We start from the raw sequence: 72,089 nt of genomic DNA, 5'->3' as shown, positions 1-72,089 counted from the left end.
TTTATTATACTACACAATTGCAATAGAGGACAAACAGAACCTTATACAAAGTATCCATTCCAGCAATGAAGGAAGGATGCGAGTGACTGCTGGGTCAGGGTCATGTGACCTTGTGTACCGGGTGGGCTGATGAGAATGTTACGTCATTCATGTTATTTAGGGCTGATCAAGAGTTATTACATATACTCTATATATTCCCACTTTGCGGCTACAAAAATCCGGATCTGTCACCGGAGCGGAAGTATCATAAAGTATACAGCCCTATCAGCCACCGGCCCATCGGGCCAGATAGCCAGTCCTTGCCTGAATGCGATAACAAAACAGATAAACCCCCTGCCAAATATTTTGCGGCTGGTAGCCATTAATTGTCAACTTTAAATTTATTACCATAGATCATGTGCAGGAGAGGACAGGGGACACTTGGGTACTATTTACATTTGCAGAAAAGTATGGAACCCTTTGGAATTACGTGAAGTTCTGTATATATTGGTCACAATATATATATATATATAATCACAATAATACACAAACACAGTTTGATTCAATGAATACAATGCAAATCCACATTTTCCTGTCTTTATTGAACACACCGCGTTAACATGCAGGGCGGAAAAAGTAAGTCAACTCTTGGACTTGTTGACCATCCTTTGGCAGCAATAACCTCTACCAAATGTTTCCTGTAGATGTGGATCAAGAGGAAATCTGGACCATTTCAGCTCCATAATATTCCTGGGATACTAAAGCAGATCACCCTCATGGGGTTACACCACAGTCAGGGGCGCTATGAGACGGGTGACGCAGGTAAACGAGGCACCCAGTGATTGCTTAAGGGGCGGTAGGGATGCAGTGTAGATGCAATTCGCACAGAGAGTGCAAGAGGGAATAGTGTATGTGTATGTGCGTGTGTGTGTGTGGTTTACTGTATTGCTGGAGTCAGTGTGTGCAGAGCCGGCCTTAGGCGTTGTGGCGCCCTGTGCGGACTACTCCTCTGGCGCCCCCCCTCACTACCCCCCCTCTCTGCCCCTTCAAACTACACGCCCTCTCTGCCCCTTTAAACTACCCCCCCTCAAACTACCCCTCCCCTCTACCCCTTCAAACTACCCCTCCCCTCTGCCCCTTCAAACTACCCCCCCCCCACCCCCCCACTTACCTTGTTGCCGGAGTCCTGCGGTAAGAGCGGGAGGCATCCGTCTTCTCGCTCTGCCGGCATTTCATGTTGAGCTCCGGTATAGTCCGGCGCTCAACACGAGATGCTGGCACCGCGACGGAGTCACGGAGAGTAAGGGGCGCCGAGCGGTTGCCGAGAACTTCACGAGCAACCGCTCGGCGCCCCTGACCGGGACTTAGATTAAAGCATCGTTTTTTTGTTGTTGTTTTTTTTTAAACTTTATTTAACATCATTGATGTTAAATAAAGTTTAAAAAAAAACAACAACAAAAAAACGATGCTTTAATCTAAGTCCCGGTCAGGCGCCCCTGCAACCATGGCGCCCTGTGCGGTCGCACAGGTCGCACACCCCTAAGGCCGGCCCTGAGTGTGTGTATGTACAATGTACAGATTTAGAGTGAGTGTGTATTTTATATATGTATATCTATATATATATATAGTTAATGTGTGGATATGTATGTTGTTAGAGTCAGTCAGGAGTCAGTGTATATAAATATATATATATATATATATATATATATATATATATATATATATATATATATATAGTGTTAGTGTGAGTTACATAGTGTGTGCATGTATATAAGAGTATGGTGTGAGCCCAAGAAATACTGCACCTAGGCGCCACAAAACCTAGGCTCCCCCTTGGCCGCAGCGTCTCATTCCTTTTAAGGTCAGGACTGTAACTGGGCCACTCCAGAAGGTGTATTTTCTTCTGTTGATTTACTCCTGTGCGTGTCTGTGTGCTAGTGTGTGTGTGTATCTGTGTGCAGGTGTGTGTGTCTGTGTGTCTGTGTGCAGGTGTGTGTGTGTGTCTGTGTGCTAGTGTGTGTGTCTGTGTGTCTGTGTGCAGGTGTGTGTGTCTGTGTGTCTGTGTGCAGGTGTGTGTGTGTGTCTGTGTGCTAGTGTGTGTGTCTGTGTGTCTGTGTGCAGGTGTGTGTGTCTGTGTGTCTGTGTGCAGGTGTGTGTGTGTGTGTCTGTGTGCAGGTGTGTGTGTGTCTGTGTGCATGTATGCTAGTACGTATATAAGTTAACTGGAGGGTTGGCTGGGGGGTCAAACTACTTTACCTGCTTTCCATACGCCCAATAGCGCCAACCTTCTCCTGCTCTTATAAGAAATATATGTTAATACATTAACAGTGATTTTTTTCCTGGGTGCCGCTCCAAGCAGGATAAACACTATGTATTGATACTGCAAATTGAGGATAAACATTTACGGACTGTTTTTAAGTTAACTATGTCGTGTTTTGCTGTGGGCTAGTAGCTTAACTATCATTGTAGTATAACCGCCATAAAGTCTGAGGTCCTGGTCTGTCTGTGATTCGGAGCGCCGGTTTGTGGAATGCAGAGTCAGGCTAATCATTCTGCCAGACAGGCATCATTTTACACCAAATTGATACCCAGAATACGCTCATATTGGTTTTAAAGGAATTCCTCAGCTTTTAGTGGAATAGATTATTTTTTAAGAGGTTATTTTATAGAAATAAGTGAAATCAATATATGCATTTATTTCCATTTTAGACTTGTTATGAAGAATAAAAACTAAGTCACACTTCAAGAATGTGGATGTGAATAGCAATGTTTTATAATAGTCCATGGCTTTACAACATCCCCCATTCTCGAGAATCAAGAAAAACTGTAATGAAACGGTAATGAAATCTTTAAAACACAGGCCCAGAAAGTTATAGGGGATTCCAACAAATGGGTCCCCATCTGAAGTGCTGACTCAAGCAATGAAAGGGGTAGAGAGTATAGATCAAATCACCTGTTTGATAAGAGGAGGAAGACCAAAACTAAGTATATGGTAGAAGTACCTTTAGTTGTTGATTTTTTCATACATCATGAAATACTGAGGAAAGGTAAACACTGGCCCACGATAAGGATCTGGCCAGAATATTGCCAAAAAACTACATTCATCTACAGAGGTGCCCTCAATTAAGATGTAAGCCTTACGAATAATTGCTTTAGACAGGAGCCACCTGAACACTTTTTAGTGGAGTAAAGGTTTCTTCTGATGTGGGAGATGAGTGCCATGTTTAAATACCCAAAAGTAAAAGTTGTATCGTTTCCCGCCTTTCACATGAAATAAAATCATTAATTACGCGTGACACCAAAAACATAGTGAGATGCGAGATGAATATGGTATAGTAAGATTAATAATAGCGCTCCCAATAACAACATTTACACTGATATATTGCGTAAAACCTTTCTAGGCACGTTATATTTATTTCTGCTTCTGTATAAGTAACTGTGATTGACGTGCACTTTATCTTTCTATTACTGCTGTATATATGTAGATGTTTTGTTTTTATTAATTTTCATTTTAATTTCCGTGTTGTATCTGTGTCTTTATGAGGATGAGATGGACTGCTCACCTCGAAATGAGCAGTCCATCAGTCCATGGGGGGCCTGATTACTTTCAGCATTAGATGTAAGTATTTCTTCAAATTGATATTACTACACAGGCGTGTGTTGGTGTAATTGAACAGTGCAACATTGCTATTATTCACCAGTATTTCTGAACAAAATCAATATTTAAGCACTTTGTCCATATTTTAATATGCATTCTTTAGACTGGCCAGAAAAAAATAAAATGAAGAACGTACCTTGGGAAGAATCTGCAGCTCCAGAGCTGCAGCAGAGCACCTCCTGCTCCATGGTCCAACGTTTCACTCCGCTAATTGGCTGATTCACGCATCCAATCAGTAGCAGGAAAGTGTAATTCACTGAAATCTTATTAGAGCCCTAAAAATGTACACCAAGCCAGTTTTGGAGCTGACTGGCGGTAAGTAGATATCTTTGGCAGAACACATCTCCAGCACCGCAGATAGCTTTGGGACTGGGAAGTGGCAAATGCACACGGAATTACAATGGGGACCACCTGGAAATTAAAGTGGACCACTGAGCTATCATATGCATTACAGTGTATATGATGATCGGAGTGTCACCTTGAGAATCATCAAATGTAAACTTCCTGAATCATCCTGGCTCCATTCAAACACTGGCTAGGAGTTCATGTTCTGAGGTTCTGCAAGAGTTTGATGCTACTAAAATTCTAAAGGTTTTCTGACTTTTTAAAGACTTTCTTGTAATGTGATACAAACGAAAAGTGAATAACCATTTGCAAGATTTTGGTGATGCAAAGATACGAGCAGGGACCAGGCATGAAGTCATCTGTAGAGCTTCTCAGGCATTTAGAGGAGAAGGATTTTCCAAAGGACCTGCCCCCGAGGTTCTGCTGCAGAGCCGGCTCCCCATTCCAACCTGCGCTATTTAACCTGACCATCACTGTGAGCATCTCTGCTTAATAATCATTTTACTTGATCCAACTGCACCAGATTTGGATCTGGTAATTGAAAGTAAAGTTTTAAATGCCCCTCTGAAACTCATTCATTCTTCTTTTTTTGATTTGTTTTTCATGGCAAAATATCACAATGGAAAGCCGAATTGAGATTTAGAATTCTTAGATAATCTTTGCATTTAATTGTGAATGACGCCTAAATATATTGTATGGCGTTAAAGCGTTCTAATTATATACCAGCATTAATATCATGGATGCCTTCATGAAGCTGAACAGGCAAGTTTGGATCTGCAATGAAGTAATTATTAGATAGGATGCAGTATGTCATAACAGGCATTTACAGGGATTTTTGAGTGAAAGAAGCCTTTATACAGTGATATAAATAATTACATATGCATTAAACATCTCATAACTTGCTAAAGACAAGATATTTGTAGTCTTAAGCTCCGGTTAAATGTAAACCTCTTGGGTATGTTGGAAACGGAACAGAATTGTAATTGAAAATGTTAATTGAAAGTCATTTTGTTGTTCTGAAGTAACGCAGTTATTAAAGCGGGAAAGTCATTTCGTTTACTCGCTGCTCACTGAATATATTAAGGAGGCTTTACCACCTGGACGCTAATATAGGTTTATTCACACCGCCTATTTCCAAAGGCCCGTTTTCTTTGTTCTTACCATATATACATTTTTTTACTGCAAGAAATAATGAAATTATTCCTTTAAACCAACATCAAGCTGACGTTTTCTATGCCAGTCATGCAAACATTCTATCGGGCTTTATTTTCAGAAAAACAGAAAGGAAACCAAAGAAGACACAAGGGTTCTTGTGAATAAAGTCTATATATATATATATATATATATATATATATATATATATATATATACACACACACATATGTATATACATATATTCCAATTTCAATATTGTTTCCCCCTTAGGTGATATAACTGTCGTGTGATATTACCCTCCAAAGAAAAGGAAATAACTAAATATAAAGTTCCCAATCAATCCCAAAAATACATATACTTTGACAACCAGATGTGTCGCCATAAGTCTCTATCAGACCCACTTGAATTACCTGTCTCCCCGTTTTTACCATTAAGTAATAATTTACATAAGTAACATAAGTAATTGAATTGTGGCATTTATTTTCTATGTTTACAGTAGTGATTCCGTCATGTTTACAATATTTGTTTTTAAATTATTTAACAAACAGAAATGTATTATTAAATATTATTAAATATTACTAAATATATATCTCATTAGGAATTAAAAGACATATATCATGTACAGCTAACATTTCAAATGATCCACAAGGGAAACTATTGTATTTGTGCCTACAAGATAAATGAGATTTTATTGAATAACGAACTGTTACACATGTTCACAGAAGTTAAGGAAAACACATTAATTTGATTTACGAGAATGAAAAATCATGATGCGTACCACATAAAGTGAGCTTCTAGCGCTTCTAGAAAAGTAGTAGTGAAATAGGCCGGAAGCATCTGCCTTCCAGTGTGTGAAACTCAGGGCATAACATTAAAGGGGAACTCCCACCATTTTTATTACTAGTATCAATTAAAAACACATTTTAATGGGATATTAACCATTTATTTGTGTTCTAAATGTGTCATTTTAGTTCAATCTACAAACAAAAGCATTCTTTTACACTTTTACCCTTTTGTAGCCTCTCTAACTAAATTTACTTTCATGTGCCATAAAACGTGATTCTTTGGGAAAGTGATAAGAGATATCACAAATGAACGTGTTTGTTAACGTACAACAACTTCTAACACAATCCTATATTGTTAATCAAATAAATAAAGTACAAAATGATTTTGACCTCAAAGATAATCCACCCAACAACAATGGTAAATATTTCAGTGCTGTGCGCTAGATCTTTGTCTGAAATATGCTTATTTTGGTGAAGTCATTAGACTAACATTCAGTGTTTTGAGAACATGTAAGCCTTTAACGAATCAATCTTACCCTTATATTTTCTGCTCCAGAAACACAAGCTGCTTAATGGGATGATCTCATGAATTACCCAACTAATCATGGTTTGTACATGTGTAGCGGCCCGACCCTCTGTAATGAATTCTGTGCTCTCAGAGCCAGTTGATATAACCATATAACTAATGCGAAACCCTTAGATATGAGCGATTAAAATATATACAATAATATGATAATTACAGATTTTTCAGAATTCTGATGAGTGTGGAGTCAAAATAAACATAAGCAAAGGTTGGTACCTTCACATATGGTTGGGCTTCCCACTACCCATGCATGGTTGTAACTTGACTTTAGATATTCATCTTCCCTGGTCCCTTGAGTAGAGCTTGCCACTGACAACAGCGCATTATGATCAAAATTTTGTATGTCGTGGGGAATGCTTAAGTTTAAGAAAGTGTTGATCCCCTACAGACTCACCATCCCTGCACCCTGTCTTATTATACAAGCAAAGCTGGGACTGACCACGTTGTTGGGTAGCAAGTTAACCTACAAAGTTAACCCTCACAGTTAAATAACAACATACAGATTTCCTTCATCCAATGTGGTAATTGTGAACCCACAGAGGGGATGTGCAGAGATTCACGCCATCATCGCAGAAACGCAAGAAGAAAAAGGGATCGTGAGCTTGGTTCAAGAATAAGAAGAAAAGGCAGATAGACTCAGTAGAGTGAACAGACAAAGCCCAACGAAGAAGCACGATTGTGCTTGAAACATGTAACCCAGTCTGCTTTTTCCTTTGTCACACCTGCTGTTGTATTGAGTGAACCTCTCAATGATTAAATCAACAATTCATATACAATACAATAGTCACAGTTACACTCCCACTGTGTTATTTATTCCTGAATGGAGAGACCTCTAGAAAATGGTGGGACTCCTGAAGAAAAACAATAATATCCTAATATTTTAAATTATATTGCCATGGTTATTTATTTTTTCTGAACATCAACAAAAATAAAAATGGAATCCCGTGACCTATCAGCAAGTCTGACAAATTTAGTAATATAGCAGTCAAATGGAAGCATCAGGTTCTGCTCACATCAGTGATCTTTCTTTCTCGTAGAAGTGTTTTCCCAAGATGTTTCTTGCACACAAGATTTATCTTACTCATTTAAGAAGATTTCTCCCACACATTTTCAACATTACTTGAAGGAACGAGCTTGTTCTAATATTTCTTATATTCTGCTCGGTGTCTTTTGTTAAGCTTTGGAAATACATTTGATTGCCATGGGTGACAAACATCACTGGCTAAGCACAATAAAATACAAAGTAAAATGATTTGTAGGTGAATCACGGGTTAAATGGGTGAAATATGAGCTGCAACATGCAGAAATGCTAGATTGCGGTCACCAATGGGTGGCTCATCCATAGGAGTGCGTTCTTACCACTAAGCACTCATCTAAATACTGTCTAGACACATGCCATGCTTTCATTGTAAGAAATGTAATTATATCCCTTGTATTTTAATTTATTATTGCATTTTTTATATTTTTTGGCGTATTGTGTGTGCATTCTGCACCCTCTAACAGCTATGCTTAATGTCAAATTCAATAAGTTACTGTTTACTCACCCAAGTGACGTCAAAAGATCTCCCTGTGAGCTCAGGTTATTCTCTCCCACCTCACACGTTTCTGGGATCTCTTTATGTTATAGTGACACATGTGGCTCTTGGTGTAATTATCTAACAATTAGTGTTTTAATGATTGGAACACAACTGAATGGAAAAGCAGAAGACTGTAGACATGGAAGAACTCACATTGATCTCACTAGACAAATATGTACACAATGAGTATACGTCTTGGCAAGACTGCATCCCGTATTCATGACTGCAAACGTGTTTTAGATGGGCTGCCAAATGATGACTAGAAAGACTTGGTGAAAAACGTGAAAAACTAGGGTATCATCATTAAAGTACAAGTTTAGGCAAATTGTTATAAAGTTTATACTTACCATTCAAGCTTCAACCTGTCTGCATGTAAAAATAAATCGTTTTAGTTCTCAATGCATCTAAAAATCTAATGCCTAACAGCTGGCAAGGCCGGAGCATGGGGCTGGTTTATCAGAGGCTGGCCACAGCCCAACCAACAACAAAGTCTTTAAAATGAATACAGTTACACATCTTTTCGGTGTGTGAACACTTTGTCTACGTGATCTGGATGGTTAGTGTCAGACATAATATGATCTTGGTGTTTTAAAAGTAATATTTCGTATAACAATTTCCTTACCAGCCTAGTTATTTCAGGCATCTACACTTTTTTTAATAACAATACTTTTTTAAATTAATTTACAGTACAGGTTACTGCAACCCATCAGCGAACGTGTCTTTGAGATGCATACCCCCATTTCTGGACTGTTATATGGTTGCATACAGTGGTGTATTCTGGGCTAGGCTGACTATGTCCAGGGGAGTTGGTAGCCACTAGTCAATGGGCCAGTTAAAAGGAAAACCACTGATCTCCCCAACCACCCCGTTCACGTTATGTAAATGCTCCACTGCTTGCATATGTGTCAACAACGATGCATCCATCCACGTACGTCAGCTGTGGGTCCTTGTTTGGCTCTGTCAAGTCCCTATTGAAGGCTGACTCGCTTTTCAGTGAGTGCTTGGTTGTTTTAGCCCCCCGTGCTGTTACCTGGAATTTCTGATCACTGTTTGATTCTTGTTGTGATCCTCTAGTCTCTGCACATATTGCCTGTGACCCTGACCCTAGGCTAGTTTAGTGGAATAAGTATATGTTTGCCACCTGCCCTGACTTGGAACTGTATAATGGCAAGAGGATCCCACAAGAGGATTCTGTACTATGTACATAATAATTAATTCCATACTCAACTTGTGAAGATGAATTATTACAATAATATGCGTTGCCAACAATAACACATTGCGTACTTTGATGTAACCATCCAGCACGTTTCCATTGCTTGATCTATCTACCCAGCAGATATTCTTTTTTCTCCCTGTATATTTTGCAATAGTTACCAGTAACCATTATTAAAGTAACATTTCTATTTGTAGGAGCAAAGAATTTATCAAAACCTAGTTCTGGTGGTAGATGGTAATTTTAGAAAACATTTTCTAAATGAATAGCAGCCATGTGGCGTGAAATCCATATTGGAACGCTTGATGGGCACCCAGATTGTCACGGACTGGGTCCAAGCTGGTGACTGGAAGGACCCAGCGCGCCCGATGGTTGTTTGCCGGAGTCACGATGCAGCAGTGGAGTCTGAGGCAGGGCCTGGTTGCAGGGTGACCACACTCGCCCAGGAGTTGAGCACCAAGGGTAGTGCAGCCAAACACCAGCGCCCTGATATGGCAGCAGATGTAGTCCAGAACAAAACGAATCCTGCAGGCACCCTGGAGCAGGCATGAAGCATATCACTGAATCACGTGCAGGATGCTGCAGGCTGGGAGAATGAAAGCTAAGCAAAGGTTAATATAGCAGACACAAAACACAGCAAGGGAAAGGGAGACCAGGCAAGAAACATGATATGAGATATACACGAGAAGTGGCTAGAAACATGACATGAATAGCGTAAAGTATAAACAGGCACAAGACAAGGAATAAACATAACCTGACAAGACATACATGGTACAGGGCACAACAAAGGACAGGGAAGAAGGCAAGGAACACAGGGGAAGGAGTGAGGAGCCGGAACCCTCGGACGCTTCTTCCTTTAAGCAAGGATAGGAAATCTTAACTGGGACATGGGGAGAGGAGAGAGGAACCGGAATCCTCAGATGATTCAAGGAAGAAGGGCAAAGGTACATAAGAGACAGACAAACATGAATACAGAAACTAGCCTAGGACTACAAGATAACTATTGGAGATTTCGTCACATGATATGGCCATAGTATGCTTAGCCCACCACTACGCCAAAGTACTCCAATGACGGTGGGTCCTAACGCTAATCCCTGCTGACAAAGATACAAAACAAACCACACGTATAAACCAAACACACAGCACTGAGACATACCTTAGACTGCAGACTGAGACAAACAGAACACACAGGTGGGGCACACCTAATAAAGGAAGCAGAGCAGAAGCAAAGAGCCGGAGCAGAAGCAAGGAATGGAAAATAGAACAAAGCAAAAGGAAATCCAGGAATGGATCAAAGCAAAGCAGAGAAACTAAAGCAGGACAGATATGCAGCTCCGCAGCCTGGGCAGAACGTGACACAGATAGATATATTTTCTTTCTTCACCCTTTATTGAATTTTCGGTACAAAGTGATATTCAAGATGCTATAGCAGATTAATAGCACATCCAAGGCAAGGAGATCTATGACACCAGAGGTCTAGAGTCCCTGACTACTTTACTCTGGACCACCAGGAGATGTCAAAGCATAGAGTCCGGAACCTGGAATCAGGCATCAGCTTTGGAACCCTATGTTTTTGACTCCATAAATGCATTATATTCATTCTCTACTATTATAATAATAGGATTGGGACTTGGCTATTACTGGGATTAATTGTAGACAAAAAAACTTTAAATATGCAGAGAGGTTCGGGTCAGCTGAGTTCACATTTTGTAAAATAGTTTGTTATGTTACAATACTCAGTAAAAGCCAAATACATGACAGAGCCAAGAATTTCTTCCCAAAGCCAACGGTTTGTTAAGAATTCAGAATCAGAAGAATGCTGTTATCCAGAAGTCAGGGATATGAACAGTGTTTAAAACATTGTGTAAATTGCTACACTCTTGCTTAATGTTGTACTTAAAATGAAAAAGAAACATAGTTATCAAGGCTGGAAAAATATAGGGTGGTTGAAACATTCGTCTAATAGAATAGTCTAATGTATTGGTAAAGAAAAAGTAAATGGTGTAGAAGAAATAAAAATACAAAATGGAATTAAATGTCATTATTTTCATTTCTTCAGATTGTGATGGTCTTCATATCACGAGAATTGTTTCTAATACTGAAAATGTAATTCTCTATAAGCAGCCAATCAGTGGGAGGAAAGTACTCCAACTGATGTTATTGAAAGCTCTGTGCATGCGCATGCAGGGGTCATGTTGGACCCACCTCAGAACCCTCCCAGTCTGCAAGCCAAATGGTTGAGGAGCAGAGAAAGATGCAAATGGATAGGGGGGGGGGGGGGTTCTGCAGAATTCCTCCACGCATTTGCAAGGGGGGCCACTCCTGACACATTGCACTCATAAAGTGTCAAATTCAGGAAAACCTCCCGGAGAATTAGCGTTATCACATTTTGTGGGCAGGATAGCACAGAGACAAGATTTTTAGTTAAAATGTATACACTGAATGCTCAACGAGGTCAGCAGGGACTATGCGTGAGTTAAAAGTCCATCTGTCACTTACATGATTATTTACCTTCAGAAAAGAAATGTTTTTCTTTTTTTTTAATTTTCCAGCAGTGAATTTCTGGAATTCATTTCTGAAGAAACTCACCATGCTTGAGATGTAGCAGTGCTATGTCATTCAGGTACAATCTTGTAAGGCCAGGTGCAGATATATATTTATATATATATATATATATATAAAAAATGAACTGTCCAAGATCAAAAGGCATGCAGAGTTTATATGAAAACCAATAAACCAAATAAGAGAGTTGGCAATCCAGGCCACTAAACAAGCTAAATCACAAGAATTGGAGCGTTTCATGGGGGTTAAATTGAGTAAGAGAAAGTTGGGTTTACAGGTCACTGTAGGGGTCAACAAAAAAGATAGGGGTCCCTTGTGTGTCAGGCTGACCGGAAACCTAGGCATATACAAGATGACCTAGGCGAGGAATGCAACCCTGATATCTTGTCTCCGTTTGTGATTTCTGATGAAAAATCAATGTAATTCCACATTCTCCTGCGGTACGGTGAGCACTTTCTCTGTCTCTGTGCGTCCTTTGCAATTCTTTATATAGTTTGTCATTTTTCATTGTACTAAATCTAAACTATGTTGTTCAGCTAACTAACATGCAGTGCTTCCATATATACTTTTTAATGTAATAAATATTAGACTGGTTCAGCAGCTCTTCTGCTGAGAGTAAATGAATCACGCTTTACACGGTCCCTTTACGAGTCATTTTTTCCAGGACTCGCACTATTAAAACACTCTGAGATACAAACAGAATTACATTAGCACCTGCGTTTTTTTTCCACATTAATGAATTCCCCAAATACTTAACGAGGGATGGTCCTCAAATTCAAACATAGAGACTTGGACAGACCAAGTGAGCTAATTGCTCTAAATCTAAGAAACTTCCCTGAAAATAATAGGAGCGGCACATCCACATGAGCATTTTTTGATTATGCAGTCTTGTTACTGCAACTTTTAGTCTTAATGATGAGTTTTGCACAATATTTTGAAACACTATACTTGAACAACAATTGTATCAACCTGGACACCCACAAACTAAACTTCTCAACTTTGATTTAAATTTCTTATTTTAATCTCATGTTTTAACTTCCCCCTATCCTCTCTAATTTACTATTATTATAGCATTTCTTCCATGTCTTCTTCAGGGAAGTAACATAATATAGCTTGCATTTCTATTGGGGTTGGGTGAATACGGGTAATTTAATCTCCAAGCTCTCCATCATTCTTGCCATCTCGTGGGCCTCTAATGTTGTCAGATTACGAGGTCATATCTCATAGGTGAAAAGGATGGACCATGAGGTCATAAGAGGGGAGGACAGAGAGGTCTTTGCCACCAAGACACATGTGCTCCTAGGCACTGCATAATAAGGTTACAACGCATGCCGGGGCATCACTTTAGTTGCAACTGTATCCCTTGCAGCCCACCTAGTTACACAACTGCTGCTCTGTACCTCCCATGGTAAAACGCATAGAAGTTTGTTCCCTAAGGGTCTATTTGGCCAAAGATCAAAGGTCAGAAACTTGCAAAGGTGTTTTGTACCTCCGACCTTGGCTACTACAATGTTTAACATACTTAAAACTTTCTGGGTTCCACAAAGAATTAGATTTTATTTGTAGTATAATAGCTAAAATAAGTTGACACTCATCCTTGAGCAGAGAAAATGCAGAGTATTTGGTCTGAATGTTGCCCAAATTTAGACATTTTGACAAGATCCCTCCTAAAGAAACATATTATCAGAGGAAAATCAAGACAAAAAACCCAAACAAAGCATGAATACACACTATTAAAAGTGAGGGATGTTTTAAAAGCCCATGGATCTCAACTGATACACGAACAATACTGGTAACTGCTGTGCACCTTGAACATTATGGCTTTTTGTATTTCAAAAACCTTGCAGACGCCAAAGAATTACATATTAATGGTTTTGGATCTGTAATAGAACCATGGAACAATGGGAGGCAAACTCAGAATTCTCTTCTATTTTACTATGTATGCCTTAATGATACAATTAAAATAATGAATTTTCATTTTATTTCTTTAGTAATTATTTAAGGATCTTTAATTAAACACAAAAATACAGTATTGAATTTGTATTATAATTCTAAGCTGACGAGAAAAGAAAAGTTAATCAAAGGTTGCTTTTCCCAAACAGAAGTCGGTTCCCTGGGATATTGTCTTTGTTGTTGCTGAGTAAATGCACATATTGGAAACATTGAATCTGATGTCGGCGGTTCGTTATTCTGAGACACATGCAAAAAATACATTTTATCGGCTTAATATAATGAGAAAAAACGTTCTATATCTCCATGCACGGACACAAGACTCCGTCACGCAGTGATTGACATTATTGTTGTCCTCCCAGTTCCATTACATTTAGCAATGCATTACAATTATTCATTCCAGCACCCATGCCTGTCAACCATCTACCGATTTCTCATTGGGATGGCATGTCATATATCTATGAAAGCTGACACCAGCTTACCCAAGACATCATTGCAGGCTGGATTTTCCATAATGTGGCATCCTTTGTCTACAATCAGTATATTGATGCCATATTACAAGTGGTTCCATTGAGCTGTGAGTTATTCATGAGAATTTCCTTGGAAAATGCTGATTTTTTTTCCTACACAGCACTGTGAAAGTTCAACATGATGCGACCATATTTTCATGCTGTCAATTTATTAACAATACATTTATTATCAACAGGGTGCAGATTTCCATTTACCAGTTCCCTCAATTCAGGATATGCAAGATCCCCATTCTTGTATTGAGAGTTAAGACAATGGCTGTTGATCTTTTTATGTAATTGATACTTGTGAGGGTTCATGTAAAGATCGTGTAGCTTCAAAAGGAATTGCTTTCTTTTTCATCATCTAGAGCCATAGAAATATTGCGAAAGTGGTTTTGAAGAGTACCGGACCTTGCCTTGGTGTCAATGACACACGGTCCCATGGTCAATATTTAAGAGAAATGTATCTGAATCGTTTCAGAAAACGTTTCCACTTTTTTTTCAATGACAGAATAAAAAAGCCTGTTACTGTAAATGGTATGCACTGAAATAGGTCAGAATTGCTGTCTGAATTACATTTATAGATCCACTGATTTATTACTGGTTTGGTTACAAAATACGGAAGCAAAATGGAACACGCTTTACGGACAGACTTCACAAAAACAGTCACTTATGCACTCCTGTGCCAGCAATAATACATCCAGAAACTGCACATTGCCATTCTTTCCCTGATGAGGAGGTAATGGAGGTCTTTATCTTGGCAACTATTCTTCTTCCTTAAGGGTTAGCCAGGTTTGCGTAGCCGTGCAATTTGATAAAATGTTACCAGGTATTAAGTAGAATGAGAGGAAAAAAGCAAAAGGAGAATGTCAAACAGACCAATGGTTTTACAAAAAATAGGTATCAGGGGAGGAAAGAGTGACACAAGGATTTTGGTCCAAGTAGGGTGATCTGACCCTAGTAAAACGGCCCAGGGGCTTCAGACCAATCTCCTTTGGGAGAATACATCATATCTCGAAAAACGTGCCAAACTCTTATCTTGGGTGCCTGGTGGTAAGACCGGCCCTGACGGTAGCTTTACTTACCTCTACACCATATTTGTGTGGTCTTGATGTCTAAACACATTTTGTCATCATACGTGTTGCAGATGTGAAACCTCTTCTTCAATTTAAGCATACTTCCTAAACGCTTAGGGTTTTCTTTACAAACAATAGATGGTTAGTTCTGTTAGACTTAGAAATGAATAGACGATCACTTCAAAAGCAAGTATGTTAAATAGCTTTACTGAATATATTTAAAGGAACACTTTCAGAAAACAAGATTTTCATCCTACAATGAAGACGTATATTTAATACAGAGATTACTACAGTATGCAGTGTGCCAATAAGCTTCTTGGAACTAAGATACTGAATAAATAAAATTTATAGAGTAAAAACGTGAAATAATCCATCCTCTTGAAAATAATTAAAGACAAATTTACCCTGAGATCCAGTGTACCTAAGATAATATGTCATGGGCAGCTGTGGAAGTCCTACCATTGGCCGTGGTGTCCCTTACAGGACATGTGCAGGTCAGGGGCTTTGTAAATGCTTAAGTGCAAGACCTAGGTCAGTGAACACGAGGAAGAGAAACTGGTTTATTTGGCTTTTCATCAGAAGACCGGGTCAATGAGCTGGTGAGACAATTCTAAGGTCAATGTCTGAGATGTCTCTGCAATGTACAGTGCATGGAATGCAAATGTAGTATGGGATAACGGTAAACTCTCTGTGACATATTACATTAAGTATGGCAGGATCAGTGAGGCCATAGTTTCGTTCAGTGCTAGAGGGATGAACATGACATTAGAAAGTCTTGCAACCCCCTCTCCGAATCATTACGTTTAAACATGAATTAAAATGTATGTTTACATGTGCCCACAATCCATATATTATAGAATAAAGTTCATATATGCGACAGGAAGGGGGCTAGCTTGGATGATGAAATCAGTTCAATTCCAGTGTGAAACTTTTTTAAACTAAGGCGATTCCTTTAACTCATAACAACTGGGGCAACACAAATAAATTGCAAAATTAGAATTAGTTTCTGGGATAAAGTATTGAATGTGGAATAACTAACAGTAACATTTTCATGGTGATACTACCAGGTGTAGAACTTTGGCCCAGAACTATTCTTTATAAATACGGCATGTCCAAGTATGTCTGCTACAACCTGTGTATACTTCCAGTGCAAAAATTATATTGCTCATCCATACACAAACAGCAATTTTATATGTTCCTAAAATATATCCCTTTATTACTAATGGTCTACAGTTAGTACATTTGCTGGAACCAGTATATATCTATCTATCTATCTATATATATATATACATATATATATATATTAATTTATAGGCAGAGTAAGTAATGAGATTCATGCAAGGTATTATTTCTGCATCCAGGAATATATCAGATTATTGTGTTAGGATATAGTCATAGATTATTGTATCAGGATATATTAATTATTTTACACGTTTGAATGGACATAGATATGTGACCTATGATGATTTCCGTGAAAGATAATTACATACATATATTAGTGTATAAGTTTCAACGTTGCTGATTCCAAATGTGGCCCTGCCAGCTGTGATCATGCGAGTATATCATTAAAAATCATTTGTATGATCCACTGTTCAAATCCCGAGCTGGATTTACATCCCAGGCACCCCTAAGCAAATATACTTCTGCTCCCTACCGTCATTAGAGGAATTAAGATCATATTGTGCAGAGAGGGATACCAACTGGACCTCATTCACGAAGGGCAAAAACGTACGTCTAGGGTTGTTGGTTCCCTCGTGCAGAGGATATTTGCCTCCCGTATCGGTTTTGGACTCTTGAGCCAGGATCCGATATGTTGATTTATTACTGATGATTCTGACATTGAATATGGAATATTCAGCAGAGTTGAACATTTCAACTTCTTGATATAGCAGAACCCCGTGAGCTTCTCCTGTAAGAAAGGCTTGGCTAACCCTGTATAATGCATAGCTATATCAGTTTTAGGAAATCTAAATGTAATCTAATCTAATGTAATCACGTTACCTATGCATTTTACAGTGTCAATTCTGCACTTCTAGAAAGCCCTGTTTACTGAAGAGGAAAAGTCTATTTGAAAGATACTGGATCCTACCAGGCCTTTCAAACTCTGGTTACCCTACAAGTACCAAGAGGTAGTAGATTATAGCCTCATCTAACAAACAAAAAGCTTAAATTCTGAACAATTTTATGAAAGCATCATAACTGACTGCTTGGTTTTCAGCTGGGGATTGAAGAATAATTTTTTTCCGGGAAGGGGTCCGGAGACAGCAAAACCCGTGCATTTTATCTTAATCCGACACATGTAACACGAACCAGTGCAGCATTTAATAACAACCATACTGTAATTCACATGTTTTCTCAAATACATTGTTCACTTTTTTATTATTTTTTTACACAAGTTACATTTCCTGCAGCCGAACACTAATCAAACTACAGATACCACAAGTGTATGGGAAAACCACACATTTATTACAATAATATATTTAATATATATACTTCTCCGTTAATTCATTCAGTCTGATAACGTACCATCATTTAACAGTAGCATATAGTGCTTCACCCCCGTTATAGACGGTATGACTTGGTAAAACTCAACATTATTCCAAACTGCGGCAATTGTAATCATACATTAGGTGTTCCTGATATATATATATATACAATATGCTCACAAAACCACTATTGCATTCTTTTGTCACAAAAGCTGTGATTTGAGGAAAGATACAGGAAACAGAGGTCCCAAAACACTTAGAAAATGCAATAATGGTTCATTACGTTATGCGCTTTGAAGCCACGGAATATACACTTGGGTGAGTTGCATTAGACCTCTAAGGTTCATGGCCCACCCGATCTTACACCGTACACCACGGGTGGGCAGCCTCAAACAGACTGCTCCTGGACTACAAACATAGTCCAACATCAGCCTATGGGGCACCGTCCACCCAGTCCCAATAACATATATAATTAAGAGTTATGCGCGATCAAGTAGCCAGAACGGTCATTAGAGCTGTTTGCAACTAACCTGCTATCTATTTATTGACAAGATATTTGGTAGTGCTGCTTCTTCAATAAGGAATAACCTGTGGGTGAAATGGAGTATTGCCCCAATGCCTCGGCTATATACAAAGCTGCTGTTTGAAGGTTCATGTATGGTTGAATGTCAGCTCCTATCTTAGGCTGAAATATAAGGTGGAGGAGCTTCTTTAGCTGCTGCACTAGCACTGTCGTCATAGTGGGGTAACAGGACCTGAGGATACAAAGAAAAAAAGGTATGGGGTAATAAACACAACATCTTAAATACAAAACATATATAGTTCATTGGGAGTCTATGAACGCAGAGACTGTTACTCAAAGAAGCAGGGAAACTGGTTCTATTAGGATTATCCTGGCAAGGAGAGGGGAACAGATGGGTTGGGACAAAGCTTGCTATCCCTCTCTGCCCACATTTTTAATTAACAAGTTGTCAGTGAATACATTTGGCTTATGTATTCTTTATACATCTCTTATAAACACCATTTGCTGTTGGCCTCATCATCCGGTAGCCTTGTAAAAATTATACTTTTGTATAAGGTATCCACTAAACCATGATACCGTTTTTGAATAATTTGCTCTAGGATTGTGGAAATTGAAAAGTGTATAGTTCAAAAAATCTCAGATGCTCCTGTGCTCCAAACTTTGGGAACTCTTTTTTTGACTCAACATGTCTGAAGACCTACTTGCAATGTACCATCTTCACCAAATCGCCATGGTTATCTATTTCAGAAGATCTAGACTGCCTACTCAGCTGTATCCTCATTTACTTCAAGGGGAAAAAATGGATTTAAGGTGAACTTGGTGTAAATTCACTTTAATTGTCCTGAGACAAATAAAAGTTTCACTAGATATAATGTAACCCAAAAATAACTAAAACAAAGTTATGAAAATCCATATCCCCCCCCCCAAGGGGAGACTGTGTCCTCACCCAAGGCTCTCAAGGTTAAGTTAATTTAATTAAGGAACCAATTAAGAAAAAAGTAAAAAGTAATTATTATTTTAAGAAAAAAAGACTAAAATTATACTTTGTTTTTTACTTTGTTGACTTTAAAAAAGGATTAACAAAGTCCAGTACCCTGTGTTTTTCTGGTTATCGCACAGCTTATGCCTACTTAAAAAATATAAAACAGGCTTCATTTGTCAGTTACAGAAAGGCAGCATTTTACGTGATTTCAGTCTCTGAAGCCTCTGTAGGAGGGGGTTCACTGTGTGGTATTGTCTGCAGCTGCTAATGTGGTTTTTTATACCCTCTAAAAAGCACATTATGTCCTTGAACGCACTTGGAAGGTACATATCAGCACCGGTAGCTGGAATGCGAGTTCGGAAACGAGACGTAACGTGGCGAGGATAATGTGTAACTCTAGTTTTGCTTTCACAAGAAACCTCTAATGAGGCAAGAAAGTGTGGTGTCGGTAAACTGCCAAATTTCACTATCCAAGATTGACTTGGAATATTCAGTTTATTATTCAGTTTATTATTTACTGTTTCTTTAGGTGATGCCTCTTTATATAACTAATATAAAACAGTATGTCTGAGCGTGACTAGTTCCAATCTAGCTGAATAGTAGCCCGGTATATACGTGTTCTTACCGTAATGCAGCGAGCATCTATTGTGATGAGAGGGAATGTGGTAGCTTTTACGGGGTAATATTTTTGGTTCTCCCTTAGTAATTGGCAATTTGTTCTCATCACTTTCTCTATTTTCTGTTTGGTCTCCCTTTTATCTGCTTAAATGCTTTACTGTTTTACTTGCAGGCGGAACCTAGCTTTCTCTCTGTATTTTCTGCTATTTTTAGAATCTATCTATCTATATATATATATATATATTTAATTATTTATTTAATGAAATGGTTAGGAATTAAAGTGGGTAAATACAAACACGAATATATTATAAGAATGGCAGGAAATGCCCTGCTGAATCTTTCGCGGAAGAAACGGCAATTCCGTCTATAGTTTACGTGGCCAGTTACATCATGATATTTACATGAAGTTCACATAACATGTCATCATATGCACTGTGATGTCAGCGAGCCGATATTCACAGTTTCCACATTATTGCCAGATGTCTGTGTTCCTACATTTCTAGGAGCTGCGTTAATTACACCGTTTGAATGCATCTATAACTCACTGCTTCACCTTATTTATCATTTATGAATGACAGTAGTAATATTGCATGCGAGTCTATGTTGGTTTTTCCCCAGTCAGATATGAAAATTAGAAAAAAAAAAAAAACATCAATTACTTTTGAGACAATCATTTGCCAACGTTTCACCCATTTGTCACCAGAAGAGAATTCTAATCCTTTCCCAGCACAATCAAGTGGCGTTTCCGGTTGGATAAAAGATAATAATAATAATAATAATAATAATGATAATAATAATAATAAACCTTTATGGTTTGTATGCCTGTTTTGCATGCACTGTTTGTGAAATGATCTCAGCTAGTATACACGGTACTGCAGCACACCAAAGGGTCATAGTTTGGAGTCATAGCGGTGTACTGAAGTTATCCTGACGGTGACATACTGGAAAACACATAATCGTGGAGTGTGAGAGAACTCCTGCAAACATTAAGCAGCTGGTGATAATTGCTTCAGATATCAGCGGTATTTCACACTTGGGTGACACGTTCTAACATATCGGGGACAGATCAACACATTGGAAACAAATCCCTTCATCCGCTCTATTTCAGGAAATTTCCATGCAAGTCTTTGTGATCAGAGCCCTCTTGTATAGAGCAGCTTTCCTTATGACACAAAGTCGCAAGTCGTTTTTAGTGTAATGGCAAATCACATCTTTATCTACTTTTCACCAGAGACTTAAAACTGGAGCCGAAACACGTTACACATCACAAAAACCTAAATGCCGGACTTTACGAAAAAAGGATAATTAAAAGTGAAAATTGTGAAAAAAATAGATATTTTTCAGGGGACGGGATCTGTATTAGGACTGGCGTGGTGTTGTAGAACATGGGGTAATATATTTATAAATAAATAATGGTAAACTGGTAGTCTAGGTATCTATAGTTTGCCTTGTGGGAATTAAAGCCTTCTCTATAACTATACATTTCAGGTTTGCCCGTCCCATTTTGTGTAGTTACCAAAAGTTTTCCGAATGAACCTCGGCAGGAACCTCATGCTAGAATTTGGCATTTAAAAAAGTTCCAACATTTTTAGCATTGAATTAGTAAAATATGAAATGCTTACAGTTGTGTCATTAGTGGTTACATAGACCAGGACATCGGAGGAATTCCTGTTGTTGATGTAACGATAGCAGTTCCATACACAGCTAATCAGGTAAGCCTGGAGAACAGAGCACGGGATGAAAATTGATTGTTATATACAATATTCTTACAAAATCTACATTCCTCTTAAAGGCTGGGATGTGATATTTGCGCTTCCATTTTCTGTGATTACAATTAATTACACATCACCTATTATTATAAGAGGTACATTTTGGACACAATTACCAAACAAACAGACTATTCAACTGAATCATTTCTTTATTATATGAAAATAATTACTGATATTATATTAAAATTATGCTGAAATATTCTGTGACTTTTCCACCATAGAATGCGTGACAAAAGTTACACACGATCACTAGCTTTCATTTACGCAGAGTATACAAAGAAAAAATGTGTATAAGTTGCCATTGCAACCTTTCCTTTGATTGAAGACCCATTAGGCTCTGATTCCTAAGATTAAAACTCATACTGTTCTACATTACATTCTATAAATAATTACTGATGGAAAACCATAAAAAAGGTCTGATCTTCAGCCTTAAAATAATAACTACAATTTGATTAAATACGAAGGAACTCAAGTTGGAACATTATTAGGGAAAGCGAACATTTATGTTAATTATTTTGAGCAGTTAATGTTTTTAGGTGTACGATCAAACCCTGGAATGGAAATCTACCGTATATTCCGGCGTATAAGACGACTTTTTATCCCGAGAAAATCTTCTCAAAAGTCAGGGGTCGTCTTATGCGCCGGGTATACTTACCGTACTTACCGAGCCGGACTGGAGAATCACGTATCTCTAGGGGAGGGGCGAGCGGAGAAGCCGCCTCCCCTGGGTCGGTCTTCAGGGCCGCGCCGAGGTAGGTGTAAGATCGTGATCTCCCCAACTAGCCCTGATCAGCAGGCGTCCGATGAGCAGGGCTGGTTGGGGAGATCACGACCTCCCTCTAACTAGCCCAACATTAGGGAGCTCGAGGTCTGGCACTTCAGACCTCGGCTTCCGTGCTCCCTAATCACTATGCGCCGGCTATTGATGCCGAGCGCGGGGATGACGTCATGTCCCGGCGCGTAGTGATGAGGGAGCAGTAAAGCAGAGGTCTGAAATGACAGACCTCACGCTCCCACAACTGGATGGAAGACAGAAGATGAGAAAGGTAAGAGATGGGGAAAAGGGGTGTAAGTGTATGTGTCTATATGTTGGTGTGAGATGGTCAGTGTATGTGTATGGTCAGGTGTGTGTTTGTAAGTTGATGTGTGTGTGTGTATATATATATATATATATATATACTGTGTGTGTGTGTGTATGTATGTATGTATGTATGTGCAAAGGCAGGGGTGTGTGGTGAGGGCAGTGTATAAATGTGTATGTATGGACAGGCGTATGTTAGTATGTTAGCTGGTGTGTACGTATGTTAGGGAGAGCTGACCCACCCAATCCAAGCAGGCTTTGTATACAACAACCAGCCAATCACCGGTAAGGTACAGCGCTTGCCGTGATTGGCTGGTTGTTGTATACTGGGTAGAGGGGTAGTCTTATACGGCGAGTATATACCAAACTCTATATTTTAACTGCAAAAGTTGGGGGTCGTCTTATACGCCCAGTCGTCTTATACGCCGGAATATACGGTACTCTTATTCCTTTAGATACATTCTATTTGGATTTCCTATTTATTTTACCCTTTCTTTGCTGTGGTTTCCCATCCGTAATTTTAAGACAATTACTAAAAGTTATGTTTTAATAAAGAGTTGCCCTGTTTTGACTTTTTTCTCTTTCTTGTTTTTGGGCCAATGTAGAAAAAAGAAGTAACGTTACATATGCTTTCGGGGCCCTAGAGGTCTTTTCTACAGATGGAACAGCAATAAAAAAGTCTCAAGTTCAACCAAATTAAACATTTCTCTTGGCTATATGAATTGTTCTAATTGTTGGGCAGCAGATGTTAAGACATACGCATCCAGTTACTAATGTAGGTCTGCTCTAAATATATTGCTGGATTGGGACTAAAATGTGATGTTTTATATTCCTGTGTAATATATTCTTCTGGTACACATTAATGATGAGTATTTGATATCTCTAGATATTATGTTTATATGAAGTAACTATTATACTAAGACACCTACAATATAGGCTAACAACAATGAAACTTAAGAGCAAACCATGGGATACATTAGGATGGGGAAACTTATGATGGTTTCAATTTGACTCTAAATCAGCACAGGAACACTTTACCACGTGTCTATTATTTATTCATAAGGACCTGTTATTAACCATAAACTTCTCAAATTAGTGAGACAGTTATCCTTTTAATAAAGTACAGTCAAGAAACAAATAGTGCCATAAAACTTTTTTACAAGCTTTTTAACTTGTCTGACCAGATGTATAAATTTGGAGTTTTACCCAAAACTCTATAGAAGAAAAAAGCTGAAAACGGTTTATTGTATATTTATTTTTATTTAGTCATTCCAATATTAATACAATACTTTTAGGGACAATTAAATGTATATGCTATTTTTTAAGTTTTCAAACACATTGAAATTTTTTTTTCTTTTTTTTTTTCTCTTATAGCTTACAAATCCTAACAAGACAAGGTTGGCTCAAGGGTCCCTTGACAATAACCATTGCTGTAAATTTTCATGAAATATTAAATTGGATGCATTTATTCTAAGATATATTTCAAACAGAATCTATACATTTACAGGCCAATAAAATAATCCATTATTTTATTAATAAAAAACCTAAGTGTCAAAAATGAGGGAAAATGCTTTTGTCCTATAAAGGAAAAAAATATTCAAATATGGATGCTATTAAGTGAGCTATTAAAGTGCATCATGAAATCAGACGGAAGGCATACATCTTACGCGTTTCACCTGAAAAGGTCAAATCATAGATATTAAACTCCTTACCTTAAAAGCCAGGATGACACTGATGAAGAATAGAATAATCACAACAAGACATGTGGGATTCACAGACAATATCTCTTCTTTGTAAGGAAAATTGGATGGCTGAAAGGTAAAGATAAATGGTTGCAATGGTTTATATCAGAAAACAGATGATTAATTGCACGTGTTTCCAGCTGCAAATACATTTTGCACGAATGCTGAAAGCACTAAAGTCTTGCAGAATTACTATTATTGATTATGTGTCAACATATTCTGCCGAACTTCTCCTGGACGCCCAACCCTAGAATATAATATATATGTATAAATGTATTCATGTTTTAAAATAATGTTAGTTTTTTTCTGTAGCGTCTTCAAAATATCACATACACACCGATACACATACATATATATATATATTATATAAAATGCCTTTTATATGCACCTCACATACACACTGATTCACATTTACACACTGTCACATACATTTTATATTATATATATCCTGATTGGCTGAGACCTCCTTTACTCAGAATTCTCATTTTGAGACAATGTATCGTCCCGGATTGAGGCTGCCCAGGATCTTCAATTTAAAGTCCCATTGTGGGTGTGTCCCAGGCAAGTGGTCACCCTAACCCCTGCAGCCTCTACTAATGCCCCTCACCTGCCTTCATGCTCAGGCTACCTATCTTACCGCGCTTCTCTCTGATTTGCTGCTGTAGAAGTGCGGGGTCTCAGTAAAGTAAGACTTCCTTACATTACATTGTAAACATCTGACTCTCTAGGTTTAGACTATGGCCTCTTGATCTAGCATTTATCCTCCTTTAAAATAAACTTCTCTCCTGTACTTTGTTAAGTTCCTTTAAGTATTTATGTGGTAGCCGAGTGTCACTTATACATTAGACAGCTCTCGTGGAAAACTAAGGGGGTCTAACCAGACCTCCCCCTCAGTGTACTGATTTCAACGGTAGTGCTTTCCTGCTAACAATTGGCTTTTTTGCAAGAAACAAAATCTGAATGAGGTAAAATTTTACTTGATTAAAGAATGATATCTGGAAATGGAAACCACTGTTCAGGAATAGCGTTTCTATTTCAGCATTTAGTAAATCAGTAGAGAAGGTGAGACTCCACATTTAAATCACCTCTTGGAATGTACACTAAATAACTAGTATATAGAAAAGAATAGTATCTTGCACTATTACAAAAGACCTTCTTTATTATAAAAACAACACACATTTGTGGAAGTCATTGTTTATATGTGAAAGAGCCCAGGCCGTTCTGGGTTGGAAGGGCCCTTTCTCAACAGTTTTGAATTTTGTTGCTTTATTTTACATGCCAGCGGTGAAACTAAGATTGCTTGCTCAGTGTGCGAACACCAGATTCGGAGTGGTTTGAGGGTGCAAGAGACAGGGGGTATTAATGTTTGTAAGCATGAATGTGTATGTATAAGTGTATATGAGCATGAATGTTCATGTATAAGTATATGTGGACGTGCATGTCTATGTATAAGTGCGCTTGTGTGTTAGCATAGATGTGTATGTGTACGTGTGTGAGCACAAATGTGTATCTGAAAGGGTTTGTATGTACGAGAATGGGTGTATGTGTTAGCATATATATGTGTGTGTGAACATGTATGTGTAAATGGTGTGAGATGGAGTGTGTGTTAGCATGACTGTGTAAGTGTTTGTGTGTTAGCATAGATGTATATGTGTTGTGTTTGAGAATGAATGTGTATATATAAGTTGTGTGAGAGGCAGCGTGTGTGTTTGAATGTGTGTGGATCTGTGTGTGTTAGTGAATATGAGTAAGTGTATGTGTAATAACATATTTAAAGTTATGAAAGTGTGTTTACATATGTGTGCCAGAGTGTATGTTGGAGGGGGCATGAGGCAAAGAAGGCACAGACAAGCAATTTGAAGGCAATGATGGCACAGACCAGCTTTTTAGAGGCAAGGATGGCACAGATAAGCTGTTTGGGGGCACTGAAAAGCTGAGGCAAAGATGGCAAAGACAGTTAGGCTGGCACTGATAAGCTGCTTGAGGCAAAGGTGGCCATCACAAGCTTTTTTGGGGGAAAGGTGGCACTGTGGCACATGTTGCTTGGTGAAATTGGGGAGCCCCATGGCAATTTTCACACTGGGGCCCTGTGGTTTCTACTTATGCAATTGCTTTAATACATTATGATGGCCCATCCCCCATGAACTTCTGCTGCAGGAAACTCTTAGATTGCCCTGTAAAATGCATAACATAAGCAGAGAAGTTTCTCCATTCCATAATACATTATTCAGGCCCAGCTCAGCCATTCTAGTCGGAGAAATCTTCCGTGTTAGCCCCTCATAATGAATAGTTAAGTAAGTTGTAATCACACCTCTTCTGTCAGCTCTTCCTTTAGTGAATAGACCCCACTGTCTCTTACCAGGAACAAGCTGCTCTAGGAGAAGGAAAATAATAGCCAAAATAGCTGTGTTTAGTTACTATATTACTAGGCATTTGCAGCTAATGTGTGACATTTTACCCTAAACACCACCCTAAAAAGAATATTCCTTGATTAATTCCTGCTGGCTCTAATAGGAGGTATGATGTGTAATGCATTTCTTTAACATATAGCGCAGTTGTATTTTCATCCTTAGAGGTAAATAATGTAAACATCTCCAAATGGAGGTAAAAAGTAATTTTTTGCAGCGCTCCTTTTGTTTTGGAAACCATTCTACGTATATACAGAGAAATGTATGTGTCATATATTTATATATATGTTAGCACAGCACACATGGCTTCCATTTACACTGCTATACTGACAGGGCAGGTAATGACATCGTACATATCACCTGGCACTCTGCCATTTTTATGGTTGAATAATATTTATTTTACAAAGTCAAAAGTTCAAAAACATAAAAAAAAAAATACAAAAACATAATGACACCGAGGAAGCCTACAGCTCTACTGCAGCTATTCGACTTGACATATAAATATAGCTGGAAAGGAATGACTAAATAATAGAAATACTAAAACATTACACAAGATTAAGCAATGGAGTATTTTCCAGGGTAACCTATAAAATGTTCCTGTAGATTTGGCCACAGTTACTGCTTTGCGAGCAAATTTCTCTTACGGACAGTTTACTGACACCGATAGCCCCACTCCGTGAGTACTTTAATAATTTCAACATACAAAAAATATATAAATACAAATAAAACACTTATCAGAAATAGAAGCTGCAGCTCTGCTGCTGCCTTCCTACTCCTCTGTGGTCTGGTGATTCTTGCCACTGATTGGCTGTTTAAGCAACTAATCAGTGACAGGAAAGTACTTTCATTGAAACCAATGGTAACGCTTTCCGCACATGTGCTCAAGAGGGGGACCCCAGCCCACAGTGTCCACTGAGCCAGCGCTGGAGCCGACTGGAGGGGAGTATATTAACACATCTCCTGCGTGGCAACCATCTTGGGTGGCAACCCAAGGGAGATCTGCAGAATGTCCCCCTGCTTTTACAAAAGGGACAACATGACAATTCATAGATAATTTAAACATAAATTTATCATTCATCTTCTGTTCTAAACGTTCTACTTTTTGGCCTAGTTTAAGAACAAACTTTTCGTTTAAAAGCGTGTTTTTATACATACCAGAAATGTAAATCTTGAAAGCAAATTTTACACATAATGCATAAGTAAATGATGTCAGTTCCCAGTGGCTTTCTTTAAGTAACAGCTGCGTTATTGGACGCTATGGAGTTTATAGCTGAGTTCCTCCAGTCTGTATCCTTCACAAACTCAGCTTGGCAATAGCGGGACTCGCAACACGACACGTATCTCTCTGTTACCAGGAAACCCACAAATGGACAGACGAAGCAAAGGAGCTTTTGTGATTTCATAAGGGAGGCATTTGTCGACAGCACAATTCCCAAACACGTTCAAGCTGACCTGACTTGCCTGGCTTGATTGAAACCCGCAAAGTTAAACATGGGGAATAAAAAGTATTACAAAACTGCAAGTGGCCCCGGCCTTAGAGTCGGTGGACTGTGTGGTTAAAGACCTAATGAATTACAGCCCTGTTCTTTGTCAGCCGGCACCCACGTGGGCTACATGGAAAACATTAGATTTTCAATGCTGACCTGCAAAAAATGATGAATGCTGTTATAAGTGCCTGTGACTCGGTATATGCATTATATCAGAACGCTAATACAAGATATATCGCTATTCAGTTGTACGGAAAACTACCCCAGATTGATATCTTTGTATTTATTGAATATGATCTATTCTGCGGTTTTCAGAAAGGGGTTTCCCTGGTCCCGTGTAATTGTATAGTATATGTTGCGGAGTAGTATAGTACCGTTATATTAAAGAAAATGGCGTTTCTCCTAAACTACGTTGTACACAACCTGGCGGCCGCTCTAGAACTCATCACCGCATGATGTTTCAATTGCCTCCTATCATTCATACACAGTACTTACTGTGCAAAAGTTTTAGGCAGGTTTGAAACATGTTGTAAAGTAAAAATGCTTTCAAAAGTAGTTTATAGTTAATAGTTTTTTTTTTATAATTTAACAAAATGTGCGAACAGAGGAAAAATCTTAATCAAATCGATATTTGGTGTGGCCGTCCTTTGCCTTAAAAAAAAGCATCAATTCTCCCAGGTACACTTGCACAAAGTCAGAGACTTTGCAGGTATATAGTTGGGTGTCTGATTAAACAATTACACCAAATGGGGGCCAATTATCATTAATTTAATAGATAGGTTAATAATTAATTAATAACGTGCACATCATCTGTGCGCAAAATACACACAGAACATCTCCCTGGGGATATATATATAAATATATATTTATATATATATACACACACATACACAGCTTCCCTAAGCTCTCCTTATTCTAGGGGAGTGGCTTAATGAAGGGGTGTGGCTAGTCATGCATAAAGGCAAGACTAGTGGTAACTGGGGAGGGCCAGGTCCTGACAGCCTGTAGTGGGAGGAGAAGGCGGGAGAAGTGAGGAGAACTAGGATAGAAACCAAAGAATACCATGAAAAATACCTGACTTGGAGGCTCAGGGAAGCACGGCAGCACTGGGAGACTCCAGGTCAAACCCAGAGAGTTCAAAGCTCTGTATTTATTTGTGTGAGTTTATATAGACATATCTGTGGGATGCGGCCAGGACTGCCCACTGACATCAGTGGGCGGTCTCACTGATGTTGGGGGTGTTCCCGCTGCTGGGAAACACCTCCAATTAAAGGGAAAATGGGCAGGAAGTGGGGCGTGTCAGGGGATTGAGGTATTAACTTAGAGAACTGCAAAAGCGTTACTTCTCCCAGAGTTCCCTGGGCCAAACCCCAGGAGTTCTCAGGTATGGATATAGATACATAAATATTTAAGGGGATTAAAAATGTGAAACAGATAATTCTGCCCTATAGTTACCCTATGAAAATAGCAGACCCATAATTCTGCATTGTTTCATTTTTAACTTAGCAAGCTAAGCAAATTATTCCCGGTAGAATATTTTATTACTACTTTACGCTGAGCCAATACTCATTCATGACAAAAAACCTGCCAGAACTATCTCATTACTCCCATACAAAAATATATCTACTGGAATTATAAAAGGTTGCCTGGCCAAGATGAGTCATAGATAAGCCGAGATCTGATAGTACGGCAATTCTTTCAAACTGTGGCTACATGAACAGACAGGCTCATCTGTGGGACGCAAAAAACGCTGGAAGTCGTACATTGTGTATTTTTTACATTTGGCCCATTCGGAATAAAGTAAGGATGAGATATCACTATATACCAGAAATACAGTGCAAATAACGGACAAAATGGAAATATAGTAACAATGCATTATCACATTCATATAATTAATATAATTATCGCAGGATTTATGAATCACATACACTCTCCTGATACAGTAATATGCATTTAACTGTTGCATGCTATATATATATATATGTATATATATATAGATACACATTTAAGGGTAGGGTTATTTTCATTGAAACTTCAAATATTCAGTTTAAGACCCTATATTTGTGACAAAATGCTAAAGTATAAATTCTGCCAAACTTAATTGAAGAAATACATTCAAATGGCAGTAATATTACTTAGGCATTATTGAATTGGAACAGAAAAAATCTGTAATGATTAATGTAAGACATCCTCAAGTGTTCTGCTCAATGTCACACTATGGTTTTAGAGGTTAAGCTGCATATAGACTTATTTCCTTGTTATTCTGTATAATAGGAGTTGCCAAAACTGACATCAGATGACTTGGTCATTTAAACTAAAATGACAGCGGCTCTGTAATAAATGCTTTCATCCACTGTGATAGGAAATTATTCAATGGTTTTCTGTTGCCAGTCCTATAAAATATGTCTTATAATGAATTAAGAATAAAGCGGTCAGCTGCCCTGATCTGATACTAGGCTACGGCTGTTAATTACTTCCACAGTGCGTATCTCCTTAATTAACAGGAATTTTAATTACAGACTATGAAGAAAAATTCCATCCGCTCTTTGGAACAGTTATTCCAGAAACACACATCATTAGTGATACGCATTTAACATACAACATTTCTATATTGTTAAGCCTCAAAAACATTTAGGGTGTTTAATGCTTTTTTAGAAGTAACCCATCTTGCCATCACCTGATCCTGTGAAAACCAAAGCTTTGTCCTGTGCCCAATATATGCCCACCATGTCCAATGGGTTAGACTTACCAGTTGCTGAAGGTAGTCCTGGATTGTGTTGGGGTAAACAAGAACACTAATAGCCACAAGGGAATTAAGGGCAAAATCGAATATTTGGTAGCAGAAAAATGGGATGATCCAAGCTGCATGTTGCTACAAAGAGAAAAAAATCAAGTAAAATGTACTAATTAAAACAGCAAATATATGTTACAAGATGCCTCGGTTCACAAGCTCACATATCAAAGTGGCAGACAAAATGAAATAACAGTTATAATAGTAGTTTTTCCCAAATGAATGAGCTTTGAAGTGAATTAGTGTAATTTGCACATATACAATTTCCCCTGTTTTATAAAGCATACAAGGTATTTATTAAAATAAAGCACGCTGCTTGCACTTCCCAATGTTTTGTCACATTGCTTGCCTTTCTTTAAGTCTTCAGAAGTAATTGCTACCAAGTCTCACTCATCTGTTCTCATCAACAGTATAGTATGCCTAATGCTATAGATTGTAAACTCGCTAGCGGGGCCCTCAAATCCAGGAACTTTGTATAAAAGTACAGTTGTGCTCAAAACTTTGCATTCCCTTAGAGAATTGGTCATTTATGTACCATTTTTTTGAGCAGGCAAACCACGTGTCTTTTATTTCTTATGACATTTTCTGCAAGCATCATATACTATGATTCACTGTTTGTCCATGGTGGTCCACGGCCATCGCATGTACATACTGTGTACAGTTTATCCTGCTAAGCTATGTTTCTTGCAATCAACATATTAAAGAACCTGTTAACAGAAATAATAGATCCCCTTAACTTATCTTTACCTTATAAGCTCCATATGTTGCCATTGCACAGATTAAGATCATTAGAAGAGAAATTGAAGTAGCGATGCACAGATCTAGAAAAAGGAAGCGAGGATAAAAGATCAGAAACAATGTTTAGTACATGTTTAAAAAAAACCGACTACGGCGTGTGACAAGTCATTCTATCCATTTCTGTTTTCCCCAGCTAAATAAAATAACCAACCCAAAAATATCCCAAAGAAAAACAAAATCAGGCAGGATTGGATAGGAATGGCCACAGCTTCAATAACAACAGTGAACATCGAGTTTTCATGACTTTACTAAAGGATCACCATAACAAGAATTGCTGCAGTTTAATGCATATTATAGCTATGTCAGCTTTTAAACTTTTTTTTAAACATTTTCATCAGAATCCCCTTCTGTGTCCCCACCTCCTGTTTCTCAGCTTGGATGAGATGTGTTCGGCCAAACACATCTCCATCGTACCAATGAGCATGTGCAGCACTGGCTCACGTTAGGTCTTTTTATTGTATAAAGAGGAATAAGATTGTAATATATAGTACATTGTGCACAGTGTAATATAAGTAGCCGTAAACATGTCAGTTCCATGATAGAAGTAGACACCACCCAGTAACTTTTAATATAAGCATATATCTCCTGAGAAGTTAAAGATTCCCATGTAAACTTCATAAAAGTTGGGGAATTTGACTCCCCAACCCAACCTCCGCCACACCACTAGAGCCTTATTTATACCTTCATTGGAAGCAAGAGTACAAGATGCCCAACACCATTAAATGAACATCATCAGTGTTCATGAGATCCCCAGGATCTTTCTTAGGCAAGAAGTGCCATACTACAACATTCACATTGCTGGAAATTAAAAGCAATGTGGATTTGTGGATTTGCGAAGTGGATAATGTGAGTCCTATGGCCAGGACTCAAACCTGCAGGGGCACTATGTCTGACCAAACAGCTAAACCTAGAAAGCAGGTCATGCGCGATATCCCTGATTAAGCAACAATTTAGGACTATGGCTGGATTGTTACCTCCCGCACGTATCAGCAAAATATCAGAGACGCATATATCAGCAAGATATCCATATTCTTTATTTTGAACCTTGTGGTCGGTCACCTTGGAATCACCAAACCAAAGGGGTAATGATTCATTCAGTGTAGTATATTCATTTTATTGCCTCTTGTATACCATATTTCTAGTTTTAATACTTACTGGCATCATCCATAAAGTCCAGATCATTTTTCAACTCATTATGCGGAAGGTGATATAAATCTGGGTCAGCCAGCGCACTCAATAAAATAAGGAGGACAACTGAGTTTATTATCTGTAAAGGAAGAAAAAAAAGCTGAGGTCATTATCAGGTCTTAATAAAAAGGTCACCTTTGAATTTTGCATCAAGATTATGTGAATTATGGTTTTATAAACTACAATGTATTTATGTTTTTATTTATAAAGAGAAAGCATTGATAAATAACAAAATAGATACTAGGAGATGTATCATTCAAATCAATTCGAAATCAAAGAGGCATTTAGTTTTATGATCGTGCCACTTTGCCACCGGTATTCCTGAGAAACCTGCCTCTGTAACAATGTTCTCTCTCAAAAAATCAGTTCCTTTAGAAATATCAATTTAGAAATATGGCACATTTTTGGGGTTTAAGAAAAAACTTTAAAAAAATAGCCATTCTTCTGTATTACATGTGCCTGCAAAATCCTTAGAGTGATCACTCCTGTGAGTTATATTGAGGACTGGGGAGGATCCAAAACCTGACCTCAGGAGAGGCCCTCTCACTAACACACACCCAGATACTTGCACTAACACACACATCCAGGCACACTCGCTTACACACACATTCAGCACTAACACACACCCAGACACTCACACCAACACACACATTCAGCACTAACACACACCCAGACACTCACACCAACACAACTAGAGATTCAACACTAACACCCACCCTGATACTCACACAGACCATCAACACAAATATGCATGGTCACAGACCAGCGCAGACACTTACGTAAAAACATACCCAGAGACCCAACCACACACACAGTCACAAACATACTCAGACAAGACACATGTTCACACAATAACATACCTGGACACACACAGTAACTAACCAAAGACACGCGTTTACAGACACTTTCACTAAAATATCCAGACACATATACTAACATACCCAAAAATACATGTTCACACACTGAAATAGACACACACCAACATATCCAGACACGCACTAACATGCCGAAAGACACATTCACACACTAACAGACACACACATTAACAATTTAACTTGTGAAGCATCAGCCTATGTTTGCCCAGCGGAGAGTTACACAAAGTGACATTACATGACCCTGCTCAGCCCTGCTACTCCCAGAAATCAGGGTGATAAAGAGGTAAGTTCGGGTGTCTGGACTTCTGCCGGAGCACGCCTCCATCTATCCCGGGGGGGGTCAATCACCCTGTCCCCCCCTAAATCTACCAATGATGAGGACAAAAAAAACAGATTAGAACCCGGAACTTGACTTCATTAGACTATAGAATGTAAACATTTTAGTCCAGAACTAGCCTTAATTGTTCAAAATTTAAATTAAGTAGAAGTTTGATATGAGAAAACATTTCTAGACATAAGACTAATCACGTTCTATAGAATTAAAATAATATGTGAACAATTTACTATAGGAATAGTGACAACATGAATAAACCCGAGTTAAAGGGTGTTAACTTTGTGCTCTAATTCAGTAAAGATTGGCTTTTTTGTTGTTGTTCCATACGGCCCAACATTTCAAATGCTCCCAGGGACAATTTTATTTTAGACAGTATAGTTAGAGGTTTGGGTAAAGGGTAAGGCTTTACTAAGACGTTTTATGCAACTTTGACCAGTTCTACTACATTTAGAAGAGGAATGATTCAATGATGTTTGCATACACATTATGCTGATCCACTCATACTCACCACATGTTCTGAGCTCCTAGAAAATGGGGACATCAGGGGGGAAAGTGACAGAGAAATTTGGGTTGTAAAGAGTGATAGGCACCTGGTAGGATCCCATGAAAGAAAGGGAATGGTATTTATTGGAATTCAGTTTTATCAAGCAGTGATATCTGTAGGGGAAGGAAAGAACTGTCGATTTTCATAAAATATATTACTAAGAATTATAATAATAACTGTTTCCTTTAATGCTAAAGTCTCATGTCTTTCAATGCATTTTTGTAGAAGATATGGTAATTTTTTTATGAATCATTTCCTAGAAAAGAATGTAGAGACCTCTGATATGGCCAGAGAACACGAGTTTTTATATTATATATATATTATATTATATATATAATATTTAGTATTACAGCAGCTTTAAAAGAAGAACCTTGCTTTCCTTTGAAATATATTACCCATCAGGGACTCTGCCTAGTAAATAAAGACTGAATAAAATACAAAAAATAAAATAGAATTCTAAGTAGCTGGTGTCAGATACATTTTATACAATGGGCCAAGCTTGGGCAAGAGTCCAGAAAAATACATGTCGCCGTCCATGGAAAAGGTCACCTCGTCAATCCTAGTTATTAATCTTCTTTCAAGATAAACATCTTCATGGTTTAGACAATTATGAGAATTAAGCTATAAATAATTTCAGGGCTTAAACTTGAACAGGTCGTTGTAGATTTAACTGAGTGAGGTGGCAGCTTCTAATTAAAACTGCCTTAGAGTCGTTAATATGAACTTTATCATTTCTACTAGTTCCTTAAACATTCAGAATGGATTCCAGGTTATTATGATTGATCATCGAATATATACACTGTATGTGTTTACTACATTTATTTCACAATCTGGGTTTATTTTAAGAGCTTAGAGATATGCGAGCTTTTATGCTTGGGTTGTGATCCTCCAATAAATAAAATTAAATGAAATTCTCTCTAGAATTAGGGAAAATAAAAGGGGAACGTACACACAACACTATACAGGCCAAAAAAGTAATTTAGTAAAACTGGAAACGATCATAGTTAGTGGGGTATTTAGAGACACGTTGCATCTAGTTGGGTTTTAAAAGGGGGCTGTGTAATACTTCATTTACAGCTCTATATTATTCCTCACCATTATGTTATCACTCTTATATTGTTGCTGGTTGTTGTTAATTGATTCAGACAGAAGCTCTGGGCAGCCTTCCAGGATTAATGAATTCTGGCCTTGGCTTATGGTGGCTGGTCCAGGTGGGTGGTATCCCCCAGCTGCAAAACCAGGGTGCTGACGCTCAACAAGTACAAACGAGATCTCTGATCTCCCCAACTGGCCCACTTACACTATGGGGGACAGTGCCCAGCCAGCCAACCTCCATAGGATCCACCAAAATCACCCTACATAGACATAGCACCGGTATACCAGGACAATGTCCATGGAAGGGGCGGCCGATGGTCAGGCCTTGGGCAGGTAAATGCACAGCTGCTTCCCGGGGTAAAATAGTAACTTACTTTTAAATTATCTCTAAAACAATTACAAATACAAATTATATGTATTTTGATAAAGGAATTCAGACGTGCCAAAGATTGATTCAAAATGTGTTCTATGAAACGTAATGTTCTGGTTTTATCTTTTTATCTTTATATGTGTAAAAACATTGCTCACATGCACAGACAGATAAATGTATCTTATAAATCAGTAAGACACTGTACATGAATGAAACGTAACTGTACATTGTTGACGTTTTCATGCCCCAGCATGTAAATCCAAGCTGCATTCCCACTGCCTCCGTAATAAGTACCCGGAGACCAAATGAGTCTATATTATTACATTCCTTTGGGAATTTCCCACTGTGACCCGTTTAAAGGTGATATTCCCACCCACTGTGTTGAACTTCATTCCTGGTACTCCTGAATGCCCAAACCCTTCTCAGAAATAATTCTTTCATCATGTTAAATCTTGTCTCATTCAGAAATTTAGCTGGGAACACTTGACAGGATAGGCTGTTGTCATAGAAACCAAAAAAAAGCTTCTTAAAAGTTTTATAGGATTAATCCTTCAAACAAAAGACATCTATGCTAAGGTCTATTTTCTTAACATACTAGAATGTGCAAATAATGTTGTTTTTTTTAAGCGGAATAGCGCCTTCACCTAAAATAAATAGGCTTATTACAGTTTATCTGTAAAAACGCACAATTTGGTTGTGATAAGAGACATCTACAGAAGCGGAAAAGCTTTTAGGTGTGTATTTGTTTAAAGTGGGCAATGGCGGATGAGTCTTCTGGAGAGTTGGATGTTGAACTCATTCATTTGACTGTATTATACATCGTGAATGACTAATCATAGCACGGTTTTCCCACATGGTCTATTAGCTGACCCTGCATAATGCATAGCTCAATATGTGAGATCAATTTCAAGACATTGTAACAAGTTAACTATGCATCATACATCACCAAAAAACTCTTAATGCAGGAGAAGCTTGATGAGGTGGGTCAATCATAACTCAAATGAAGTCAGTGAATAGGACCTGGAGTTTTCCACCAGACTAACCAGAAGACTCCTGCATTAGAATAAACCCCAGTATTCTGTAAAAGGACACCGGCAGTAATTTAGTTCTGAATCATCTGTGTTTACTGTTACGCAAACCTCATATTAACAGTACTGCTAATTCAGCATATTACCAGAATAAGTAAATATTCACTGCATGAATAGTCTGCATGCGCGCTCATCCTCCCAAGTTTATTAAAAGAACGTCACCGCAAACATTTTGTGTCTTTATGCCCTTTCATAGTGAATAATCCCTATGGGTTACACATTGCAAAAGGGGCATAGGGCCGTGAAATATTTGCGCAGACATTTTGTAATAAATGTGGGGACGTGCATTCATTTCTTCTTCTACTCTTATTAGATGGCATACAAGTAGCACCGGCTGACAAGATGTCAATGTTGACTTCTACTTTATTTTTATCATTCACCCCAGTGACTTTAAATATGGTCTTTCATCAGGGTCTTTTGCCTTTAATTTCCAGCAAGTGTCCTACGGAGGCTAATGTTCTTTCCTTAGTCACACTTTCATTTAAGTTCAGAGGAATGTGTCTCTTGGAAGATATTGGATGATTATGAATTCTTATTTCAGGAATTAGCAGCAAGGGAAATTTATTGTTTCGCTACTGTGTTAATGAATGGACAGCCAGGGCCGGCCCTACCATGGGGCAGAGTGGGGCAATCGCCCCAGGCGGCACTTTTGAAGAGGTGGCACTTTGCCGCCCCAAGCGCTTTCTTTTTTGTTTTTTTAAGCGGAGGAGAGAGAGAGGGGCGCAGAGTGGTTTTCGCTTACCAAGTTGTCAGTACCCGCTTGGCGCCCCTCTATCTCCTCTGTGAGCCCTCTAGCTCGCTCTCGGTGCCGGCTTGTAATGCTGAGCGTCGGAATATGACGTCATTTCCGGCGCTCAGTAGTAAAGCAGCGCGCACCGCGGCAGAGCAGGGAGACTCGCTGCAGGACTGCTGGAAGGTAAGTGCAAAGGGGGGGGATAGGGTAGATAATAGGGAGGGAGAGGAAGGGTAGATAATGACCCCTGGCATCGGCGGGGGGGGGGGCGTCATTTTAAACTTCGCCCCAGGCGGCATTATGTCTTGGGCCGGCCCTGTGGACAGCCCTAATGGAACAGCACCTATAGCCAATATCAACTTCTCAGTAATGTAACAGTGACTTGAATGTATGCATAAACAGGCGTTTTGAAATATTTATTACTGGTATTCGCTTTTTGGGGGAAATTAAATGCAAGTCACTGTACCTGCTAGTACTGAAATCTTTTAAAAAGCCAAAAAAATAATTTTGAAGGACATAAACCTAAGATTGAAAAGCAGTTTTTTTAGAAGGATTTTTACATAGTTATTTACTAGCGTAGTAACAATTATACTTTAGGAAGCTGGGTAATTAAAAACTGAAAATAATCAAGCATCAAATCTTCAAGGCACTATTATCCACGGCACCAGAATCCCCATCTTGGGTTTCATGCAACAGATTTTCCGATTTTTCAGGCACACAGTAGGGGTCATGGGCCAGTTTGGCCGACCCTCTGATTTTTCTTGACTGGTCTGTGGAGTTGGAAAATCAATGGAGGTCAGAACATGTGTGTGTGGCCTTTTTGTGGCACTTGGAATGTAAGCACTGTGCTGATGGACTAGTTCACTACCTACGATCACCAACAGCATATTAGTTTGCTGACCTGCAACAAGTAAACAAGTAGGGAGAATAAACGTTTATTGAAGTTTAATGCAACCAGGGCTAGTGGTTATCTAACTCAAGTGGTTGTATTTACTGAAAGATGACATAAGAGGTCAGCAGTAGATTATCCATTAGACACAATAGGCAAATACCTATGGACCTCGGGGGATTCTGCATTAATGATATCTGTCACTGCACCGCCACTGGCTGCGTTGCAATAGCTGGGCTGTTCATGCCACTGTAGTCAGGAGACAGACATTCAGAAAAGGGTAAAGATAGGGGGGAAAGGGTGAGCTAAAGAGAAAGAGAGATAAAGAGAAAGAGGAGGAAATGGGAAGACAAAAGGGAGAGAAAAAGAGGAGGTGAGATACAGAGAAAGGGTAGAGAGATAAAAAGAAATAAAAACAAGAAAAACAAGAAAACAAAGAAATAAAAAGAGAGGGGAGAAATAAAAATGAGAGATAAATAGAAGGGGGTCAATGAGAAGGGGAGAGATAAAGAGAAATAGGGGCGATAGGGAGCAAATGGAACGATAAATAGAAAGAAGAAGAGAGATAAAGAAAAAGATGAGGAGAGATAAAGAGAAATGGGAGAGATAAAGGGGGGTAAGTGCACAGAAAGGGCAGAGATAATGATAAACTATGAGAGATAATGGGATAGAGAGTAAGTTTGTATGTAAGGAAAGTTGGCAAACAAGAATGTGGAAGCAAATTGGTTGCTGGGGCAAGTAATATGTGTGCAATCTGAGCGCTGGACAAGTCGTATGTGTGCAATCTGGGTGATGGACTAGTATGCCAGTATGACCTGCAATGAATGCCTGCAATTTAGAGTTTGCATGTGATTTATCAGTTGATATGTACCAGCAAGGCTTGGTTTTGTATATTATTCAGTTTCTCCATACCTGCAATGTTATACTATGTAAAAAACAAACCTTCTTGACTTTCATCCATATAAACCAGTATTTAATTTAAACAAAAATAACTAAAGAAAAGGACTTAAAAATGGCAAATTAGGCATTGGCTTTGTAGGGAATGGATGGGGCTAATTAATATGCATATATGGCCAATTAGGGTTACCCCATGTAAGAGCCCTCAATAATCAATAACCGATCATCAACTTTCTGAAACACAATTGATTGGCCCCTTTCAAAACTATATATATATAGTCTGTATGTAAACTAAAATGAATGTTACACAGCTTGAGGAGTTCTGCGGCAAACAGCACCCATTCCATGCATCCCGAATAATTACCATTCAGTCTATAAAAACAAGCTCAGTTATCCTATGATTTGTCTCTATTTGTATGGTGACTCTTGATGGTTACAAAATGCAGACCTTTAAATAATTTTCCGAAAAAGATCTAAAACATAATGGCTAATAATATGTGTGCAAATTATTTTTCAAGATTATATTTTAAGTCAATTTCTCAAAGTCTTCTCAAGGTGGAAAATAAACAGATATCAAAATGCAATTTCTTAATTTCCAGGAACTGGAAGAGAAGAGCTAACAATTGAAGTTAACAACTAACATCTATTAAAATATGTGGGGGTTGACAAAGATGAGTATAAGATAATATAGGAGAAAGGGCAATGGAAGAATAAATTACAAGGTAAAGAACAATAGAGAAAAGCTAAGAGGAAAAACATTATTTTTCCTTGAGCATTAAATACAACCTTGTACAGAGTAGCATAGTATAGTTTATTTTTTATTCTTTCAAGAAACTACATATTCTTTCAATCTCAACATACTAAAGTACAATGCGGTCATTGTCAATGGCGGAGATTAGGAAGTTCTGCTTTATGCCTTTATGTAAAAGGTGTATACTGTATATATTTAATATCCTATCCTATATTTTTTTATCCTAATATATTTTGTATCCTAATAAAAAATGAACAATGTATCATCTTATTAATCTCATACATTGTCAATCACAAGCTATGTTTGCAATTAATAAAGCCATAAGGGTGTAACAGCCCTTGTTTCTGGCTTACCCTGGCTTTAATGTGTGTCAATTCATGGCTCTTACCTGATATAAGATCTCCCATTGGAACACAATACTAATTAGATTGTAAGCTTATTTGAGCAGGACCCTCCTGTTTATGTTATATATTTATCATTATGTCCTATCTACCTATTGTACAGTGCTACAGAATATGATGGAGCGAAGAAGAAGAAGTTACAGCTGAGTCCAGAAGGAGCACCAACTTATGAGAGGCTCATTCCGGCTCTGGTTATCGGACCACCTGTAACATTAATGGGCTTTGGACAGTGCTGTTTTGTGGCCAAAATATAAAAGCATTGCAGTTGCCAGTCTGCTTTTCAGTCTGACCACAGAAGCTTACAAGCTTTTATTTTTACACATAGGAAGTTATGACCCTCTAAATGAAATTGGCAGGGAGTTGTGAGCCTCTAAATAATATTGGGCCCTAGACAGATACCTCTTTTTGCCCAGACGAAAAGGCTATCGTACTGAGGAGTTGTAATTACTGTTTGTGACGAACTTCACTAGAACAATAAAGCCTCATCTCTCCCAATCGACCAGTTTTAAGCGGCACTGCCCCACCATCCCGCATTGTTCAGCTGTGATCATAGGCTCGTTAAGGAGATCTAAGGCTGAGGTACGCAGGGAATTAAAGGTGCTGTTTCATTTCATCATCAGAAAAATCATGAAATCAGCTCTACGGTATGTGGAACTCGGAAACCTTGTGGAGCAGCCATTTTATTCTTTCCTCTGAAGGTTTAAACATTTTAAAACAACACGGATACGTTCAAAATGCTTTTTCAGTTTCCATGACAATATTTCTGTTCCTGAGTCACATGACTATTAAGAGTAAGATGGAAACGAGGCAAAATTTTCCATGATTAAATAATTATTTCTGGGAAGGGTTAGGGCATTCAGTGGTTCTAAGAAAGATGTTTCTAATGTTACAATTAATTATAAGACTGTTACATTTAGCAGGATTTGTTGGACGTAGAGAGTGCCACCTTGACTTTGTTTGCAAACTCTTACCTCTTCGCTGGTTATTACTGGTAAGTTAACCTGTAATGCCCGTAAATACTTGGGCCAGCCTATCTGCAGTGTGTGTTAGTGTCAGCGTTTGATAAAGTGAGTGTGTATGTTATTGCGAGTGTAAGTGTGTGTGCTAGTGTGTATGATAGTTATGGGCAAGAGCTAGGCCTCCTCTGCTGATTACTGAAGTTGCTGTGGATATCTGTCTATCATACCTTCTGGAATAAAACAGAAATTCAAATGCTATGTGGGTATTTTTTTTGCAAGAACTTCCAACTATTCGTTATTCCAGTACAATCGGCTATTGCTCATATGGCGCCCCACAGATGCTTAATTATAAAGACTGCATATTTTAAATATGATTACAAAGTCAATAGAAAAAAGGCTAAGTTTCAATTCAGGGCCAGCTAGGCACATGACATTATCTAATTAATTTGCATTATTAATTGTAAGTGATCTCCGTCTACTCAACTTGTGAGCATCATTCCCTACTGTACTCACCCAACTAACGCTGCATACATTGCATTTACTCGGAAGAGATCTTCACTCCCAGATTTTGAGCTCCATCTAGTGACAGATAATCAACTACGTTCAAGGTTAAGGATTAGGCTCGTTTTGTATATTAAAATAAGGGAAATGTATTACGCTGACGAGGACCCGTCTTCAGAGGATTCAAATTTTGGAATATTGGTAAATCATTTTTCCTCAATTTTTATATATGAGTGCCCATGGAGTATTTAAGATTATTTTAGCATGTACTTTAGCAATTTACGTCATTTAGTATTTAACATTTTTGTATTTTTTGTATATTGTATCTGCAATTTTATTTTTCATTATTCAGTTTTGTAATACGGGCTCCATACAGTTTGCGAGAAGTCATATAGATATTTATTATAGTGACTTGTTAATTATGACAACCAAATGGATCTCTATGAAAACAATATCTTGCATGACAGCGCCATGGCCGATAAATAATTGCCAAATGAACACACATGAGACCTGCTAGATCTTAAAAAAGGTCGGTTTATTGAGGGAAAACCTGCGGCATACATAAGAGAGATAAACGATGAAAACATATCTTATTGATCCCATCCAATTAGCATGAGCTAGTACCAAAATATTCAAAGCATTAAACAGAAAAGATAACATGTCAGAACATCCTAGCTTACTAAGACTGATGAACGGTAGCAAGGAACGATACATACTCCCCAGGGCCAGCCGATCCGGGGTCCTGCATGTAGCCCCCGGCTTATCACATTGTGGTGATTGACAGCCAGCCCAGCCCAGCCCAGCTGACCTTGCCTGCATGCTACACTCCAAGCCGGTGCTGGACTTAAGTTATCTCAAACTTTCACCTGTATTCTAGCAAGCATTTCGTTGGCGGTATTCCAGTAAGGAAAGTACAGTTGGGATGAGCCAATAATCATCATAAATCCCAAATAGGGTATTTTTGTATTCTGCAGTGCTGTAGACATGGCATAGTTTGGACTTGCAGAAAAAAAAGGTCAGGAGTGCTCTGTGCAAACAAATTTACAATAAAGTTGGATACAATTGTATCTTGATATCGACTGCACCTGCATTTTTGAAGCTTTTGCACGGGTGTAAAAAATAAACAATTTACGTGCATATTATCCTTCATATAAACAGATCTATTTACAAGCAACTAACAGTCTACAGCAACTTCTAAACAGAAGGTCGCATGATCGCAGGAGGTGAAATGACATACTCTGTAGTCCATGGTAACTGATGGATAACGGTACAAGGAAAATTGAGCTGCACAGGGACAGGCTAAATTACATGAATTGAAGTGGGTTAATGATACTGTTTGCTTGAATCAATTTAAACTCTGCTGTTCAGAAAATTTGGTTAGCCAAATATAGCCATAATGGAACTATGATGGAATGCTGATGTAATAAGTAACTGGTAATAGGAATAGATGCAAGAACATTGACTGGTTACTCCAAAAAAACACAATTGAACGGATTCCCCTGGGCACGAGTCCTTACATCAGAAAGCGGGAAGAGTAGATGGGCCGAATGGGTCTTTATCTTCCGTCATAATCCTATGTTTACAGAATCCTAGAGAATCCATCCGTGAAATAGCAGGGATCTCGTCATTAGTGGAAATTAGTACCATGAACAACGATTTTAAAGCGACTTGAAACCTACTTTATACTTAAATAGCCAACAGGTGCTGATGGAGAAATTAAAGAGGATCCTATGAGTTATCAGGTGGTCCCACTATATATTGTTGTTTGTAGCTTATTCCCAGTTCCTGTGAGACGTGAAAGACTAATATCTGTGTCTAGGGGTCAGCTTCAGAGCAGAACGCAATCGGATAAGCCTGGTGTGCTGCCGTTTCAGACAGAGATTACGGGGATTAGCAGGCAGTTGAAAAAACAGTTGGTATTGCAGCAGGGTATATTCATAAACACTTCATAAAGCATTTTTTGGAAGGAAGATTGGTTTTACCTGTCACAGGGGCTGCCAAATGAGAGCCGAAACACTTATGTATTTATTGATTGCTTATCTGCTTCCGATTCTGATACTGTAGTTTGGCTTGGTCAGAAATGCTTTTAACTTGATAAAGGGAGGACTCCCGAAAGCTCATCTATTATTTTAAATACTGTTAGTCCAATAAAAAAGGTATTACAAGATTCTGCAACATTCTGTTTTTTTTTGCGATTGCGATACAGAAGAAGACACAACATGGTTTCACTTCCCATTCTATTTGACTACCAAGAACTCGCTCTAAAAAAGTTTTGCCGCTTCACATTCTACCTCCATCGAAAACACACATCATGTCATATGTATTAACTTCTGTCAGGGAGTGAAATCATATCTCACAACATTTGAAATGTCCACAGAGGGACATTTCTGCTTCAAGAGTCGGGGCTGTGAAGTCATTCTATGTGACGTTGTTGCTCATTAATAGCCATATATTTTGCTTACTAAGCAGAAGAGGAATTTTTTATGTGATTTGCACCTTTTCTGCTGTTTACTCATATAGTTGTGACATGTAAAACATACATACATAAATCATATCCAACACGGTCTGAGCTCCTAAAAAAGAGGGGCATCAGGAGTCAAAAGCCGGACACAGGGAGTATGACTATTGGGAGGGATATGGAACGTTTCATGTATATATTGGGGAATGGAACAAAATGATTATTATTATTATCGCTCAACATGAGTTGCTAGTAAATCTTTGTTCCATGGACAGCTTTAGGGTTGCTGTAGGACTATCAGTAGCGTATTAACAGAGTTATTATCCTTGCCCTAGTTCTTGGATTCTGCTCAGAAAGAACCATATCCATCAATGTGAAGGGAACTTTCGCACGGTGACACTTGTATAATGTTGGATGTGATTAGATTACTAAGCAGTGCGATTCTGGATATGAAATATTTATGCACCCTCAGGTCATTGTGTCTTGTTGAGCCTTCATCACATTAAAGCCACTTTTTTAGCACAATAGCAATAGAGCCTAATACAGTCTATGAATATATGTATTTATTTTTTCCTCGGGCACTGCCGTCCACAGCACAGAGACCACTGAAAAAATACTCATTTATGTTTTGTTTCATTTGGCCTCCAAGAACATGGATCCTGAATGAGATACTGGGACCCGTGTAATTCCCAGAAGAGTATTGTGACACAAAGGGGTTAATAGTATGATGAATGCATGTAAGGGTTAAATGCTGGAGAAAGGGATGTTGTTTTTCAGTTATTTGTGTACAAAGCAAAGCAGAAGTGTTATATTAAAATCATACGTCGGAATAAATATACCCAAGCATATCTTAGCATATCCTTAAACCTGGCAGGGGTAAATCCTAAGTATCTTGCTTTCACTAACCACACTATTTGCAAATACATGTTGCTGAGCACACATATGTAAACAGTTCTTAAATAGACTTTTATGTCACTAAAGGTATAAAAGTTCAGGGTACGGTGCCTGGCAATTAGCCCCCGCAGCCTGTCTTGCACTGTAAACGCTTTGAGGGGTTTTGGGTGTAGGGTCTTGTTTTTAACTTTAACTTTCATAATTCACTTTTTTGTATGCATTTTGATTTGGTTAATAAACTATATGCATATATATTAATTCATCCTAGAACCCATTAACCCCCGACACATTGTTTTCTGCAAATCCCGATTTTCATCCAAGTGAAGAGGTATTCTTCAGCATCCTCCTTTATTGTAAAGCCCATATATAGGTCATGTCATTAAGTGGCGAATAGTCCAACCTTGCCTTCTCTAGCACATTAACAATTTAGTGATAATGATATTAAGAGTACTTATAAGCAGGTGTCCCCAGGCAGCCTATTGATGGAACAATAGCTACAGGGTCTGACTCAATTACTGGAACAAGAACAAAACAGCAAACCATAACCCACAGTTCTAAAAAGTAAATTTATATACAGATTAATTTCTCATTCTAAACTCGAATTATATCCACATTACCTTGTATTTAACTTCTATGTGTCCGTGTAATAGACTATTTCACGATTAGAACACATAAGTTCAGAACATAACATAAAACCAGTCTCTTGGCACCGTGTTGAAGCTATGGCTTAAGGCCATTGGTGTGGACCCGCAACTATGTTGCTTTGAATATGTGTTTTGTTCTTTTGTGGTCACAGCTGTGGTGTTGGTCCCCTGGCTAGCATGGAATGCAATGCCAATAGAACGATTTGCCCAAAATGGGTTTGGGTAGACTAGGACTCTCGTTCATGGTTTTCTTTAACTAACTGTCCATGACTTGACAACTGGCATGTTGTTTAATGTTTGTTATTATTCGATTGGTGTCACTCGTCTGGTAGGGGAGCTGATGCCAATAAAGCTGGGGCCAACCCCCTACCCACAAAGTTGGTGTCCAGTGTCTTTATTGGGTCACGTGGGGGGGGGCTTGGTCTATGCTAGTAATCTAAGCATTCAAGTGGTTTCCATTGTAGAAAAACCATGTCATTTGATAAAAACTAGGGATGTTTTCATTAAAGTGAAAGAAACTTCTCACGGCCTTATGCTATTCCTTAGACCAGGGATGGCAAATGTAGGGTGTTCCAGAGCTACAAGTTGTACCCGGGACGCAGCTGTCTGCCACTAGTTGTGGTATCTATCAGAGCTATATAAATAGAAAAAATAATAAATCTGAAGCCACATTACCTTTTCTACTAATATATCTTTGGGGGCAAGGGTGGTTGAATTTATAAAAGTGCTTGGGAAATAGGAATCTGTATACTGTATAGACAAAAGATTCATAAATTTAGAGGCCGAGGTCGGACCTCAATACACCTAACGGATGATGTTATAAGCAAAGCTTACGAAACTAGACATAGTAACAGACAGGGGGTAAAGCAGATAAGGATTAGCCTGCGCTAACGGCCAAGGATTAGCTTGTGAAGTAAAATTACTGCAGATTTATGGCTAAGGTGGAAATCAGAATGGCTGTTAAAGGGAAAAATGGATATATTATCACGTAAACTGCGTTTTAGCATCAATATATTCCATTGCAGCCGGTTCAACCACTGTGAAATACCCACACATTGCATTGTATTAATTTATTAAATATGGTGTGGCCTCCCAGACAATAGTTTGGAATAAAATATGCCCCATCTACTTAAAGGCTTGACATACGGTAAATGTTTTATACTTTATAGCATACTTAGGGTATTAGGCATACTATGTGATACAGTTTGATAAAAAATTATTTATCGTTAAATGAGTGCAATAATAAGCACTAAGGGTGTTGTAATTGCCTAAGCAAATCCTGACGTTATCCTATTATTGTATGGTTCACGTTGTCGCGTTCAATCCCATAATCTGAGAATTCTGTAAAAGAAGTACACAAGCAGTAAATCTATTCTGTCCATCAATAGATTATAAGCGAGCAAAAGCAGGGCCCTCTTCTCCTTCCAGCGTGTCTTAATGTGTGCTAATCTTATTGTCAAACTGTGCGTCGACTATTATTGTTAATTTTTACCGTCCCCATATTTTAATAGCGCTGCAGAATCTGTTGGTTCTCTATAAGTAAATGTAATGTCATTTGTCATAGGAACTAGTAAAGCATATATTATAATTCCTCAGTTGACAGCAAGAACATCTATAGATAACACATATATATAGATGTTAGACAGCTACAAAAAAAATGGACGTCATTCTTTTTTACCAACAAAACCTTAAGAACAAATCATCGCAACTTTACGTTATCTGGACATACGGCTCCAAGGCTAGTTTTAATTACCACCCTTAATGACCCTTGAGAGATGCATGTTGTTGTGGCATGCTTAACATTTGGCACGTACAGGGTTAAACTGTTCCGCAACGCTGGGAAAGAAGAAAGGGTCTCACGGGCCGAATGACTCTCATTTAGAGCCATTTCAACAAGACATCAAAATGGGATTTTAATGAAGTTAAATTACATTTGCAAACTCGCTGTCTATAAATACATAATTTATATCTGCGCAAAGGAAATTGTGAGATTGTAAAACAAATAAGAATGGATGGGTCAGTATTTTAATACGTGTTCAACAGAAGAGAAGTTACTCTACAACAATTAATCCCCGTTGACCTTATACTTGAGAACTGCTCACAACTACAGTTGCCCTAATGAACCAGTATTAAGTTATTAAACAGAATTAACATTAAGTCCCTTTGAAAGTATAACAGCGTCACCGGCATCACTCCTAAACAAGCTAGTTTAAAAGAAAAAAGTACATAAAGTCAATTCAACCATTCAAAAACCATAGGATTTGTAAAAAGGTCAGGACAGATAACATGTCTGGTTAAGTAGAGCATTCCGCCACACAGGAGAGCGGAATAGAAGGAATGCTGGATTCGTCCTTTCACATCCATGGCCACTGGTAGCATGCGGAGAAATAGGGCACTTTATTTTTTTAAGTGGCACATAATTGGTAATAAAACCGCAGCCTGATAACGTAATGTCACAGCGAACAGAGGGGAGCCCCGTGAGCATCACACAAAATCTGTCTTGTCACTATGAAGTCACTTTCTAAAATAGGCGAGCAATAAGCGTACATAATAAAGCATGAAAAGGGTCCTTACCAAGTACCACACGCCAAGGATAATTGTCCCAGTGCGGACATGGCAGCACAAGCAACAGCTGTTTGAGTAAAATCGAGCCCATGGTGACTGCATCTTCATCTCTCTGGTCTTCTGATGTAGAAACTCTAGGAAGATGGGAATTCTGATCTTCGGCGTCTGGGCAGCAGTCGGAATTCCTCTGTCTTATATCTTCCGTGGAATAGCGGTATCAGTTCCCTTCGATATATACAAAAGCAAAGAGCATATTCAGTATCAGGCGAGTACGCACTGGCACACAGCATCAGCAGTCATATCTGCAGGATTTTCTTACACAACACTAAGGCTGGCACTGAATATATTACAACAGATTAGCAAGAGATAAAAGTGTCACCAAAAGCTGTAGGGTGGCCCCCTCTAGCGGCCAGAAGGTTGTATTGTTCTATTTTTCTTTTTGGTTTTAAAAATAAAAGTCATACCGCAAATATACAGCTCCCCGTGCCATTAATACTATTCTTCTTTTTATTTTATTTTATTTACTCAAACTTGATTTTATTGGGGCTACAGTTACATAACCTTTTGGAGCCTCAGTAGTCTCGTCTTCCAAGGGGACTTAGGTAAGTTAATATCTTTTTAAACAATTGTCCCAATAAAACAACTTCAACCAAAGGCTCAATTTTCTCTTGGGCTGATATGATTAATGGCTAATTACAAAGTAAATATAATTGTGTATAAAATTATTTTGAAATCAATGGGATCACATTTTGCGCACGCATGGAGCTCTTGGGCAAGTGGATCAAAAAAGCCCAGACAGGCAAAACAGAAGTCAAAGTAGCGGGAGATGTCCCTTCTGGCCCAGCCACATCTTACAATAAATAAGCAGACGGACCTCAAGAAGAATGGCGAATAAATCCCGGTCATACAATAGGAACAGATGCCCCGACACATTGTGGAAAATGAGTGAATTGCTAAAAAGAGGGCAAAAATGTTGCAGTTTGTTTACGTTTGGAGAACACACTTGAGGTCTTGAATGCTTGTATTGGTCAAACATTTTACTCTTTTATTAGTTTATGCATGCATAGTTTTTACATTTACACTATAGAGCACAGGAATGGTTCTTATGCCACCACAGCTTGCTTGTTCAAAAGCACCGACACAAAGAAAGGAGGAGAGCGCAAGCCATGGGCTTAGCTTCATCTATTCGTTTACGGATCATTCGAAAGAAACAGAACGTTATCTGATGAACCTGATGTTATCTTTCATTTAAAAGTGGCAAATTTGAATTATCTTCACCAAATCTAAAATCTTATCGAACCATAAGCTTAACGGGGTTTTGCAATAGCCATATTTGGTCTGGTATGAACCGGTCCCATATCATACTACACACTCTTCTTAAATAAATACTTTCTAGAATTACATCTGATACCAGGGCTTGGCAGGCCCACTGGAAAACTGGCCTTGGTGCATGCCGGTGCTTTCAGAGAGCTGTGTGGTGAATAGTGGCTCATGCGAACACTCTGGAGAAGCCCACTGTTTTCACCCCTAAATAGCGTTAATTCAGTAAAAGGAAGTATCAGGGAGATAGGAGCTCAACGCAACATGACCCAGCACCAAGTCAGGTTGGGCCTTGGGGAAACTCTGTTAAATTGGCCCCCCTGTAGAGTGTTCATTAGGCTGCTTAGTAGGATTCCTACATTTACCTTCTACGATTACGTTTTTTTTTTTTTAATTCACTTGCAGGCAATCACAGTACAATTCCGATATATGTTCTGTCCCCAGGAATCATATTTAAGGGAACAGAAATGGAACCACAGAATGAAGCTTATTAAAGCCAACTGAAGGTCCACACATAACCAGGTACCAATCAGACAAGATACAGCTTCTGCACTCGTGTTGCTACTCGGATATACATTGACACACAAAGACATAGGCACATACATGTGTACTGGGCCCGGCGTCCTTGCTCTCACCTCACTTAGGATCCCAGCGGGGTCACGGAATGTCCATTAGGTGACCCCACAGTAGTAGAGCTATACACAGGTGTCCACGAGGTAAGTGGAAGTGGGTAAGGGAGGGGGAGTAGTGTATATGCGTACAGTACTTTAGTGTTAGAGTCAGTGTATATGTGCGTGTGAGCTTTGGGTTAATGGCACCTGGGAGATGGAGGAGCAGGAGAAAGAATATGTGCGTATTTACGTAACCTAGCCTAGGGTTAGTGGCATCTGAGTGTAGTATTTCTTCGGCACCCCCCCCCAATACCAACACGCATACATTCTAACACACAAAATCACTCTAGCACTGTACACATTCATTCACATACCTCCTTGCTCTAATGAGGTCTGCTTAAGGGAGGATCATACATCGGGCAATGGGTCCCAGGCTTTCTGTTTGTACTTGGCACACAATTCTATTCACTAAATGGAGCGTTGGCAGGAGAGTTTGGTTTTAACTCCCCACTTTATAATACATTAAAAAGATCCAGCACTGGCAGGTTTCTCCAGTAAGAAGGGCAGAGCCGGCCCTGTATAATGCCTAATTCAATGGGCGAGGAGACAGCTATGCAGCTTCCACTCTAACATGTGACAACAAAAGAAGCTTCTTACTGGCTGATTAGTCACATGACAGAAAGCAGGACGCTAAGTCTGGTCTCTATGCAAGTACCTTTGCAGCAGGAGAGGGGCTCCCTTCTAGGCCCTGACCCCAACCAGCTGTATTCCTGCACCGTAGGGCAAATAAATAAATTGCACTGCAGCAAGTGAGGGCCTCATGCCTCCAAGGCCCTGGCAAGTGCACCTTTTGCCCCTATTTTCCATACAGGGGGGTACATGATTGTGCACACGATCACACCTGGGAGCTCGTGGGCTCCGGCTATCCGGAGTCTACCCTTGCAAGATACGGCCAGGCCCGTCGGTGGGGGTATTATGGAGATAGAGCGGCGGTGTATGGGTACAGCGGTATTGAGGGATCTGTAGTAAAGAGTTTAAATATGAATCAAGAAGGTGCAAGGATCTGGTGGAAGGACCGGCACGATGGGATAAGACTACTACTGCCAGATGTGTTCTAAACAGATTCAAGATGTAAGGCCAATTAGTTGGATATTTATAATAAGCCAGATAGGATAGAGTCAAGTATAAGATCAAGCCTGTGAGAGAGACCAACATGTAAAAGGTCATAATAGAAAGAGATCTCAATTTATAACCTACGCACCACATACCGATTTTACTTTAGAATTTGTCCAGAATATGTTTGGAGATTGACTCTCCAGTACACAATACTCCAGGGTATATTTCACCAGTATACTCCTATACTAGTGCCTTTACCTATCGAAGTACCCTGCCTTTATCCCTGCTGTACAGAATGCCTACCTTTAAAATCATCAGTTACTCCAAATCCATTTTCTTTATGGTCACCAACAGCAAGGTACATAATGCTAATACCACTTAACTCTCGGGACAAAGAAAAAAAAAGCAGACAAAAATGAAAATTATGAAAATACAGAGTTACGTTTCAAACAATTTATTGGGGGGGGGAACCAATACAGATCTTACGTCCTTTTGTATGTATGTTGTATTTTAATGGACTATCGAAGAAAACACTTCTGATCTGATGGTCTTGTTAGAGTGAAATTAAACTGCTACATATTAGATGTAGGTTTATCAAAAATAACCCCCCCCCCAAAAAAAAAAAAAAACTATAGGTTTATCATTACAACCAGATCTCTAAGATCTTTTAGCAACACACATCACGTCTACCACGGTCCTCATTTAATTGCATCTTACCTACTCCTCACCCCTCAAATATATATATTTTCTTTGAGAGTCCCCTTTCCATGTGTACTTGTTTTCAGTACAATACAAAGAAAAATACAAGTAAGTAAGGACTATAACAATATACAGGTACATACCATAACAGAGTAAAGGCACTCTTCAGCTTATTACTTTACCAAAGGTACAATTAGAAAAGCAAAAGATTTTTTAGACACCAAAACCTCTTTCGTGGTGTATTTTTGTTTAAATAAACCAAGGAATTTCCTACATTTTCGGAACATTTATAGGCAGAAAGCTGGCATAGTCATTCGTTGCATTCATTGGACTTGGCTGTAGACGGAATACTTAGAATCCTGACAGCAATCTTAGAGAGCTGACGGGATTTAAAGTATCCTTTCCACCACGTGAGCGGAGACATGAACTTTGCCGTTCTCCAAATGATATCTCTGCTCCAAAGCTTATCTCTTGCCCGGTACTCGGCAAGGTCCGTGGCCACACTTATTTCGTCGGTTTCTGGAACATTTCTTGCTATATCCATAACAGCATCAAAAGCAATGCTAAATTCCTCCTCTGATAAATTGGCTTGGTAGTGTCTGGGATCCAACAGGTCTGCCGCCAGGTGAACTGGGTGACAGCAGAATTCACATGTCTGTTTGAACCTCTCCTTTAATATATCTTCTTCTGTTCTTGAGAGCGGTAAAAGAGGCAAACTCTCCATGAGAGTTTCATTTAATTTTCTGAATATCTGCGGGATCTTGGAGATGTTCGGTGTAGTTGCTTCTACCTTCAAGATAGCTTCTGACAGAGGAAGCAGCACGTTGTAAACTCCTTGCACTTGAACCCAAAAAACATCCTCGTCCAGCGTCTGCTTACAAATGTTGAGCGGGATAACCTTGGATAAACTCATATCCAGGGCAGCATATTGCAAGCAGCTTTTGGCAACCAGAAGACTTTCTAGGCACCTTGTAGCCTCATGAATAATCGTGCTTTCTGCCCCTTCCTCCTCTTTCTGCACCATGAATTTACAGTCTATCATGTGAAAGCGGTTAAACACGTTCACAATCGCACTGCAGTCGGCAAACAGTGTTTTTATAGTATTCAGATGTACTAAACCGTTCGCGAGATTATTCAACCCAACCGCAAGGCACCCAAACACGATTAAATGCGGATACTTTGCCTTTAATATCAGCCATGCGGTAGTCATGTTATTTGACTGGGTAGTGACAATAGCTTGCACCCTGAAAGGATCAACGGTCTCCATCTCGTCACTCAGTAAACCGGCTATATATTCTCCCGTATGGTGGCAAGATTTGCTCATAATAGTTTTCAAGTAGATTGGCTCAGGTGTTGCAAATCTGATGTTGAGTAAATTACTTTCAAGTTGATCCGACCATCCATCCGACATTAGCGTGAGATGTTCCGCTTCATTTATCATCCGAATAGTTGTTGAGACTTCACTATGTGGCTCAAGTGCAGGACTGTGACAAGGTTGAGTTGAGGTTGGGAACACATGAGCGTGGGCCATTAATTTGTAATGCTCCTTTCGGTCTTCATTATCATCTACGGGAATACGTGTGTCACTTGTAGATATAGCTAATGTTTCGCTCTTCTTTTCACGATCTGCTTCTAACGCCGGATCCACAAGGCGAGCTACCAACACTCTTGGTATTGGACAGCCCGTACGAGAACTAAAGTTCTGTAGCAGAGATCCACATGCAGTGTCTTCTCCTAGGTGAGGAACGGAATCATTTATATTCTCCTCTTTTATTACATTTTCTGTTTTGACAGAATCACCAACTTCCTGCAACAATATAATTATTTTTTTCTGGTAAGCAAGCATTTTATTATTAAAATATATAAAGATAGGAATCATGATCAATGAGAACCGTTAAAGAAGATGTCAGACATCGACTGTATTCAGTTATGTCAGGGGGCAGTCAAATAAAACATAACTTACACATACAATAAAATAACTTAACAATAATGTACACAGCACAGTGCATACTGCAAGGTCTAATTGTGAGACGTCCCCCTTACACAGTGGTTGATCAGAAGAATCAGGTGATTGCCCATATGGTCATGAAAGGTTTTCACATGAAGAAAAGCCCATGAGTATAAAGAAGGGATAAGACACCAACTTATTGGCCAACAACGGTCAATTAGAAATAAAGGTTTAAAATAAAAATCGGTTGGGTTTCCAAATATAGAGGTTTAATTATTCGGTTGTATTCCACAGATTTTAAGATTCTAAAAATAGAAAAGTCTAAATTGTTGCCATCCTAGTATTTAAAAATACTATTTAACCCTTTGAGGACAAAGGAGCATATAAAGTGGTTTATAACTATGCTTTATAACTATAACTATGCTTTATTACGGTGTCCCAGGACGTTTTCTTTAACCCACCCTGTGAATCAGAATTGGATTATATATATATATATATATAAATAAATAATTTATACTCCATTGATATACTTACATGGGGCCTGGGATATTTCCGAAGTACCGGTTCATGATTTTTCTGTAACATTTTCTGGAAGGAACGTTGGACTTTTTCCGGACACCTCTGGCATAGCGCGGCCAAGTGCCTCTTCATCCTGGTGGCATTGTTGGCGTACGTCTGACCACAGTATTTACACTTGCCAACAGTCTTCCTCCCCTCTGCGTGTTCAGTGTAGTGATGCCACACGCTGCTCTTTTTCAGATTAGGCATTGTGGCAGCCTTAAAGAAACACCAAAAAGCACAAACGATCACTTCAATCACCGGCTCGGTCATAAAATGAGTCAAAGACCGCAGATTTTGGTTTTAACTTTTAAACAGTTTGAAGAAATGGAAAATTTTCTACACAAAACGGCCTCTGTGGAAATTTCCCCAAGCCCTGGAGAATACTTCACACAAATGTAACTTTCCACAGGCATTGTACATTTTATATATAGTTTAAGTTTAGTATAACTGCCTTTTTTGTGCTTAAAGGCACTGTATAAAAATAATATATCATATATATATGACAGATACTGACAAGCCCACAAAACAAACAAAATGCCCGCTCTTTACAAATAGGACAAAAATCAAACTCTTTGTGAAATCCGGAGCCTTACCTGTACGTTATACACCGAAGCGCATAGCACGGCCCTTTGGTTTCCACCCCCAATCCTTTCCCTTTGAAAGGAATCTGCTGACTGGGAGACTATTTCCCCAGAACTGCATTTAACCCCCATCTGCCTTCATTTAACTGGGAACAGCTGCGTTACTTAGATCAGGGGTTAACTCATTAATCACAGGGGAAAAAACTAACCTTCTGTGCCTCTACCTACACACAGTTTAATACCTTATCCAGAGTCATTAAAGACATCCATGGGGTCAGCATTTTATTTGTGGAACGGGGTGCACTTTCCATACATATCTTAACATAGTTAACACGGGAAAGGAGAGCTGCCCTGTCCTGGATCCCTTATGTTTTCCAAGACTAGACTAACAAGCGATCACAGGAGATCAAGACTCACTCACTAGATGTGCTTTTGCAACACAGAAGCATGGCTCCTAGGAATGCCTAGATCCATTATATATATATATAGTATTAGTATAGTATTTTTACATACCTTAAAAGTAACAGGAGGATGACCTCACCCTTGATGCGTAAGGTCTGTGCGTCTTCTCGCACTCACTACTCAGCAAAAAAAGTTAAATGGAGGTGTTATAGAGGTATCCATAGTGTATGAACGTCCTCTGATACCCCCAGCTCTGTACTCCTACAGGCACACAGGGCACACTGCCAGGGCCCCTTTCAGCCCATGCCCTAGGGTGATCTGCCTCTGATTAGCGAGCATAGTCTATTTATGGCCTGCATTGCATTATCAATCCTATCCATGTATTTTTTTGAGTGGCTAAATATCAGATGATGCGCTGCAGGTGTGGCAGGGTCCGGCCTGCTATTAACACTCACCGGGTTTCACAATCTGGTTGTCGTACTCAGAACCCTTTTTTTGTTAAAAGTAGTTGTAACCTACGGCTGCAAGTTATTTCCGAGTGTGCGCTGATTAACCTGCAACCAAAGCTAACGAAGATGCAACAGAAATGCCCTCCATGCAAAAAGGAACTTTCAAAGCCAAGTCACGGCTTGAATTTTGGTACATACCTGGTGAGAGCAATAATACTACAATGGGTCAGCCATCTGAACCACGTCCAGCAGACGTGGGAAGGGATTACAGCAGGATATTCATGGAAAATAACACCTGTGGAAAAGGTGGGGACACAAGGGGAGAAGGAGTGCAGGTTCTGCCTTGACGGTGAAAGAGGAAAAGGAAAATTTGTTGAGGAGACACGGTTAGATAAATGGTTTGGAATAATTGCACTCACGCTAACCATAAGCCTTGTTGATAAGCACCCAATACATTGAGCTGTGAAAAACAGAGGAGCGCAAACTAGGTTTCTGTAATCACAGGACAGGCTGAAAGCGATGGAGTCTGGATCTGCCGGAGGAGTCAAACTGGGAGCAGGGGATGTCTGGGCGGAATGTTTTTGGTATTTACATGAATGGAGGACTGCCGCAGAAACATGTAGCCGTGAACCATAACAGGGCCTCTGGGACAGAGTCTTCACACCATAGTCTAGAAGAGACTTGTTCCCATTCTCATGAACGCATCATACTTTACTCTCCCAAACGTTTGCCTTTTCTCATTAGTGTTATCGCTGTAATCCCTGTTCGATGATTAGGGACAAAAAAATCCCTAGTATCTTGCCACAAAAATCTTGGAATTTAGATAAAGTGAGTCTTGCTCACAAGCTTACACTTCAACTCTTTGTTCTATCATCCAGACAAGATGGTTTTGCACCAGAACTAGGAAACACCGACTCATTTACTAATGCATGACTTCGGTACCTTTTTTAGCTATGGAACTGTGACTGTTATAATTCCCCTACGGCTTACTGATGCAGGTTTCAAAATTAGAATGTTAAATGACATTGGGGTGAAAAAACTGACTTTCTATGTCTACCTTTCTAGGCTTCATTCCATTTGTTAGTCCAATGTTTATTGCTTACAAGAAAACTGTCTTTCATACATAGGTCCGTCTTAACTATAGATATATCATCCCTCTTACTTTTCATATAATGGCTTATTTTGAAATTGACAGGTGAGCTTTTGTGCTCAAAACACAGAACAGGGCAGAAAATACTAAATGTCCTTTTTTTGCCCTGGCCGTAACAACCATCCAACCCTTGGGCACGCATCTCTTCTGCTTATGTTCAAAACAAACTCCATGTGTATGGCGTATGTAAAAACATGGAGCATGAAATCAGCTTTAGTAGCCTATTACCAGAAGCATTTTCATTGTGCATCTTCCAATACAACATTGGGATGAAAAGTATAACGTATATAAAAGACAACACAATACACAATGTATGGAAAAAGGGCAGAAAACAAATAAATGGCTGCTTCAAAAGTACCAGAGACCTCAGTAACAGGGGCACCTGTTACGTAATGCTCGAGAAGATTGCGCAAGTGCCCTTTAAAATCCACAAGCCCGTAAACTTCATGAAACGGTTCAGATGGAAGTGAATAGTTATCGAGCCTCACGAGCAGCAGCCGTGTCTGTATTTTCAATAATCTAATAATTGAATGTGTTAGATTGTAATCTCATTAAACTGGGATCTTTTCTGAGTGATTAGAAATAGCCTTACATAACCCCTGCACTAAAAAATACGATGCAGCAAATAACTTTTTACTTCTGACATGGGCATATGAAAGGATATAGAAACATAGAATTTGACGTTAGATATGAACATTTTGGTCCGTCTAGTCTGCCCATTTTTAAGTTCAATCGGTCTTTGGTCTTGTCTTAGATTCGGGATTGCTTCATGCCTATACCATGTATATTTAAATTCCCTCGCTGTATTAGCCTCTACCACTTCTGATGGGGGGCTGTTCCACTTAGGTATCACCCTCTCAGGAACGCAAAACTTCCTCACGTTACACCTAAGTTTCTGAGCCTCTAGTTTTAGGCTACGATCTCTTGTAACATTTTGCTACCATTTATGTAAACTTCGCTCCTGCAACTTGTTAAATCTCTTTATAGTGTGTGTGTGTGTGTGTGTGTGTGTGTGTGTGTATGTGTATGTATGTATGTATGTATTACATAATCACACACGGTGAAGGACATGAATTATTTTGGAAGAGTAGCTCATCCGTCTTGTATATTCGAGTTCTTGGCTACGCTTTGGCATTGGTGAGCGGCCATAACCACAGTCTCAGAATGTCAGTAACATCACACTTTGTTGAATCCTTGGAGCAGCTGTCTTCTTCAAACAAACTGCACTAACACATACTGAATTTGCAAGATTTATTTAAACAAAATCAACTTAGCACTGAATTAAACAAAACAAAAAAAATCTGAACATGTAAAATTGCCATGTTCCTGAAACCTTTTCTCCATAATCCTATGTAGAAATTAGTACATTACAAAAATAAACAAAAAAATCAAACTGGGTTTCTTCCAAAAATGTCAATGCTTTATCTCTTTTTTTTTTTTTTTTTTGAACTACTACAACCAGAGGGGCCTCAAGAGGTGCTGAGACGTCTTTCATGTCTAAAGTATCCAGCAACTACATTTACATATAAAAAGAAAAAAGAAAAAAAAGAAAACATAACTGCTGATCAGTACCGTCACCGACAACTGTGAACACAGTATAACGTGCTTTAGCGGCCGATACCGAAGACATTAAACTTTGACATGGCTTTTTTCTTTACACGATTTCCAGAGTGATGTCATAGTATAGTATGTCAAATGCACATTAGGTAAGGCTATTTACAATTGGACTTACCGAGAACAAAGGATACAAAGTTAACTGCATGTTTAATAAAACGCAATTATAGTGCCAGTACGCGTTGATAGTCCCCCACACACACAGTAGAAGCTGGAATTAACCCTTTGCACTACAGCTGCAATCATTTTACTATAAAACACAAAATGTTATCGTGAAATTACACAAATTGCCCACAAATTACAGGTTAAGGCAGTAAAAAGAATCCTGATTGTTGGAAGTCTTGACAAAGTCAATTAAAGCTGTCTGGCGCCGCCACATCTGTCTAACTATTCCATTGTGGGAAATGTTGAACAAAAAAACAAAACAGATACATAGTCCTGAAATCAGTTTGTTACAAAACAGCGATCAGCCGTGTTGTGGTAAAATGTATGTATTGGGAGCCAGATAGCAGATAATGAGAAGACTTAAGAACACGTCACACCTTAAAATGTTCACATAAAAATATAAGAGGGGACATAAAATTTGGGTGGGTAGCCAAGACGGATTACTCAATGAATTAAGACATTTAATGTTCCTTACAGAGATTAAGGTTTGATTTGGATGTGTGCTGTTGCTATAGGGGCGGCACAGATATTGCATACATGACCACAAACATATAAAAGGTTAGAAAAAGTGACTTTCCATGTCGGGGGGGGCAGAACCGGTATTTCAACAAATCTTCGCAGAGTGCTGCACTATTCGAGAGACAAATTAGGGCACAATTTGAATGTAAACAGGTCACAGTTTTGTAAAAACCAGGAATTAAGCTTCTTTTAATTATCAAATTACGATGTTCCAGGTTGGCCAAAGACAGGAGCGTTCAAAATGGTTCCAGTACTGTTTGCATGTTGGCCATAAATGTATGTTCTTCATTCTCCTGTCCCTACATCAAGGTCATGTTGATATCAGTTTTAAAAATTGACAATTTATATAAAATGCTGTACATGTTCACAAATTATTGCATAAACAGCATAATCTCCAAGAGTGTCTGAATCACGTTTCCCTTCTGGCTTTTTTCTTCTTTTTCACTTGTTTTGCAGATTCCCAGTTCTCTTCAGGTTTACCTGAAACAGTCATTTTGTTTTCATTAGAAACAATAATCCAGAGAACATTTAGAGTATTTTATAAACAAGACATAATGTATTATTAATTACATACACAAGGCAGTAATTAGTCAATTGGATTTTTTTGTTTTGTTTTTAACAATTGTGAGCTCTGATCCCGCCAATGCATGGGCATCTTCTTGCGATGACAGGTTGAAAAACTGCCATTAAAAAAAAAAAACTCCCATCACTGCCTGCCACAATAAGGGTGATGGGAATTGTAGCCTTTTAAATGCATGGCACTGGGAGTTCAAAAAAGGGTGCCATACCGGTGGCACATACGTATACTGGTGGACATTTGTGTTTTCTAGTAACAGGACTAGGACTTCCAGGTCAGGTACGCTGTTTGTGATGTTAGGATGAGCACTTAGACATGCATTCTTCTTTAATGGTGGCCTTTGTAACCCCTTTGCAATGCAGTTCCTTACCTTTCATTAGTGGGGAAAGTTAATTTGTTAATGATTCATAGGAAATATGCACGTTTGGTTTACCTACACATAGTATGTGGGGAACCTTATGAAATGAATTGAATTTTTATTGGCTAGTTAGGGTTAGTCACGGTTATGATTAGGTGGGTGGCAGGTCCCTGCCCAACAAAAACCATCGGAACCACAACCTTGATAACAATTATCCCCATGTTAATTATTTGCAGATTAAGATGTAATTTTCCACGATCACTCCATTCCCACGCACGTGGGACGTTGTGAAAAAAGATGCATTAAACACGCCCATATGATCCTAGATAAATACGCTGGGTTGTCTCGTTTTCAGAAAGTTTTAGAACCACCACACTGCCTCAAATAAGACAAGGGCCCAGAAAATCCATACATTTAGACCCCAATAACATCCCAAAAATATGACAAATTATGTACGTGGGACAGCAAAAACACTGAAATGCGTGTCCTCAAGAGTAAAACGCCTGCGTCCTTATGATGTTAATTTGTCCAAAAAAAAAAATGAAACAGAGAAACCTGCATTTATCTGTTTACATAACCATAGCAAAAGTATATATCCCTACTCCTGGCAAGTGTTATGTCACTACTGAAAACTGGTCAGGCTTTATCTATCCATCTCAGCAGCTTCAAGTAACCGAATAACTGTTGATCACTAGAGTTGATCAACAATAAAAAAAGAATACATTTAAAACAGCCTATTAATTCCATTCTTTTAGGTTTAATACATTTTAAAATAAATGCGATTTATATTTTCCAGGAGCCATCAAAAGTATGGGGTATTTCATGCAGGCGTTTGGTTAGAGGGGAGGTCAGAGAGCGAAGTAGTCAGGCTCACAGCTATGAGCGGATGAGGTTGGACATTTTTGGACGCTTCGCTGCGCAACGGCCATGTTCCTACAGTACCAGCAGCTCTCTGGGACAGTCAGGGCAGATAAAAAGATCTCCCCAACCGGCCCATGGCAGACAAAAGCCAGACAGTGCTGGAAAACCAGCACACTTTAGAAGTAAGCATTATCAACTCAATCTTCTATCTTGAAGTTCTCTCCCTTCGCAAACTACATCTAACAAAGGCTACCACAACCAATAAAAGGGAGTGTTATGTACACAGCTAATGAACTATGACTGTATACCTGCTGATCACTACTGAATGTAACATTAAATTCAGATGAAAGCACAGACCTTGTGAAGGAGGAGGCACAATGTTCTGCTTAGCGATGGAAGGGGTTTTCTCCTGCGACTGCTGTACCTTTGGAGGACTCTTTTCTGAAATGGTTATTACAGATATCTGAGGCTCTGCAGGTACAGGAAGTGCGCGAGCCTCCTCTTCAGGCTGTACATGGGACAATAATGTTAATAAGCAGGTTAATAAAAACACACCTTTCAACAAAAGCAACTTAATAGAGCAATGGGGAGAAATCATGAGTAGACAGGAAAAGGAAACTGGATGCAGTCATGTTATAGTACGGTACGCTACCAATTAGCCATCACATTATGACCACCTGCCTAATATTGCGTAGGTCCCCCTTTTGCCTCCAAAACAACCCTGACCGGTCATGGCATGGACTTTACTAGACCTCCTGTGGTATCCAGTACCAAGATGTTAGCAACAGATCCAAGTCCTGTAAGTTGTGAGGTGGGGCCCATGGATGCATCCTGATGTCATGTGTTCTTCACGTCAGCGACGCATCCAGCCATCCACAAGATGTAAAAAGAAAACGTGATTCATCAGACAGGCCATCTTCTTCCATTGTTCCGTGGTCCAGTTCTTATGCTCATGTGCCCATTGTAGGCACTTTCGGCAGTGGACTGGGTCAGCATGGGCACCCTGAATGGTCTGTGGCTACAAACTGCAATGCACTGTGTGTTCTGACTCCTATTAGAACCAGCAATATTTTTTTCAGCAATATGAGCTACAGTAGCACATCTGTTGGATTTGACCACACGGACCAGCCTTTGCCACCCATGACCCTGTTGCCGGTTCACCACTTTTTTGGTACCGACCACCACAGACGAGGAAGAGCTGCAGTTTTGGAGATGCTCCGACACCGTTGTCTAACCCTTGTCAAAGTTGCTCAGACCCGTACGCTGCCAATTTTTCCTGCTTCCAAAACATCAACCTTGAGGACAAAATGTTCACTTGCTGCCTAATATATTCCACCCACTGACGGGCGCCATGATACCTGGAACTATCAGTGTTATTCACGTCACCTCTCGGCAGTTATAATGTTATGGCTGATCGGTGTATATTGCTTTCCCTCCAGTCTGTAGACACCAAATAGGTTTAATGTACAGAACTGTATTGTGTAGAGTCTGCGAAAGCGACAGATCTGTTTCCGAATACCACCACAAGTGCATCTTTATACTAGGGTATACTTGCAAATGTTTAACTTAATGTCCCATCTGCATTCCATCTATCACAGCACTACTGTTAACACTTTCAGAATAATTAAGGTAGGAGCATTTTATTTGTAATTTGTATGTAAAGTTCACTTAAATATACTTTGTGTTATTTTGCAATTATATTCCACAATGGGGTTAATTCAATAACCAAGTTATGAAACATTTACATTTTTAACCCGCTTGTGCAATATGAGTGGCCAACACTGGATAATGTCTCCTGTGATGAGTGGTGGGCCCTTCATAATTAGTTAACATAGTAAAATGTTTTCTAATATATCACCTATTATGCAAGCCCAACTTATTGTAAGGGAAAACCCTTCATACTGCATAATCTGTGAGATAAAATGTCTGTTCTATACTTGTCTGCACCTCATTTGCAGGCAACCTGTTTTTCCTACTACTATGGGGGGGGGGGGGTAACCGAAATACGCTTCATTGTGAGACAATGGAACATTTTCCTGGGGACAGAAAAAATAGAAGAGGTGGTGACTTGAATTACTGTCCGCAGTAGTCTGCTGAAAGGAGTATTTTTTGGACTGTGTTTAAGTAAAGAAAGCTAAACATTCACTGGGAAGTAATCTGAAGTTCTAGTGCTATAGATGTCCATAGAAGAGAATATGCCTGCAAGTGTTTACACAGTTGTGGCCTCCACAAACGCTTCATACCTTTTTCAGCTCGCCGGTCTTCTTCACTTCAGTAGCCTTTTTCGGTTCACTAGCTTTCTTCGGCTCAGTAACCTTTTTCGGTTCACCAGCTTTCTTCGGCTCAGTAACCTTTTTCGGTTCACTAGCTTTCTTCGGCTCAGTAACCTTTTTTGGTTCGCTAGCCTTCTTCGGCTCAGTAGCCTTTTTTGGCTCAGCAGCCTTTTCAACCACTGGGGGAACAGCTTTGTTTGGCTGAGCTGGAACTTGAGCTGGAATTTCTTTTGGAATATCCGCTATTTCACCATCAATACCTTCGGCATCCTAAAAACAAGACAACATTGTTATCAGTAAATACTATATTTCACGTGAGTCAAGTTAACAGGGAGAAGTAACATGAATATACTGCATTACCTCAAATTTAAAGAGAAAGCCCCAAAGAAAAATGTCAGAACATTAAAATGCAATACAGCGGAAGGCTGAAGAAAATGTTTACTATTTCATATTGTTGCGATACAGTTCCCTTCCTGGTTCATACAGATCTAACAATCCTATTTGGTTTATTGGAAAGGGTAACTGAACTGGTTTAAATAGATTCCGCATGGTTACCCACACCGTAAAGCAGCTGTCCAATAGTATCAGCGGTGACTGAAATCTGGGACAGCTGCTGATCTCTACATATGTGCTATTAGAGGGATTCTCAGATAGCTGCTAGGTCTCTTTCCCCACCTGTGCAGGGGTTCCGGACTCTTCTTCTTGCTTCTTCTTCTTTTTCTTCTTCTTCTTGGTTTTGCTGGCAGCTGAACTCTGAGCAGCAGTTTCATCTTTTTCATTCTCATTCTCAGAAACCTGGTCGTAGTGAAACATTAATTGTAAATACTAGACAAGCATTTCTAAACTTAAAGGATCACTCATTCATGTAGAAGATCTTAGACAACGTAAAAGAAAACAAAATAAACAGGATCGCACACACACCAATATAACAAAAACGTAAAAGCTACAACATTCACCTATATCCCCTACAAACAAGGTACAAAAAGACATGACTGCCTATAAAAAAACAGCAGTGCCTGACACCCCTTAAATGAAATAGGCATTTCAGCCTAAAATCAAAAACCACATATCTGCCTCTCAATACCCACTTCCAAATGACTGAGGGGTGAAAGTTAGAGTAAAGACCCCTCACCTAAACTGGTCAATTTCACCCGCAACATGGATTGTCTAGTGAAAGAGTGCAAATAAACAACGCCTATCCTAAAGCACTTGTAGCATGCTTAGCCCTTGTACATGTTTGAGTCATGTCAATTCATCTTGCTGTAATATGTGATGAGCTGTTTTTAAATTTGAAAACGTACCTTTGCTGCTTCTGCTGCAGGCTCTTCAGGCTGAACTGCAGTTTCTTGCTTCTCTTCTGCATAGTTTCCCCACACTTCAGATGGGGCATTCCAATCAGAACCGGCATCAGTTGAACTTAAGCCATCTGTGGACATTAAAGGATCAACTTATGCACGTTATAAAACAAAACCAAAGTGAAAAAGAAAAAAAAATTCCTTATATTAACACATTCATAACATTTCCATTCTGTAAAAACAAATACGCTGCTGGCTGCATTACAGCAAAAGGTAGTAAAAGTGGCACAGAAAACACTTCCTCTGCTGGCTATATTGCCGGCTCAGAAGGGGGGGCGGAAAGCAAAAGGATAATTATACAATTATAAACTAATTTGACTAATATTGTGCTACAGAAAAGTGTTACAATCAACAGGGTAGGTGGTAGAGCAACAAAATAAAACTAATAAAAAACGAACAATCCTCACAAGCTATATACTGTGTCCATTATACTTACTTAAGCCAGACCATTCGTCATCAGCGGAAGGTTCAACAGGTGTTGCATCCCACTGGGTGTCACTAACTATAGGCGAAGCAACTGGATCTGTAGCGGCAGCTTTAAAGGACAAAGGGTTACATTTATTCACAAAGCACTTAATGAACTGGTTAGGTCTGCATAACAGCTACACATTTACTTGACCAAGGTTCTGAGTAAAAGTGGTCAATGTTACAGATTGATTTCCGCTTCACGTGTCTGAAATTAATTTTGTAAGTCTGGTTGAGATTTAGAACGCAAGTCAGACATATAGACAGGAGATATGCCATGAACAACAATGACAGACTGCAGAGATGTGTTCTTATGTGCATATGTATCATACAGTAGATAGGAGAAACCAGTTCAGCTGTTCACAGAACAATACGACTCACCAGACACTACGCTGCTTATTCTAATGGAGGAAAAAGCCGAAGGCCTCGGTTCCGTTTTATTAATCCGTCCATCCACAGCAGACCAAGCAGCTGAGAAAAGAAGACACCATTATAAATAGTAAACGGATCATAATCAGCAATATGTTGTCAAGTACTGACTACAGCAAAACCATGTTAAAAGCTTTTATAAGTCTTACTTATGGTTGGGAAAATAAGGGGCTCGCTCCATGGTGCACTCCACTCCTTTCCATTAGTATCAACGGCATCCTGATTCCAGGTGCAAGGTTCGGTTTTCTTCTTTCCAGATGCCCACTTTTCTTCTCCAAGTTTGGGGGAAGGTTTTCCTGGCTTCTCATTCCAGCTGCTGCCATTCAGAGCAGAAACCTCACTCTGCCCTTTTAAAGCAAGCAGAAATACGTTTTTAAAAAGATTTTTAAATGAAGAAATGGGATTAGCCTTGTGATAAAAAATTTAAATTGTGGTGCTTGAGCAGGGAAAGACACAAAAGATTAACTCAAGATGAATGAAGCCTATAAAAGGACATTAAAAAAAAAGTTAATTTAATATTAAACTACTTTTTTTGTATAAAGCACTGTATTTACATCAAAGAAAAACTTCTCCAGGGAACTTCTTTAACCCCTTAATGACAAAGCCCATACATGTACGGGCTCAAAATGCATTGTTTTCATGGGGTTTAGGGACCGCCCATTGTCCTTAAGGGGTTAATCATGTAGAAAATATTTTTATTCAGAAGCATAAATAGGTTACAAGCGCGCAAATAATGTTTGGTCTAAGGGGAACAGCTCCTTCAATTTAAATGAAATACCTTTTGTCTTGCGGATGCCTACAAGCTGGGACGAGACAGACAAGATGGGTTCAGTGACTGATGATGTAGCATCAGTGTCTGCTTCTTTGTCACGTTTGCGCTGTTGACGTTTCTCTCTGTTACTGATTTTTGTTTCCCAGTTCCCTGATGTAAAAGAAACGATGTTATAAAACGGGGACCGAAATTCAAAAGTCAACATTCTGTGAAAACCGATTTGAGATGAGTCCATTTTTATATCTATTGCGCTTCAGATGTGTAATGTGTTTACAGCCGCCAGCATCGTCTTCCACAAGACAGATATGGCCCATTCAAAAGGGTTGCGACAATGTTGCGGAACATTATGAACTTATTGCACCCACATCTGATTCACAAAAACAAAATAAGTAATTTTCATCTGACATTCTAAACGACAGTTACAAAAGCATTTTTTTCAACATTTTTATATTACCTTCTTCAGCTTCCTTTTTTTCAACCTTTGGAGATGTTTGACTTTGTTTTGAATCAGATTTCAGTTTCTTTTTATTCTTCTTTATCTGCAAAACAAGACCATTACATCAAAAGGCTTGTCCACACCAATTATATTTACATTCTTTATATTCTACCACTAAAAGTAGGTAATACTTGCTTCTTAAAATATGAGCTGTGTGTTTTACAAAGGGTTACACAAAAATACACATGGTTTCACTTGGCCTGCGAAAGGGGGACCCTGCACAATTTAGCAGCTCCATGGGTACAACAGTACAAGAAGAATGTGAGCTCAATTGAAGAATCCATAAAGGCCATGTAATCAGTAATAAAACAGGAAAGGCAAGATCCTAATGAGCCTCAAACAATGTTAAAGAACCACTCCACCTCTATTTTCACATCAAATGAATACTGAAGTCTTTCAGTCTTGCATACGTGCGACAGACGGCTACTAGTATCGCTCTTAGCATTGCGTTCAGACTCTACTAACTTCAATGGAAGTACTACAGAGCATAAGACTACTTTTAAGTATACTTTCTGATAAAACCTCCTGGGTGCGGCAGAAACTGCGCGGGGAGACATTACATGAGCCAAAAGTCACAACCTAAAAGAATGTCTGCACTTATTTCCACGCAGTTAAATGGATTCCAATACGTTAAGAAATAATATTTAATGAGGCTGCCTGCCATGAAGTCTGTAGGTATAAACTAATGCATCGATAGGACTGTCTCTAAACACGCTTGCAGCAGATGCACTGTGAGAGCAAATCATTAGCAATTTTTCAGCGCTCTTTAAATGAGTCAACATTTGATTAATACGATCATCAGAATGATATGAGGCACAAGAGATGATGAAACTGATTAAGTAGTGTAAATGCAAATCAATTAAGAATCTTGCAAATACCTTGTGGAATCCACAAAGTATATTTGCTTCTCAGGTGGCAAGAAGGAAAATATTTGCACAGAAAAAAAATGCTATTTACGGAAGACTCCTTATTTCCGTTTACCTTCTCGTTCTTTTTGTCCGCGTCCAGTGGCTGCTTTACGGTGTCCTTTTTCACCGCGGTTATTACTTCTTCTTCTATGAGTTCCACGGGTCTGCCATTTGGCTGGAACAAAAAAAATGAAGCCACATAAGGACATTCACAATCAGAGCAGCGCACGTACAAAAGAAATTTAACTAGAATACTAACATTTTTTAAGTCTATTAAAAACATGCATACTTGGATGTAAAAATTTTACAGGATACCTGGCTGTATGAGAAAGATATACATAAATATATATAACTACTACAAAATGTAACATTTAATTGTCAATTTCAGCTCATCAACTAAAAACTAAAAGAAGCACACTATTACCAGTTTTTTTTTTGCACATGAAAAATAAAATCATGTTCTTATAAATATTTACATAAAGAAAAAAAAAATGCACATTTACAATGCATAGCAACAGTCGCTATATATATTTATATATACAGGCATTACGGTAATGAAGGCGAAATGCTGAATTGAAGGAAAAACAGTGATCGCTCTCAGCTCATAATACAGCCAGACTGAAAAAGGAAGAAGCGCAGACACGTGGGTCACAACCTCCTGTCACAAATCGCACAGATTTTGCTATGCGATATCCAGGGCCAGCTCAGCCTTTTGTGCATGATACATTAATGTTTAAGCATATTTATGTTTTCGTTTATTGTAACAAAAGCGTTGCACGAGATTCGTGTTCAACTCAAATACCACAAACTAATGTCAGAAGATACCAAGCTGGAAAGTGCAACGACACTAGAGTGTACTCAAGTAAAATGACTAGTTACACATTATCCCGTTTTCTCAGGTATATACCTAACAAAATGATCAGTAGAACCCACACACACACACACACATCTATCCCTTTGGGTTTTTGGGGATAAATTATTCAGATGATCAACGCATAGATAATCTGAATATGTAACATGGAAGTGTTCTGTACCCAAACCTATGATGTGTTTGTAAAGGTGTGGGGAAGACAGTATGTCGTTTGCAGAACAGAGGCCTCATGGGCAAATAGGGCAGTCAATGGGTTACTTATGTATTGCATCAATACGCAAAAGGCACCCAAACTAAATTAATACATTTAAATAATCTACTTATAAAGGACACTGAGGGCATCACATTAATACAGATGCACGCCTTCTTTAACCCCTTAAGGACAATGGGCGGTCCCTAACCCCATTGAAAACAATGCATTTTGAGCCCGTACATGTACGGGCTTTGTCATTAAGGGGTTAAATATCATTTTTGCTGAAGATCGCTCCTGCTTGCCCTGCAGCTGTGCAGAATACTCAGGAGAGCTCCGGTGAGCATGCTCAGTTAGCGCTCCCGCTGATTTTATTTGAAGAGCTTACCAAAAATGATGCAAATGGAGCTCTGCAGCTTCTCCTAAAAGGCAAGTGGCTTAGTTGTTACGGTAATTATAAAGTATTTTAATAGTATTATTTATTGTTTTATACAGCAGGGAAGAGTACATATTTTCTCAGAAGGTTGCATGAAACAGTAAGCAGTCCCTTCACGTTGAAATTAACGCGATATGAAAATATACAAGTAATCACTTTCACAGACGCCTCCGCAACATTAAAGTTCTTTATGCTGTTTGCGCTCCTGATTGATAGAAATAACGGGAAAAGATGATCACAGATTTTAGCAGAGGCAGGAATTTAGGGCGTTGATTCAAAGGGCACATCATGAACACACAGATGCAATCTACTGGCACAAGGTCACCTACAAGTATAGGCGGGTATGGATGCGGCCACCTCATGGAAGCGGGTCACCGGGAGGCCAGAGCTCAGGGTTCGTCTTCAAGCAAAATCTGACATGTCAGCATCCACGTGTCATAACACGCAAAACACCGGCATTCACGAACTATGTGGTTTATTCACTGTTAGATTTTGGTTTAAGCCAAAGGCCAACCATGGCAAGTTTCTCCAGCAAATGGCTTAGCTAGCCCTGTAAAATGTGTAAGTCAGATGCTGAAGAAATGTAACCAATTTAACTATACATTGTACAGGGCTTCCAGCAAACGCTCACTGAGGCTTGGCCCTTCATAATGTATCGAGACATCAAGGAGCTGAGACACAAGTCTCCCTTCAGTGAATAGGTCACTATGTTGGGGTAGGAATGGAAGGGATTACGTAACATTCTGCCCTTTCTAACTGCACCGAAAGTTTTCTGGGCCTGCACCCCCACACTGTGACAGGACCTCCATTATCATTCGGCTCCCTCACCTTGGCCTTCTCCGACGGCTTCTTCTTGTTCTTTTTCTTCGGTTCCTCCCCCTTGCCATTCTTAGCAGGCACGGGGACCTTAGGCTCAGCGAGCACGGGTTCCCTCTCCTCCTGTGTTCGTTTCTTCTCGGAGGAGCCACGGCTAGTAGCCCAGAGAAGCAGCAAGAGCAGCAGCAGGCCTAAAGAGGCAGGGACAGCCAAGAAGACCCATGAAGGGTAACGCTGAGGCTGTAGGCCCAGGTCTAGGCCCAGCTCAGAGTGGAGGAGGCCGAGACCCTTGATGAGTAGCTGCCTGAGACGTACAGACACCTCTTCGGCCTGCTGGGAAGCCACCTCCTGCCAGCCAGACGCCATCCCTGACTCTGTACCTGAAAATAGAAAGAGGATAGAAAGAGTGGGGAGGGGAAACACCGCCACCGGGAGCTGCTCCCCTTCCTGCCCCGGTGGAAGATAGACTCTGCAAGAAAAAGCACGGGTTGACTGGGCTAGGGAGCAGCGACATACGTCACGGCTCCGCCCAATCTGAGTGCCGCAACGTCATCCCTCCGGCCAAAGGGAAGCCATCTTGGCCAGTAAGGGGAGGGAACAGGGCGGGTCACGTGCTTACGGGCAGTTGCTGACGTGGAATTGCTACAAGTTACGGAGATGTGGCTTTCCCGTGTGTCTGGGCGGGCACTGGGATGTTGCGTCATAGCGCAATCCGACTGGGTTTTGTTTAACACTTTGAGTGCCACTAGTGAAAAGCGGCGGATAGTTAAGCCATCAGAAAGTGAACAATGGTTTTAACTTACTTTAATAACTTACCTTTAGTGAATGACACAGCGACATATACGTGTGTTACTGTATATAAAAGGACCTGTGTGCCAGTTTCA

General features: G+C 39.2%; 2 protein-coding genes across 2 annotated transcripts; both read right to left on the bottom strand.

Moving 5' to 3' along the window:
* Positions 1-17,694: 17,694 nt before the first annotated feature.
* LAPTM4B (lysosomal protein transmembrane 4 beta) lies at positions 17,695-49,584 on the bottom strand. Its single transcript, XM_053467200.1, has 7 exons — positions 49,273-49,584; positions 33,233-33,344; positions 32,027-32,100; positions 31,238-31,360; positions 24,564-24,662; positions 21,624-21,719; positions 17,695-18,633 (listed from the first exon to the last, which is right to left on the bottom strand). The coding sequence occupies exons 1-7, from the start codon at positions 49,369-49,371 to the stop codon at positions 18,559-18,561; spliced, it is 678 nt and encodes a 225-aa protein (XP_053323175.1). The 5' UTR covers positions 49,372-49,584; the 3' UTR covers positions 17,695-18,558.
* A 9,753-nt stretch (positions 49,585-59,337) lies between these two features.
* Positions 59,338-71,672, bottom strand: MTDH (metadherin). The gene is made up of 12 exons (XM_053467198.1): positions 71,218-71,672; positions 68,966-69,067; positions 67,943-68,027; positions 67,495-67,638; positions 66,866-67,063; positions 66,669-66,758; positions 66,259-66,357; positions 65,769-65,893; positions 65,143-65,262; positions 64,438-64,737; positions 62,552-62,702; positions 59,338-60,878 (listed from the first exon to the last, which is right to left on the bottom strand). The coding sequence occupies exons 1-12, from the start codon at positions 71,569-71,571 to the stop codon at positions 60,808-60,810; spliced, it is 1,839 nt and encodes a 612-aa protein (XP_053323173.1). The 5' UTR covers positions 71,572-71,672; the 3' UTR covers positions 59,338-60,807.
* Between the last annotated feature and the right edge of the window lie 417 nt (positions 71,673-72,089).

This window comes from Spea bombifrons, chromosome 5 (assembly GCF_027358695.1).
Source record: "Spea bombifrons isolate aSpeBom1 chromosome 5, aSpeBom1.2.pri, whole genome shotgun sequence".
Classification (NCBI taxonomy): Eukaryota; Metazoa; Chordata; class Amphibia; order Anura; family Pelobatidae; genus Spea; species Spea bombifrons.
This window is presented reverse-complemented; position numbering and strand designations above follow the sequence as displayed.

Bases quoted from the DNA above. Each gene is read 5' to 3' on its own strand.
- LAPTM4B (XM_053467200.1), bottom strand. From the start codon at position 49,371: ATGAAGATGCAGTCACCATGGGCTCGATTTTACTCAAACAGCTGTTGC. The intron at 33,345-49,272 runs GTAAGGACCCTT...CTTCCTTTACAG, and splicing joins TCCTTGGCGTGTGGTACTTG to ATAATAAACTCAGTTGTCCT. The intron at 32,101-33,232 runs GTAAGTATTAAA...TCCTTTTTCTAG, and splicing joins GGACTTTATGGATGATGCCA to ATCTGTGCATCGCTACTTCA.
- MTDH (XM_053467198.1), bottom strand. From the start codon at position 71,571: ATGGCGTCTGGCTGGCAGGAGGTGGCTTCCCAGCAGGCCGAAGAGGTG. The intron at 67,064-67,494 runs GTATTTCATTTA...TTGCTTTAAAAG, and splicing joins AGGCATCCGCAAGACAAAAG to GGCAGAGTGAGGTTTCTGCT. The intron at 65,263-65,768 runs GTACGTTTTCAA...CACTACGACCAG, and splicing joins CTGCAGCAGAAGCAGCAAAG to GTTTCTGAGAATGAGAATGA.